This window comes from Symphalangus syndactylus, chromosome 20 (genome assembly GCF_028878055.3).
Source record: "Symphalangus syndactylus isolate Jambi chromosome 20, NHGRI_mSymSyn1-v2.1_pri, whole genome shotgun sequence".
Taxonomy (NCBI): domain Eukaryota; kingdom Metazoa; phylum Chordata; class Mammalia; order Primates; family Hylobatidae; genus Symphalangus; species Symphalangus syndactylus.
Genome location: NC_072442.2, coordinates 43,359,871 through 43,419,887, shown reverse-complemented (window position 1 = coordinate 43,419,887; position 60,017 = coordinate 43,359,871). Strand labels below are relative to the sequence as shown.

At 48.7% G+C, this 60,017-nt stretch overlaps 5 protein-coding genes across 29 annotated transcripts; 2 read left to right on the top strand and 3 right to left on the bottom strand.

Annotated features, from left to right (window-relative positions):
* Positions 1 to 7,489: 7,489 nt before the first annotated feature.
* BECN1 (beclin 1) lies at positions 7,490 to 22,097 on the top strand. 10 transcript variants are annotated; one of them, XM_055255874.2, is made up of 12 exons: positions 7,490 to 7,799; positions 8,076 to 8,207; positions 11,448 to 11,515; positions 12,680 to 12,741; positions 13,412 to 13,502; positions 13,609 to 13,745; positions 13,874 to 14,068; positions 16,186 to 16,332; positions 17,567 to 17,716; positions 18,237 to 18,297; positions 20,433 to 20,575; positions 21,303 to 22,097. In XM_055255874.2, the coding sequence occupies exons 2-12, from the start codon at positions 8,078 to 8,080 to the stop codon at positions 21,469 to 21,471; spliced, it is 1,353 nt and encodes a 450-aa protein (XP_055111849.1). In that variant the 5' UTR covers positions 7,490 to 7,799; positions 8,076 to 8,077; the 3' UTR covers positions 21,472 to 22,097. The 10 variants fall into 10 exon arrangements, with proteins under 10 accessions (XP_055111849.1, XP_055111850.1, XP_063485192.1 ...); XM_055255875.2 differs by having other exon boundaries at positions 7,631 to 7,821; XM_055255876.2 differs by having other exon boundaries at positions 7,654 to 7,799; positions 13,412 to 13,496; positions 13,603 to 13,745.
* Positions 21,595 to 33,565, bottom strand: CNTD1 (cyclin N-terminal domain containing 1). 7 transcript variants are annotated; one of them, XM_063629136.1, is made up of 7 exons: positions 33,462 to 33,565; positions 28,564 to 28,639; positions 27,863 to 28,034; positions 26,368 to 26,530; positions 25,431 to 25,575; positions 24,380 to 24,476; positions 21,595 to 22,867 (listed from the first exon to the last, which is right to left on the bottom strand). In XM_063629136.1, exons 1-7 carry the CDS (start codon positions 33,472 to 33,474, stop codon positions 22,697 to 22,699), a joined length of 837 nt encoding a protein of 278 aa, XP_063485206.1. In that variant the 5' UTR covers positions 33,475 to 33,565; the 3' UTR covers positions 21,595 to 22,696. The 7 variants fall into 7 exon arrangements, with proteins under 7 accessions (XP_063485206.1, XP_055111855.1, XP_055111854.1 ...); XM_055255880.2 differs by lacking the exon at positions 33,462 to 33,565 and adding an exon at positions 33,056 to 33,454 and having other exon boundaries at positions 26,368 to 26,494; XM_055255879.2 differs by lacking the exon at positions 33,462 to 33,565 and adding an exon at positions 33,056 to 33,453.
* A 31-nt stretch (positions 33,566 to 33,596) lies between these two features.
* COA3 (cytochrome c oxidase assembly factor 3) lies at positions 33,597 to 34,657 on the top strand. Its single transcript, XM_055255889.2, has 2 exons — positions 33,597 to 33,824; positions 34,126 to 34,657. Exons 1-2 carry the CDS (start codon positions 33,611 to 33,613, stop codon positions 34,230 to 34,232), a joined length of 321 nt encoding a protein of 106 aa, XP_055111864.1. The 5' UTR covers positions 33,597 to 33,610; the 3' UTR covers positions 34,233 to 34,657.
* Positions 34,658 to 35,224: 567 nt separating this feature from the next.
* On the bottom strand, positions 35,225 to 52,149 carry WNK4 (WNK lysine deficient protein kinase 4). Of its 10 annotated transcripts, none has more exons than XM_055255869.2 (19): positions 51,409 to 52,149; positions 49,795 to 49,967; positions 48,566 to 48,786; positions 48,144 to 48,301; positions 47,544 to 47,632; positions 47,247 to 47,463; positions 44,894 to 45,158; positions 44,536 to 44,657; positions 44,246 to 44,304; positions 44,027 to 44,144; positions 43,637 to 43,753; positions 38,550 to 38,687; positions 37,623 to 37,677; positions 36,909 to 37,519; positions 36,770 to 36,830; positions 36,258 to 36,666; positions 35,969 to 36,168; positions 35,713 to 35,810; positions 35,225 to 35,605 (listed from the first exon to the last, which is right to left on the bottom strand). In XM_055255869.2, the coding sequence occupies exons 1-19, from the start codon at positions 52,024 to 52,026 to the stop codon at positions 35,603 to 35,605; spliced, it is 3,732 nt and encodes a 1,243-aa protein (XP_055111844.2). In that variant the 5' UTR covers positions 52,027 to 52,149; the 3' UTR covers positions 35,225 to 35,602. The 10 variants fall into 10 exon arrangements, with proteins under 10 accessions (XP_055111844.2, XP_063485162.1, XP_063485161.1 ...); XM_063629092.1 differs by having other exon boundaries at positions 35,755 to 35,810; XM_063629091.1 differs by having other exon boundaries at positions 36,909 to 37,516.
* Positions 52,150 to 53,123: 974 nt separating this feature from the next.
* Positions 53,124 to 59,707, bottom strand: VPS25 (vacuolar protein sorting 25 homolog). The gene is made up of 6 exons (XM_055255888.2): positions 59,558 to 59,707; positions 59,208 to 59,353; positions 58,392 to 58,445; positions 57,588 to 57,676; positions 56,738 to 56,813; positions 53,124 to 53,766 (listed from the first exon to the last, which is right to left on the bottom strand). Exons 1-6 carry the CDS (start codon positions 59,608 to 59,610, stop codon positions 53,654 to 53,656), a joined length of 531 nt encoding a protein of 176 aa, XP_055111863.1. The 5' UTR covers positions 59,611 to 59,707; the 3' UTR covers positions 53,124 to 53,653.
* Between the last annotated feature and the right edge of the window lie 310 nt (positions 59,708 to 60,017).

Here is a 60,017-nt window from a genome sequence, read left to right as displayed (position 1 = left end):
CAAATAATTATGTTTTGTCTCCTTCAAGTAGGTTATAAGACAGATACACATTCTCTTTGTTTCCCTTCCTCCTCCCCATCCAAGTGTTTCATATAATACTCCATTCATTTGTTTATTCAGTGAACAACTGGAGAGTACCACTACATTTAACAATAACTATTCATTTCTGGGTGCTTACAAGTCACATGTGATCACTGATGACTGGTCTAATTTTAAATTCATGTCCCAAAATTTCAAATGAGTGTACAACACTGCCTGAGCTCCTACTACATGCTCCTGACAAGTTTGCACTCCCACCCTCCCAATGACTATCATACTTTCTCATCTCCCTGAAACTCCAGTATTCCTTCTCTCCCACCTCCAACTTATGGCCTGGGCTCATTCTTTATTGAGAAAACAGAAGCAAATGAGAACTGCCTCATCATCTCATCACCAAATCTGCCAATCTGCAAAATACTTTCTGCCTTTCCTCTTTCATTGAAGGAAACAAACCTGTTCCCATCTCTTCCTTTTGTGCTTTGGATTCCATCCCCTTTCACTTTCTCAATCTCATGTCTGTGCCCATGATTAGCCCCTCTTTTTCCTACATCACATCCTCTGCTGGGTTATTTCCAGACACAACCAATATCCCCTATCTTGAGAAAACTCCCGCCCGAATCCAGGTTCCTCTGTAGCTGTTACTGCCTTTCTGTGCTCTCCTTCCTGGCAAGACTTCTTGAATTATTTATTGTCTCTTACTCTACTTCCTCGTGCCCCATTTACTCCAATCCACTCTAATCACACTTCTCAACCCCACTTTCTCACTGATATAATTTTTGTTAGGTTACCAATGACTACCATGTTGACAGCACCAGTGGTCACCTCTCATCTTATTTGAATCTCTCAGTAGTACTCAACATATTAGCCACTCCCCTTCTTAAAAAACACAGCAACCCGTTCTGATCTTTCTCCAGCCTCTACAGTGATTCCCCATTTCCTTTGCTGGCTCTTCCTCCTCTGCTCCGCTTCTTAATGGTGGCATGCTTCAGGAGACTTAGGTCCTTTATTCTCTGCTTACACTTTCTCCCTAAGAGGATCTATGCATGTTCGGCCAGGCAGTGGCTCACGCCTGTAATCCCAGCACTTTGGGAGGCCGAGGCGGGTGGATCACGAGGTCAGGAGATCGAGACCATCCTGGCTAACACGGTGAAACCCCGTCTCTACCAAAAATACAAAAAATTAGCCGGGCGTGGTGGCAGGCGCCTGTAGTCCCAGCTACTCGGGAGGCTAAGGCAGGAGAATGGTGTGAACCTGGGAGGCAGAGCTTGCAGTGAGCCAAGATCGTGCCACTGCACTCCAGCCTGGGTGACAGAGCGAGACTCCATCTCAAAAAAAAAAAAAGAGGATCTATGCATGTTCATAGCTTTAAGTATCATCTGTATTCGGCCGGGCACTCATGGGGGCTAATGCCTGTAATCCCAGCACTTTGGGAGGCCGAGGCAGGCAGATCACCTGAGGTTGGGAGTTCGAGACTAGCCTGAACATGGAGAAACCCCGTCTCTACTAAAAATACAAAATTAGCCGGTGTGGTGGTGCATGCCTGTAATCCCAGCTACTCGGGAGGCTGAGGCAGGAGAATCACTTGAACCCGGGAGGTGGAGGTTGCAGTGAGCCGAGATCGCGCCATTGCACTCCAGCCTGGGCAACAAGAGCAAAACTCCATCTCAAAAAAAAAAAAAAAATCATCTATATGCTGATTTGAGGGCCCCAGATTCATATCTCCCATCTGACATCTTCACTGAGTTCCAACCATCTATTTTATGTTTCTACTTGGAAACCTAATGAGCACATCAAACTTAACATGGCCAAACCAGAATTCTTGATTCTCCCACACACCTGTTATTTTCCTATTCTTCTCCATCTCAGTAATTGACATAACTGTCCACCTAGTTGTTCAAACCAAAAACCTAACAGTCAACCTTGATTCCTCTCTTTTCCTCATCTCTCCACATTCAACCCATCAGCAGGTCATGTCAGCTTTCCCTGTATAATGCATCCTGTATGAGTGTACTTTCCTCCATCTCTTGTTACCCTGGCCAAAGCCACTGTCATCCTTTGCTAGGACTATTACAATAGGCTCCTGTCTGGTCTCTCCATTTCCACTCTTGCCACCCCCCACCAACTGTCACATTCTATTCTTCACTCAGCACCAAAATTTATCATTGATTGATTGATTGACTGACTGAGACGGGGTCTTGCTATGTTGCCCAAGTTGGTCTGGAACTCCTGGCTCAAGTGATCCTCCCGCTTCAGCCTCCTGAGGAGCTGGGATTACAGGTGAACACCAGGCCAGCTCAAAATAATCTTTTAATATCTCAGCCACAGAGATGGTAGCATCTACTCAAGCTGAATATCTATACCTAAAGAGAGAGAGAGAGAGAGATCCCAGAAACCTCAACTCTAGGGACCCACCCAAGAGAAATGCATAAATATATTCACCAAAAGACATGAACAAGAATGTTCATAGCAACACTATTCACAATAGACCAAACTGGAAACTACCCAGATGCCTCTTAACAGCAAGAGAGATATCTATATTTTAATATAGTCACACAATGGAATACTACAAAGTATTGAGAATGTATGAACTAAAACTACACAAGGTGGGTGAATCTCATGATGAGCGAAAGGAAACAAAAGTATGTCATGTATGATTCCATTTACATGAAATTCAAAAAACAGTCAAAACTCAATCTAGGGTGTTAGAATTGACAGTATTGTTTGCCCTTAGGGTGGGCATCAATTAGGAGGAGGCATGGGAGAGGGAGTTGGGTACTGGTTACATTGACGTGTTCGTTTTGTAAAAATTCATTGAAAATACCTGTATATGATTTGTGTCTTTTCCCCTGTGTATTCTATCCCCCAGTAAATAGTTTCTTTTTAAGTCAGCCAGTCATGTCTCTTCCCTACTTATCACCCTCAGTGGTTTCCAGGTAACACAGGCCTTCCTGAATCCCCCAGTTGAAGCAGCTCATCCCACCCTGCCCCCACTTACTCTCTATCACATCACCCTCTTACCTACTGTATTAGCTTTCTAGGGCTGCTGTAGCAAAGTACCACAAAGTGGGTGGCTTAGAACCAGAGAAATATATTGTCTCAGAGTTCTGGATGCTAGAAATCCAAAATTAAGGTGTCAACAGGACCATGTTCCTTCTTAGGGAGCTAGAGAAGTATCTATTCCAGACCTCTTTCCTGGCTTTTGGTAGCCTCAGGTCTTCCTTGGCTTACAGGTCACCCTTTGTCTCTTTACATCATCTTCCCTCAGACACAGTACTTGTCTGTCTCTGTGTCCAGATTGCCCCTATTTATAAGGACACAGTCACATTGGTCTAGGGCTAACATCAGTGACCTCATCTGCAATGATCCTATTTCCAAAAAAGGTCACATTCCCATGTGTTAGTCCCAGATGTTAGGACTTCAACATCTTTTGGGGGACATCATTCAACCCATAATATCTGCCATTATCTGAAATTATCTTATTAACTTTGTTACATGTTTATTGTCAAATTTTCTCCTCTAGAATATAAACTATTAGAGCAGTTCACCAGTATATCCTCTCAGACCTAGAATAGGGACTGGCACATAGTAGATCCTCAGTAAACATCTGTTGAATCGATGACTGAGGATATGTTGTGTATTATTCACAATCCCTCAAGCACTACATACACTGACTACATACACTTCCCAAGTGGGAGGATACACAGAGCATTCACTATGTAACAGTCATTCCCCTCCATTCCACATGTATCAGCTCATTTATCACATTACCCTTTATGATATTTACTATTGTATACTATCATTCTCATTTTGTAAATAAGAAAACAAAGCACAGAACAGTTGAATAAATTGCACAAGGTCACATGGTTAGTGGATGGTAAAGAACCAGGTGGTCTCAACTTCCAAATCTCAGTTGTAACACTATACCCCCACCTCTCTAGAAGCCCGTTACTTCTCTATGCGTTTCTGAGATGTTAGGGACAGCCAAGCAGGAAGAAACGCAGGACTACGAAGCAGCCACACCAGGACTAGGTGAGAATTGTTTGGGGATGATTCCAGTCACCTCCCCTAAAGGGGCTTTCATGCTGAAAGAGCCAAAAGGAAGAAGGATTGTAAACACTATCCCTAGTCACAAAACCAGGAGAAAAAGCAATCTAGTTCCACATATCACATCCAATACCAACTATAAGAAAACCACATACATTTAAAAGAAAAGAAAGACACCTCTGGAAGTGGGAATAACTTTCTAAGCAATATAAGTCATCAAGAAAAATAAGCAGATTTGACTTGAAAATTTAAAACTTCCTGAACATCTGGAAAATATGTTAATTAAAGCATTCATGAAAAATTACTAAAAATACTGAGAAAAATACTAAGAATCCAATACCTAAATAATCAAAGAATGCAAACATAATTCAGAAAAAAGTAACTACTGCTTGAGCCCGGGAGGAGGAGGTTCCAGTGAGCTGATATTGCACCACTGCACTCCAGCCTGGGTGACAGAGTGAGACCGTGTGTCTTTTAAAAAACAAAATAAAAAAAAAAAGGCCAGGCATGGTGGCTCACGCCTGTAATCGCAGCACTTTGGGAGGCCAAGGCGGGCAGATCACGAGGTCAGGAGATCGAGACCATCCTGGCTAACATGGTGAAACCGTCTCCACTAAAAATACAAAAAATTAGCCGGGCGTAGTGGTGGGCGCCTGTAGTTCCACCTACTCAGGAGGCTGAGGCAGGAGAATGGCATGAACCCAGGAGGCAGAGGTTGCAGTGAGCCGAGATCGTGCCACTGCACTCCAGCCTGGGCAACAGAATAAGACTCTGTCTCAAAAAAAAAACAACAAAGTAACTACCATAGGCAAATACATAGCAAAAAGTTCAGCCTTACCAGCAATCAATGATGCTAATTAAAATAACAAGGAAGTGCCATTTTTTTGCTTTTGTTCCCCAAATATATGATACCCAATACTGGCCAAGGCAATATGAAAACAGGCTTCCTCATACATTACTGGAGGCAGAATATAGTTATGTGCAAGCACTTTGGAAAAAGATGCCCAGTGTTAAGGAAGAGACATTAAATAGCTGACACACTCTTAATTCTGTAATCCCAGTTATGAGTCTCTATCATAAGTAAGTAGTCAGCTCTTCATTGCGGGATTATTGTAATCACCCAAAGGGGAAATAGTAGAATTTCCAGCAGTAAAAAAATACACTAAGGCAGTACATTTAGTGTAGTGTAATGTAGCCATGATAACTACAATAACTGTGTAGCAACACAGAAAAATGTTAAATTTATAAAGCAGAAGCCTGGGCAACAACGTGAGACCCCATCTCTTTTTTTTTTTGAGGTGGAGTCTCGCTCTGTCACCGAGGCTGGAGTGCAGTGTGAGACCCCATCTCTACAAAAAATTTTTTTTTTTTGAGACTGAGTCTCGCTCTGTCGCCTAGGCTGGAGTGCAGTGGCGTGATCTCAAGCTCTGCCTCCCGGGTTCACGCCATTCTCCTGCCTCAGCCTCACGAGTAGCTGGGACTACAGGTGCCCACCACCACGCCCGGCTAATTTTTTTGTATTTTTAGTAGAGACAGAGTTTCACCGTGTTAGCCAGGATGGTCTCGATCTCCTGACCTTGTGATCCACCCGCCTCCCTCGGCCTCCCAAAGTGCTGGGATTACAGGCTTGAGCCACCGCGCCCGGCCTCTACAAAAAATTTAAAAATTAGCTGGGCATGGTAGTGATCAACTGTGGTCCCTGCTACGCTGGAGGTTGAAGCAAGAGGATTGCTCGAGCCAAGAAGTCAAATCTGCAGTGAGCCATGTTTGTTCGTTCCGCTTCACTCCAGCCTGGGTAACAGAGTAAGACACTGTCTCAAAATGAAAATAAAATAGACAATACTACATACAATTTTGGGTTAAGCAGTGGTTTCTTTTACACCAAAAGCATAAACATTGGACTTTATTGAAATGAAAAACTTTTGGCCAGGCACATTGGCTCACACCTGTAATCTCAGCACTTTGGGAGGCCACAGTGGGGGATTGCAAGGGAAGACGGGAAATGTTCTAAAACTACATTATGGTGATAGTTGTGCAACTCTGTAAATTTACTAAAAATCATTGAACTGGCCAGGCGCGGTGGCTCACGACTGTAATCCCAGCACTTTGGGAGGCCGAGGTGGGCGGATCACGAGGTCAGGAGTTCGAGACCATCCTGGCTAACACGGTGAAACCCCATCTCTACCTAAAATACAAAAAAATTAGCTGAGTGTGGTGGCGGGCGCCTGTAGTCCCAGCTACTTGGGAGGCTGAGGCAGGAGAATGGCGTGAACCCAGGAGGCGGAGCTTGCAGTGAGCTGAGATTGCACCACTGCACTCCAGCCTGGGTGACAGAGCGAGATTCCGTCTCAAAAAAAAAAAAAAAAAAAAAAATCATTGAACTGTACATTTAAAAAGTGTGAGTCTTATGGTATGTAAATTATACCCCATAAAGTTGTGTTTAAAAATGAAGTAAGTCCCTCTGCTCAAGACCCAGTCATCTCATCTCATTCAAAGTGAAAGCCAGAGCTTTACAATCTCTATGAGAGCCTAGGTGCTAGCTCAACACTCTTACCTCCCTCACCCCATTTTCTGTATCTCTTTTCCTTGCCCATCTTCTAGCCACACCAGTCTCTGCTAATCCCCAAACAGGCACCCTCTGTGCTCTTGCTGTTCCCTTGGCCTAGAATGCTCTTCCTTAAGATGTAGGTAAGAATTCTTTCCTCACCTTCTTCAAGCCTTTATTTGAATAACACTTTCTTTTTTTGTTGGCTTTATTTTTGGTTTTTTGTGTGTGGGTTTTTTTGAGATGGAGTCTCCTTCTGTCGCCCAGGCTGGAGTGCAGCGGCATGATCTCGACTCACTGCAACCTCCGCCTCCGGGGGTCAAGCGATTTTCCTATCTCAGCCTCCTGAGTAGCTGGGATTACAGGCACATACCACCATGCCCCGCTAATTGTTGTATTTTTTAGTAGAGACGGGAGTTCACCATGTTGGCCAGGCTGGTCTCGAACTCCTGACCTTGTGATCCGCCCGCCTCGGCCTCCCAAAGTGCTGGAATTACAGGCGTGAGCCACCATGCCCGGCCTTTTGTTGTTGTTGTTGTTGTTTTGAGATGGAGTCTTGCCCTGTCGCCCAGGCTGGAGTGCAGTGGCCCGATCTCGGCTCACTGCAACCTCCACCTCCCAGGTTCAAGTGATTCTCCTGCCTCAGCCTCCCGAGTAGCTGGGATTAAGCTGGGATTATAGGTGTGCCCCACCACGCCCGGCTAATTTTTGTATTTTTAGTAGAGACGGTGTTTCACTGTGTTGGCCAGGCTGGTCTCGAACTCCTGACCTCACGTGATCCGCCCTCCTCGGCCTCCCAAAGTGCTGAGATTACGGGCGTGAGCCACCGCGCCCGCAGCCCCCTGAATTTAGAGAATAGCAGTGCCTCCCAGTTCTCTGCGGACTTGGCTCCTACACTTCCCGTTGTAACCTTGGTCATCCGCTGAAGCCCGCTGCTTTTCCCAGCCCGGCCTCTGGGGGCCGCTGCCGGGCCTATGAGCCTGTGGACCAGGAGCTCCTGCTGCCGTAGCCGCGTCACGTCCGGTCGCGGGCGGAAGTTTTCCGCCGGCGTACCGGGAAGTCGCTGAAGACAGAGGGATGGCAGTTCTGGAGGCCTCGCTCTGGGGCCGACCCGAGGCCACAGTGCCCCCGCGGTAGACCGGACTTGGGTGACGGGCTCCGGGGTCCCGAGGTGAAGAGCATCGGGGGCTGAGGTGGGACCTTAGAAGGGAGTCTGGGAACTCTCACGGCTTTTATTGGAGTCCCTTCCCTGACCCTGGGCTCTAAACTGCCTTTGCTCAGGCTGCCCCGGAAGCAGGTCTGCCCCGTATCATACCATTCCTAGAGGGAACGGCGCAGGCTGGGACTTCCCTCCCTTTACTATCGTCACCAAGGCATGTGGTAACCCCGGGCCGGAGGTTCAAGGGCGTCGCTTCTCCCTAATGTTGCCTCTTTTCCACCGCCTCAGGGATGGAAGGGTCTAAGACGTCCAACAACAGCACCATGCAGGTGAGCTTCGTGTGCCAGCGCTGCAGCCAGCCCCTGAAACTGGACACGAGTTTCAAGATCCTGGACCGTGTCACCATCCAGGAACTCACAGGTCAGCGAGACCCTTGGAAAGAGGGTGGTCAAGAATGTGGAAGGTGGGCAGCTTTGGTGATATAATTCTTATGGTGGCTGTGTAGTCTGCCACAAACTCGTCGTGTGAACCTAGGAAAGTCACTTCATCTGGCTCCCTGTTTTCTCCTCGGAAACATAAAGCATTCTGACATTGTGGGCTTCTGAGAGCTTTCCGACCGGGCGCGGTGGCTTACGCCTGTAATCCCAGCATTTTGGGAGACCGAGGCGGGCAGATCACCTGAGGTCAGGAGTTCGAGACCAGCCTGGCCAACATGACGAAACCCCGTCGCTACTAAAAATACAAAAATTAGCTGGGCGTGATGGCACATGCCTGTAGTCCCAGCTACTCGGGAGGTTGAGGCAGGAGAATCGCTTGAACCCTGGAGGTGGAGTTTGCAGTGAGCTGAGATTGCACCACTGCACTCCAGCCTGGGCAACAGAGCAAGGCTCCGTCTCAAAGAGAGAGCTTGCTTTTTTTTTTTTTTTTTTGAGACAGAGTCTTGCTCTGTTGGCCAGGCTGAAGTGCAGTGGCGCGATCTCAGCTCACTGCAACCTACGCCTCCTGGGCTCAAGCAATTCTCCTGCCTCAGCCTCCTGAGTAGCTGGGATTACAGGCGTGTGACATCGCACCTGGCTAATTTTTGTATTTTTGGTGGAGATGAGGTTTCACCATGTTGGCCAGGCTGGTCTCGAACTCCTGACCTCAGGTAATCCGCCCGCCTCGGCCTCCCAAAGTGCTGGGATTACAGGTGTGAGCCACCATGCCTGGCCGAGAGAGCTTTCAGTAGCAAAAGAAAGATCCTTATTTTCTGCTCCTGCTGTTTCAGAGAAAAGGAATATGTATATATAATAATAAATGGTATTTTTTGAGGACTTACTATATAGTAATACCAAGTGCATTATGTGTATTACTTCATTTAGTCCCTGTAACAACCCGTACGGGGTATACCACCATTACATCATTTTTCAGATGAAGAACTGAGGCACAGAGAGGTTAAGTGACTTACCTAAGGTCCAACAGCTGGTAAATGGAGTAGAGTCTTAAAGTCTGAAGAATTTGCTGGACGTGATGGCTCACGCCTGTAATCTCAGTGCTTTGGGAGGCTGAGGTGGGAGGATCGCTTGAGCTCAGGAGTTCAAGACCAACCTGAGCAACCTAGCAGAGATCTTGTCTCTACTAAAAAAAAAAAAATTGCTAGGTGTGGTGGGTGGTGGAGGCTGATGCAGGAGGATCACTTGAGCCCAGGAGGTCAAAGCTGCAGGAAGCTACATCATGCCACTACATCATGCCACTGCACTGCAGCTTGGGCAACAGTGCAAGACCCTGTCTCAAAAAATAAATAAATTAATTAAAAAGGCCAGGAGTGGTGGTTCACACCTGTGATCCCAGCACTATGGGAGGCTGAGGCAGGTGGATCACTTGAGCAGGAGTTTGAGACCAGCCTGGGCAACACAGTAAGACCCTGTCTCTATAATTAAAAAAATAAAAAACCCCAAAACCCTGCAAAGTCAGAAGAACTCAGATTAAGTCAGACAGTAAAAGAGAAGACTGAATAGACAGCTTAGGTAATCTTATGGACCTGGAGTCAGCCTGCTTGGGTTTAAATCCTGGCTGTCGTTTACTAGCTGAAGAACTTTTTGTAAGTTACTTCATTTCTCCAAGCCTTGGTTTCTGATTTTTTCTGTAAAACGTTAAACTGCCTCATAAAGAATTTATAAAGTTCAAATAGACAAACCACAGAAACAGGAATTTGCTGGGCAAATAGTATTCAATAAGTGTTAGCTGCTATTATTACCTGGTTTCTCTTTCTTGAGGGGAAATTAGCTCTTTTTGTTTGTTTGTTTGTTTGTTTGTTTTTGTTTGTTTGAGACGGAGTCTCACTCTATTGCCAGGCTGGAGTGCAGTGGCGCGATCTCGGCTCACTGCAACCACTGCCTCCTGGGTTCAAGCAATTGTCCTGCGTCAGCCTCCTGAGTAGCTGGGACTACAGGCACGCACCACCATGCCCAGCTAATTTTTGTATTTTTAGTAGAGACGGTTTCACTATGTTGGCCAGGATGGTCTCGATCTCTTGACCTTGTGATCTGCCCGCCTCAGCCTCCCAAAGTGCTGGGATTATAGGCGTGAGCCACCGCGCCTCTTGAACTCTTTTAAAAACAATTTTTGACTTTTTATTATGGAAAATTTGAGACATATATAGTCAAGAGAATAGTATTGCCTGCCTTGTATTCATCACCCAGCTTCAACAATCAGCCATATTCTCACATTCTTATGTTGTCTACACCTCCATTCACCTCCCATCCCCTGCTCAATTACTGTTTTTCACACCTTTTTAGAAAGGTAAATTGTCGTGCCTTGAAATGTATGAATCTTAGCTGTACATTTTTGACAAATGGATACACTTATGTAATCTGGACCATTGCAATTTAGCAATGTTTCATCTTCCTAGAAAGTTTCCTTATGTTCCCTCCTTGCTATTCTGGGGGAAACAGGATGTTTGCTTTTGTGATGGAAAATTTCAGAGTATATCGTGAACCCCTGTGTACCTATCACCTAGTTTCAACAATTATCAAAACATATCTAATCAAGCTTTGTCTACAGCCCCATCCATTCCTTCCCACTCTGAATTGTTTTGAAGCAAATCCCAGACATAAATACTATAAATATTTCTGTATTTTTGACAGATAAGGATTCTTAAAAATAAATGATGCCGGCCGGGCGTGGTGACTCAGCCTGTAATCCCAGCACTTTGGGTAGCTGAGATGGGTGGATCACGAGGTCAGGAGATCAAGACCTGGCCAACATGGTGAAACCCCGTCTCTACTAAAATACAAAAAAATTAGCTGGGCATGGTGGTGCGCGCCTGTAGTCCCAGCTACTTGGGAGACTGAGGCAGGGGAATCACTCGAACCCGGGAGGCAGAGATTGCAGTGAACCGAGATCATGCCACTGCACTCCAGCCTGGCGACAGAGTGAGACTCCATCTCAAAATAATAATAATAATAATGATACCATTATGCCTTAAAAAATTGAACATTTCCTTAATCTGATTTAATGGGGGTGAGGAGGACCACAGATTCTTTTTGGTGTAAATGGTACTTTAAGAAAAATTGGAGGTGAGGGTGGTGATGAGAATATTTCACATTCTTTTCCCATACTTTCAGATGCCCTCCTGCTTTAATAAGACTGTTTCTGATCCAATATTTTCCTTGCCCTTAGCTCCATTACTTACCACAGCCCAGGCGAAACCAGGAGAGACCCAGGAGGAAGAGACTAACTCAGGAGAGGTAATAGAAGTGCCCTCTCCCCTATCCTCCTCATGTAGTAAACATTCCAAATGAGAGATATGATAGGAAAACACAGGAATGCAGGCTTGGTTTCTGCAGGCTACTTGGCACTTCTAGAGCTCCCAGACTTTTGGGGTCTCTGGGTAATGAGACTTTCTACATGATCAGGCTGCTATGCACCATTGGAGGTACAGATCTGCACCTGAGGTCACAGGGTTACTGAATGAGCCATTTTAAAATGTTGGAAAGGGCTCTTTATTTGAAGCAGAATTATAAGTTATTGTAGGTTGGAGATGGTATGACCTGTGTGTCCAGGTCGTTCCAGAGCATTAATTTGCATCTGTTGTTCTAGCTAGTTGTTAATATCTGCTCCTCTCCATTCTCAAAAGCATCCTGGTTAGGACAATGAATTGTATGATTGCCCTGGACAGAAAGAATTGTCAGTGTTAGAGAACATGTCATCTTAAGCTGTGATAATATCAGTGATCCTGTGGAGCAACATCCTGTGAGATACTATTGAATACACACCTGAGATTTCTTCTCAAGTAGCAAGGGAGCTGGAGTATTTATTTACCTGCAGCTGCCAGTCACTGGGGGAGTGCTGTTGTCAGGTTTAGTGGAAGTCATTAATTCTGGCCAGCGCCCCTTGCAGGCAGTGAAGAGTCCAGGAACCAGAGAAACCTTAAGCAAGGAGGCAAAGGGGTCTGGCATTTGAAGTCAATAGGTGTCGTGAGATTTTGGTCACATATGAGTAATCTCAAAATACTGAAAACATATAAATTATCTACTTTGTACTGTGGCAGACTTCATTGCAGTCTGATGTGGCTTTCTCCTTGTACTATGATTTAGGGCATTCTGTCCCCTGCCCCTGACTGCTAAGTGTTGAGAAATGCAAATTTAACCATACACAGAGTGTAACATAGTTAGGAAATGCTGTTCCCCACAAAAAAAAATCAAGTGGGACTTAAGGTTTGTCTGTATCATGGGTCCTTTCTTCGTCCATATATACAAGGATTGCTTCGATAATACCCATTTTTTAAGTCTCTGTGGTTTATCAAGTCTTGTGGTTATCAGGACTAAAGCCATATAGTTCTGAGGCTGTTTGGGAAATGAACTCTACCTCTAAGCTGTCAGAATTGTAATGCCCTCTTATTTCTTTCCCAGGAGCCATTTATTGAAACTCCTCGCCAGGATGGTGTCTCTCGCAGATTCATCCCCCCAGCCAGGTGCCTACTACTTCTCAGCCCCCATTCCTTTCCAAAGGCTAGTAGAATTTTAATTAAATCCAGGAATTGAGACTTGGAGCCAGGTGATAGAGATGCATCATCACCTAGCCTTTTGGCCCTTTCAGAAAAGATGTATTCCCTTATACCTGGCCCGTCACCTTCCAGTATGGATTTTTTCCTGTAGCCATTCAGAAAGTGGGAAAGGATAGTAGCTTTAATGATGAAATATTGAAAAAAATTGAGGGAATGATTGACTAATCACCAAGAGATGGGCTCTTGAGAAGTTTCAAAATAGCAAATGTTGTTAGATGTTCAGGTCCTTAGTTCTCATTGCTGCAGGTAAAGAGCTTGCTGGCAAGGGGTACAATATTTTTTAAAATGGCCTTTTCTGGTTCTCCCTTCTTTTCCGCTGTAGACATATCAATTTTTTATGCTCCCTCTCCCTCCTTAGTCCATCAAGGCCAACCTTCGTGCTGAGTGTCCCTGTGGAAGACCAGCATGGCCTTCCTTTGGGAGAGAGGTACCCTTGGGAGGTCAGTCGGGCTAGAAGTGGGTATGTTCCCTGAGGCCCCTCAGCTGGTGCTTGAGAGTCTCTGCCACTGGCATTGTAGTAGGTGGAGGAAGCCTCTGTGTTCCCTCATGTGGCCCGTGGGCGGGGGGCTGTCTGCAGGATGATGTCCACAGAAAGTGCCAACAGCTTCACTCTGATTGGGGAGGCATCCGATGGCGGCACCATGGAGAACCTCAGCCGAAGACTGAAGGCAAGTCGGCCCCATTCTGGTGGCAAGAAGTAGGCCTGGCTGGGAGAGTGGGTAATTGAGCAGGAAGCATGGGGGAGGCCCTACCCTGACTCTCCCACACTTCCAGGTCACTGGGGACCTTTTTGACATCATGTCGGGCCAGACAGATGTGGATCACCCACTCTGTGAGGAATGCACAGATACTCTTTTAGACCAGCTGGACACTCAGCTCAACGTCACTGAAAATGAGTGTCAGAACTACAAGTGAGTGTCTCCAGAGCCAGGGCTCAGAGCTGTTACTACTCTGGGACTGCTTGGCCCTTACCCAAGAGCCGTACTCCACTCAGGCAAATGGAGCTCTAGTAAGTATAGTCTGCCTGTGTCTTTGGCAGACGCTGTTTGGAGATCTTAGAGCAAATGAATGAGGATGACAGTGAACAGTTACAGATGGAGCTAAAGGAGCTGGCACTAGAGGAGGAGAAGCTGATCCAGGAGCTGGAAGACGTGGAAAAGAACCGCAAGATAGTGGCAGAAAATCTCGAGAAGGTCCAGGCTGAGGCTGAGAGACTGGATCAGGAGGAAGCTCAGTGAGTGCTCACCCTGTTCTATCTTCTCACACTCAAGGCTCCAGGAGAGGAAATGGCTTCCAGCTGAATGTGTCTGAATAGTTTGTAAACTAGTCAGCTGTCAGTCAGCAGCATGCCTGCCCTAGATCCTGCATATTGCTTCCATGCCCTTTTTCTAGAGGTTTGTTGGGAGAGTTACCTATGAAGAGTCAGCATGATTAAGTGAAAAAAGTACGTTGGTTAAATAGTGCAGAAACCAGAGCTCCAGTCTTGGCTCTGTCCTTTAGGGAATGGGCTTATTTGGATGAATCAGCCACTTTCTAGCCATCCTTAGCTGAAAAGATGAGCTAATTAGCCTACATTTGTTCCCTCCAAGCTTAAAAATTTCACAGGGGCCAGGTATGGTCGTTCATATCTGTAATTCCAGCACTTTGGGAGGCCAAGGCAGAAGGATCACTTAAAGCCAGGATTTAAGACCATCTGAGGCAACATAGTGAGACCCCATGTCTACAAAAATGAAAATTAAAAAAAAATTAGGCTGCTGTGGTAGACCTGTAGTCCTAGCAACTACTCAGGAGGCTGAAGTGGAGGATAACTTGAGCCCAGGAGTTTGAGGTTACAGTGTGCTGTGATCACACCACTGCATTCCAGCTTGGGCAACAGAGTTGAGACCCTGTCTCAAAAAATAAAAACATTATAGATGTCCTTGACCTGAGAGAACCCTCTCTCTAGTGGAGACACAGTGTCCATACTAACTAAAGTTGTGGAAATGAAGGACAGAGAAAAGTCCATTTTTTTCACACAGTAGTATAACAAGTTTCACTGGAAGTGGGGTATAGTAACTATTTAAAGGACAGTAAGTGTATAGAAGTGAAACTTTAGAAGGCCAATTATGGCCAGTTCACGGAAGAAGCCACTGTTTTTTTTAGAAACAGAGTCTTACTCTGTCGTCCAGGCTGGAGTGCAGTGGTGCAGTCGTGACTCACTGTAGCCTTGACTTCCTACACCCAAGCAATCCTCCCACCTCAGCCTCCCAAGTAGCTGGAACTACAGGTGTGCAACACCATACCTGGCTAATTTTTGTATTTTTTTTTATAGAGATGGGGTTTCCCCATGTTGCCCAGGCTGGTCTTGAACTCTTGAGCTCAAGTGATCCACCTGCCTCAGCCTCCCAAAGTGCTGGGATTACAGGCATAAGCCACCATGGCCAGCTGGAAAAAGCCACTCTTTTTTTTTTTTTTTTTTTTTGAGACAGAGTCTCACTCTGTTGCCTAGGCTGGAGTGCAGTGGCACGATCTCAGCTGTCTGCAACCTCCACCTCCCAGGTTCAAGCGATTCTCCTACCTCAGCCTCCCAAGTAGCTGGGACTACAGGCATGCGCCACCATGCCTGGCTAATTTTTGTTTTTTTAGTAGAGACAAAGTTTCACCATGTTGGCCAGGCTGGCCTCTAACTCCTGACCTCAGGTGTTCTGCCCACCTCGGCCTCCCGAAGTGCTGGGATTACAGGTGTGAGCCACTGCACCTGGCCCAGAAGAAGCCACTCTTTTTTTTTTTTTTGAGATGGCGTCTCGGCTCTGTTGCCCAGTCTGGAGTACAGTGGTGTGATAGCTCACTGCAACCTCTCCCTCCTGGGTTGAAGCAATTCTACCTCAGCCTCCCAAGTAGCTGGGACTACAGGTGTGCGCCACCATGCCTGGCTAATTTTTGTATTTTTAGTAGAGACAGGGTTTCACCACATTGGCCAGACTGCTCTCGAACTCCTGACCTCAAATTATCCACCCATCTCGGCCTCCCAGAGTGCTGGGCCACCATGCCGGGCCCCAAGAAGCCACTCCTAACCCATTCACCTCACTTCTGAAAAAGATCAGAAATAAGAGGTTTTTTGCCCTGGTTTGGGAGAATTCCTTTTTCCTCCACCTTTTTGCATATAGGCAGCTGGAATTTAAGACATTTCTGTTCCTTCCAGGCAAAACAGCTAGGACATACGTGTTCCTCAGAATGGGATCTATGCCAAATATAAAAGATGCGAGAGCTAGATGTAATGATGATCACTGAAGAATTGTTCATAGTGTGGTGAGAGAGAAACTTTAGCCCCCAAACTAACAGCCTTCAATGGCCCCCCTTGGCTGCTCACAGGTATCAGAGAGAATACAGTGAATTTAAACGACAACAGCTGGAGCTGGATGATGAGCTGAAGAGTGTCGAAAACCAGATGCGTTATGCCCAGATGCAGCTGGATAAGCTGAAGAAAACCAACGTCTTTAATGCAACCTTCCACATCTGGTAATGAGAGCTGGGGGATGAGGAGCACTGCACATATCTAGACCTTAGCTGTTGACCACTAAGCCTGGGTGCCCACTTCCCACAAAAGAGGGACTGTAGGTTATCTTCACCCAGCCAGGTTTCTTTCATTCATAGTGATGGGATAGACACAATAGGGATTGGAATTCTAGAGCTTGGTGACATCCACCCTTCTAAAGAAAGGAAAAGGCCTGAGCCCTTCAGCCACTTAAAAACCTGGTAAGCTGACTGGTGCTGATTTCTTATCCTCAGGGTGTTTGATGTTTCATTAATTTAATAACTGTTGAGCGTCTACTCTGGAAAAGGCACTATGCTGAGTGCTAGGAGGGCAACAGCAAAACAGTATGCAGTCAACCTTCTAGTTGCATATAATCTAGTGGAAGGGATGGATAAATAACAAGCAGTTGTAATGCAGTGTGATGATGGTAAACCCAGGGTGCTGTGGGAACACATAAAGGCACTTGATCTAGTTTGGGGAGGCCATATGGAGAGTTTCCCCATAGGGGACTTATGTTTAAACTGAGAGGTAAAGTAGAAGTCTGCAGAGAGGGGGTTGTTCCTAGCAGAGAGAACATTATGTGCAAAGAAATGGGAAAGAGGGAGTGGTGAATTCAGAGAACAGAAAGGAGCTTATTGTGACTGAAGATTGAGTGTAAAGGGGAGAGTGACCGGATATGAAACTGGAGAGTTACCAGTTCCTGAAGGATCTCGTAGGCCTCATTAAGAGGTTTGGACTTGATCCAAAAGGCAGAGGAGACACTGAAGCATTTTAGCTAGGGAAGTGACGTAATTACAATTGTATTCGTGAACGATGGCTTTTCCTGCACCATGGGGAATGACTTGGGGTAAAGAGGTGGAATCGTTGGAAAGGATACTCATCAGTAGGAATCTAAAGGAAAAGAATAGTAGCATTGAATTTGGAGAAAAGTGGAAAGATCTAAGAGATTTAGCAGGTAGAATCAGGAGAGGTTGGCAGTTTTGCACGGAAGGAGCTGAGGGAGCATTCAAGGATACCACCCAGGTTTCTGCTTTGGCATCTGAGCAGCAGGGAAAAAGATGATGACTCAAGTTTTGGACATGTATTTAAAGTGCCAAGTACAGCTTACATATATGGACTTGAAGATAGATTTAAGCTAGGTTTGGGGTGAGAGTGGGAAATGTCAAAAGTTTTAAGTGATCCCTGTATTTCCCCCCACCTTTCTACCTTCCTCTGTAGGCACAGTGGACAGTTTGGCACAATCAATAACTTCAGGCTGGGTCGCCTGCCCAGTGTTCCTGTGGAATGGAATGAGATTAATGCTGCTTGGGGCCAGACTGTATTGCTGCTCCATGCTCTGGCCAATAAGATGGGTCTGAAATTTCAGAGGTAGGAAGTGTAGCCCTTTCTTGGGGAGTGATGTGTCTTTGATATAATTTGTATCTCCAACCTGGTACTGCTGTCCACCATGTCAGGAGCCCTTGCTGCCCACAGACTGGGAGTTTTCTGTGGCTGAAGACCTGTCAGCATCTGATTTTCCCCTCATCACAGGGCTGTCTCTACTACTGATCACACAGTCACTGAGTTGCATGACTATAGCATAGTTCCCAGCCTACAGTCCCCAGAGCCTTAGTGTTCCTCAGGATATTTTCAGTTTTTGTTTCTTAAATTTAAACCAAAACATAAACATTTGTTCATGGAAGGCCCCCAGGCAATTATATAATAAATGTAGTTTGTTCATTAAACAAAATCTTTTAAACATGGACCCAGTGGGGAGGTGAGAGAGGGAATTGAGCATAATAAAAGAAGCCCTTGGCTAGAATGAAGAGTGAAATCATTGGGTTATAACTTCCCAATAATCACTTTAGGAGGAGTCCTGTATCCATCTCTGTTTGTGTCTCTATTTTAGATACCGACTTGTTCCTTACGGAAACCATTCATATCTGGAGTCTCTGACAGACAAATCTAAGGTACTCTGTGAAGCTCCATTTTCACTGGAATACAGAGTTCTTATATCTCTTAAGAAAATGGACGATTTGCTTTGATATTGGCATTCAATTTATTTTTTAGACCTAGATTTTAAGAGCCAGTATATTGTTCAATATCTTGTCTAGTTCAGGTTTAGTTTTGGGGGTCTTGTAGACGAAAATTAGGTTTTGACAGTGTGTTGAGAAGGGATATGGGCAGGTCAGAGGAGGGTGTGTGCACTAGGCTAGGAAAAGAATCACTGTGAGATAGATGTTTACAGGTTGAGTATCACCAGAAGTGTTTTAGATTTGGGATTTTTTTTCAGATTTTGGGATATTGGCATATAGATACTAAGATATCTTGGGAATGGGACCCAAGTCTAAACACAAAATTCATTTATGTTTCTTCTTTTGAGACAGAGTCTTGCTCTGTTGCCCAGACTGGAGTGCAGTGGCACGATCTTGGCTCACTGCAACCTCCGCCTCCCAGGTTCAAGTGAGTCTCCTGCCTCAGCCTCTGGAATAGCTGGGATTACAGGCGCCCACCACCACACCCAGCTAATTTTTGTATTTTTAGTAGAGATGGGGTTTCACCATGTTGGACCAGGCTGGTCTCGAACTCCTGACCTCAGGTGATCCACCCGCCTCGGCCTCCCGAAGTTCTAGGATTACAGGCGTGAGCCACTGTGCCTGGCCTGTATGTTTTATATATACCTGATACATGTAGTCTGAGGTAATTTCATACAATATTATAAATAATTTTGTGCATGAAACAAAGCTTGTATACATTGAATCATCAGAAAGCAAAGGGCTGGGCGCGGTGGCCCACACCTGTAATCCCAGTACTTTGGGAGGCCGAGGCAGGTGGATCACGAGGTCAGGAGATCGAGACCATCCTGGCTAACACAGTGAAACCCCGTCTCTACTAAAAATACAAAAAAAAATCAGCTGGGCATGGTGGCGGGTGCCTGTGGTCCCAGCTACTTGGAAGACAGTGGCAGGAGAATGGCGTGAACCTGGGAGGCAGAGCTTGCAGTAAGCCGAGATCGCGCCACTGCACTCCAGCCTGGACGACAGAGCAAGCCTCTGTCTCAAAAAAAAAAAAAAAAAATGAAAGCAAAGGTATCAGGTATGGAATTTTCCCTTGTGGAATCATATCAATGGTCAAAAAGTTTCAGGTTTTGTAGCATTTTTAATTTTTTTAATTTATTTATTTATTTTTATTTATTTATTTATTTTGAAACGGAGTCTCACTCTGTCACCCAGGCTGGAGTGCAGCCTCCCGGGTTCACGCCGTTCTCCTGCCTCAGCCTCCTCTCCTCCCGAGTAGGTGGGATTACAGGCGCCTACCACAATGCCTGGCTAATTTTTGTATTTTTGATAATGACGGGGTTTCACTATGTTAGCCATGATGGTCTCGATCTCCTGACCTCATGATCCACCTGCCTTGGTCTCCCAAAGTGCTGGGATTACAGGCGTGAGCCACCGTGCCTGGCCTATTTTTATTTATTTTTCTTTTCTTTGCTTTTTGTGGGTTTTTTTTTTTGTTTTTTTGAAATGGAGTTTCACTCTTGTTGCCCAGACTGAAGTGCAGTGGCATGATCTCGGCTCACTGCAACCTCCGCCTCCCGGGTTCAAGCAATTCCCCTGCCTCAGCCTCCTGAGTATCTGGGATTACAGGCATGCACCTCCACACCCAGCTAATTAGGTATTTTTAGTAGAGACGGGGTTTCTCCATGTTGGTCAGGCTAGTCTCAAACTCCCAACCTCAGGTGATCTGCCCACCTTGGCCTCCCAAAGTGCTGGGATTACAAGCGTGATCCACCATGCCTGGTCTATTTATTTATTTTTCTTTTCCCATCTACTCTTCCTGAAAAGGTTTTGTAGCATTTTGGATTTTTGGATTAAGGATGCTCAACCTATGGTACATTTTCATTGATAGTGAAACAGTTCTAAGTGCATTGTTATTTGCCCAAGGTTATTGTAGTTCAAATCTATGGAAGATAGAGTCCAGCTACAATACAAGTTTCCAGTGGGATACAGACAGAACATGACTTGAGAGATTGATAGGATTGGGAACAATCTCTGGAAGCCTGTCTTGGTGCCAGATCCATAGCCAGTTTTCTCTTCTTGGGCAGGAGCTGCCGTTATACTGTTCTGGGGGGTTGCGGTTTTTCTGGGACAACAAGTTTGACCATGCAATGGTGGCTTTCCTGGACTGTGTGCAGCAGTTCAAAGAAGAGGTTGAGAAAGGCGAGACACGTTTTTGTCTTCCCTACAGGTCAGTATAGCGCAATGCTGAGTGAACTTGTATAGGACCAAATTGAACAGAATTGAAGCAGCAGTAATAATGGAGGCAAAACAGTATAAATGGTGGGAAAGCAAAAAAAATGGCACAGAATCACATGACATTGATGGGCAGAGACTGACCCAATACTGCAAGCAGGACAGAATGTGACCACCAAGTCCTTGGAGTAGAAGAATGTTGCCTTAGATGGTTTAGGGGGTTTTCTTGGCATAGAGATCAAGCCTCCTCTCCAGTTTCAAGAAGGTTTTTCCCTGAAGCCCTTGGAAATACACAGGAATGCTTCTTTTGATTTTTTTAGGATCCCATTGATGGATGGAAACTCTAGTTTTTACCTAGAGTAAGGCCGCTTCTATCACCCCAAAACAAAGCATTTCTTTTCTTCTGCCTCCTTTCTCCCCCGCCAAGTTCAGGGATGCCTAGGAAAACAGCAAGAAGTACTGTAACCCTCACTCACCCCTACTCCAGGCTTCTCTTCTCTTTGGGTGTGTGTCCTGTCCCTGTACTCTGCAATGACAATGAGGCTCTTGTGACAGTCTTCTTGATTTTTGGCTTTCAAGCAAATCCAAAATACACTATAATTCCTCACCAAGTGTTCTTTAATAGATAAAATGACGTGAATGGTCCCATGATCAAGTCCCTGCCCTGAACTGACTTAACTCAGATCTCAGTTACTAATGAGTTCTGCTGTGTCCATCTGCAGGATGGATGTGGAGAAAGGCAAGATTGAAGACACAGGAGGCAGCGGCGGCTCCTATTCCATCAAAACCCAGTTTAACTCTGAGGAGCAGTGGACAAAAGCTCTCAAGTTCATGCTGACGAATCTTAAATGGGGTCTTGCTTGGGTATCCTCACAATTTTATAACAAATGACTTTTTTCCTTAGGGGGAGGTTTGCCTTAAAGGCTTTTAATTTTGTTTTGTTTGCAAACTTGTTTTAAATTAAATTCGGGTAATATTAAACAGTACATGTTTACAATACCAAAAAAGAAAAAATCCACAAAAGCCACTTTATTTTAAAATATCATGTGACAGATACTTTCCAGAGCTACAACATGCCGTGTATAGCTGCCAGCCCTTGTCACAGTTTTGACTCTTAACCCCATGGACTCCTTTCCCTTTCTTCTCTGAAAAAAACTAATTTAAATTTGCTTTTTTTTTTTTTTAACTGAGTTGAATTGAGATTGATGTGTTTTCACTGGATTTTAATCTCTCTCAACTTCCTGCACTTAACAATATGAAATAGAAACTTTTGTCTTTACTGAGGCAAGGATATGTTTGAGATGCACAGTTGGATAATGTGGGAAAATGACATCTAAGCTTTACCTGGTCACCATGCGATGTGATCAGATGCTTGAAATTTAACACTTCTCACTCGGTTCTTATACTGAATGCCGACTCTGCTCTGTGTTAGAGATATGAAATGGTGTTTGATACTGTTTGAGACATTATGGAGAGATTTAATTATTTGTAATAAAAGATTTGCTGCAGTCTGAAAACTGCCCAGGGGCACACTGTTGGGTTTTTCTTTAAAATAGAGTACTTTGTATTCTGGGAGAATCAAGTTCTAATGAATGCAGGTATGTGGAAATTCTGTTGAAACATGTTTAGAGTTAGTTTTAGTTTTAAAAAAAGACTCTAGTAAAAATACATAGCTGTTGAGGAAGCCCTGTTTGTATAGATCTGAATAATGGAACAGAGATGTTAAACTAATTTTAAGGGCAAATAAAGGCTACCTCCTTGATGCTTAGTCAAGGTCACCCAGATAGTCTGGGTGAGCCCCTGATTAATACTGATCGCAATGCCTGATGTTCCTCTTAATGAAATTAAGCTAAAAGTATAAATATCTTGTTAAACAAAAATGAAACAACTAATCTGTCTCCATCTAGCTTTTTAACATTTTCAGGCTGATATGACAAAAAGGGCATGCTCGTCCACCTTAACTCTCTCTGATAAAGAAAAAATAAGCATGAAATTGGCAAACAAAATACAGTTCAAAAGAGACTTGGAACTTTTGTACCCTTAGTATGAAAGTAAACAGAGGGAGGCATGAGTGCAGTGACGGAAGGCTGTTTATATTTGGTGGATTCAGCCTCCCTCATGTGCTAGAGGAAGCAACAGTCTTCAGAGCTCTGGCTGCCAGGTGGGGAGGAATAGACTGCTGTCTCCCCGGAGTGTTGGCTCCCACGCTGTGAGTCAGGATTGCATAAGAGAACTCAGCAATGCTTGCCAAGGCAATACCAGTGATGCTCTGCAAATGCCCCACGACCTTCAGAAATAGAGACAGATTTCTTATTACTAAAAAATCTCAACACATTTTAGTGCACAAACACATTTCCTGGGATGTTCTCTCAAAGCAATTGTAAATTCATTTTTCTGAAATCCAGATTCCAGTGTTTGCCAATGGCCAAATTATATTAGGATGCCTTTGCCCTGATGATGTTAGCATGGAAACTTTCTGCTAGACATTTCCCTCTGCTGGAGATAAGTTTTGTGAAATATAAGAATGATATTTGGGCCTTGACATTTTCATTATTTGAGAAGATGTAATTGTTGGACTTTGTTTTGTTTTGAAACAGGGTCTCACTCTGTTGCCCAGGCTGCCAGGCTGCAATGCAGTGGTATGATTTTTGGCTCTGCACCAAAATCACTGCAGCCTCCACCTCCTGGGCTTAAGTGATCCTCCCACTTCAGCCTCTGGAGTAGCTGGGACTACAGGCGCAAGCCACTATGTCCAGCTACTTTTGTTTATTTTTTGTAGAAATGAGGTCTCACTGTGTTGCCCAGGCTTGTCTCCAACTCCTGGGCTCAAACAATCCTCCTGCCTTGGCCTTCCAAAATGCTGGAGTTACAGGCGTGAGCAACCCTGCCTGGCCTTTTTTGTTGTTGTTGTTTTGTTTTGTTTGTTTGTTTGAGACAGGGTTTCACTCTGTCACCCAGGCTAGAGTACAGTGGCGCAATCATGGCTCACTGCAGCCTCCAACTCCTGGGCTCAGGTGATCCTCCCATCTCAGCCAAGTAGTCCACATAGTTGTGGGACTGCAGACATGCACCACCACGCCCGGCTAATTTTTTTTTTTTTTTTTTTTTTTTGTGAGACAGGGTCTCACTCTGTCTCCCAGGTTGGAGTGCAGTGGTGAAATCTTGGCTCACTGCAACCTCTACCTCCCAGGCTCAAGCGATCCTTCTACCTTGGCCTCCTGGGTAGCTGGGACCACAGGCATGTGCCACCACACCCAGCTAATTTTTTTTAATTTTTGGTAGAGACAGGGTTTTGCCATGTTGCCCAGGCTGGTCTCCAACTCTTGAGCTCAGGCGATCCACCCACCTCAGCTTCCTAAAGTGCTGGGATTACAGGTGTGAGCCACTGCGCCCAGCCATGACTAATTTTTAATTTTTGTAGAGACAAGGTCTTGCTATGTTGACCAGGCTGGTCTTGAACTCCTGGGCTCAAACAGTCCTCCTGCCTTGGCCTCCCAAAATCCTGGGATTACAGGCATGAGCTACCATGCCCAGCCTGGACTTTAACATAATAGCAGGTTATCATTATAAAGGGAAATGAACAAGCCTAACTTGGGCCTCCATTTCCAGTTTTATAAAAGGAAAACAAGGAAACATTTCAGCCCTATCCTAGATTTTTCCCTCTCAAATCTTGCACACTCATCCTAATCCTGGGTCTTGGCACTTCTGTAGGTTGTCCTCTGTTTTCCTTTAACTGATGGGTGAAATGTTTTCTGTTAAATGAATTCTCACCATGCTGGTCCTGCTCAGTGGTGCATACCTGGCTCCAACACTCATGGTTTTGGATGAAAGCACTTGCTGCAATGATTCCTACTGCCAACAGCATGAAGTCTTCCTTCACTGAAATAAACTTTTCCCTGAGTGATTAAAACCACATTAATTTTAAAGCTGGAATGGAACTTAATCTTCCAAATCATAGGGTCATGGAACTTCAACTATGAATTATTTGTGTCGATCATCTTGGATTTTTTAGACATGGAAGGAAATGGTCAAGTAATAGCTCAGTGACCTGCTCTCCCATTCTCCCCCAACTTAACTGGGATTAACATGAGCCTTATGTCTTGAATGGTTTATAGGCCTTTTTTAGTTCTATCTGTCTCCCTAACAGTTGTAACTGTGAGGCTTTTAACCAGTCTGACTTTACAGTAATCAAACACTTTTGTCCAAGTTGCAACCCTGTGACTGGTTTTTTTTTTCTTTTTTCTTTTTCTGAGACGGAGTCTCGCTCTGTCGCCCAGGCTGGAGTGCAGTGGCGCCATCTCGGCTCACTGCAAGCTCTGCCTCCTGGGTTCACACCATTCTCCTGCCTCAGCCTCTCAAGTAGCTGGGACTACAGGCACCCGCCACCACGCCCGGCTAATTTTTTGTATTTTTAGTGGAAACATGGTTTCACCCTGTTAGCCAGGATGGTCTCGATCTCCTGACCTCATGATCCTCCCACCTCAGCCTCCCAAAGTGCTGGGATTACAGGCATGAGCCACCGTGCCGGCGACTGTTTTTTTTTCTAAATGACTGACCAAAGCAGTCCAGTAACCTTGAGTTTTATGCAGCTATAAAGGAAAAACTAGGAAAGAAAATATATTAATTAGTTAAAGTAATTTAAATTTAAAAGTAAAAGCCTTTAGGGTTTCCCTGACCAGGCTCAGTCACGTGCATCCAAACAACATATTGGAACTAATAAGAACCAGGTAGCCTGAGTAGGTTATCCGGGACTGGATGCCATGCTAGGCTAATTCCATTCCCCAAGTTCTTATGGTCTGTCTCCCCTTCCCTGTTCCTGGAAGGAGCCTGCCCTATAGGAGTTGTCTTACCCTTGCAGCTGACTGGGAGTGGAGTTCTCAATTGAAGCCCTCAACAGGCTCTCATATATGGGTTCATGCAGAAGATAGACCAGGTCAAGCAGTGTCAGGCAGGTTGCATGCAGCCTCATGGCTGGAACCAAACAGCCATTGTATCCTAGATGGAGTATGGGAATGATAGGGAGAATTTATGATCATGTCTTCTCTGATCATAACCACAGTTGTGACAAAGCTGTTGAGGTGCTAATGTGCTTCCTGGTTGCTATGTTCTACTATAAGAAACCTGTTTAGCTGGAGATCAGTTTTAAAGGACAAAGGTAGAGGTAGAGAAACCTCCATCTGTAGTATACATACAATTAGCATGTAGTTGTCCCTCTGTTATCTTATGCCTCTATAAAGTCACCTCTTTGATCCTGCAGTAAGAGTGCCTAGTGAGTCCAAACAGAAACCAGTTGCGAAGACCTCTGAGCTTCTTTCCCTGACAAGTGCCAGAGGGAACACCTGTTTCAGTCATCCAGAGACACCATCAAGCTTCCTACTGTTCCTCATTGGCAGGTTCTGCCCACCGCTCCCAAACTCCTGTGCACATTTTTTTTTGTTTGTTTTGAGAAGGAGTCCGCTCTCTTGCTCAGGCTGGAGTGCAGTGGCACGATCTTGGCTCACTGCAACCTACACCTTCCAGGTTCAAGCAATTCTTGTGCCTCAGCCTCCCAAGTAGCTGGGATTACAGGCACCCACCACCAGACCCAGCTAATTTTTGTATTTTTAGTAGAGATGGGGTCTCACTATGTTGGCCAGGCTGGCTTGAACTCCTGGCCTCAAGTGATCCACCTACCTCAGCCTCCCAAACTGCTGGGATTACAGGCATGAGCCATGCCCCCCCCCATGCACATTTTGTATTGCCTTCTATGGAAGTCTCCAACCCATATTCCCTAACACAATAAGATACCTAAAACCTCTAAGAGCGTCTCTACATATGCCAGGGGAGTAGGCAGATTAATTTGGAAGTTCAAGGACTTCAAAACATCAAGCTCTGATTCCAGCAGTTCTTCTTTAGTGTGTAGATAGCCTAGAGCCTGGAGGAAATTCAAGACTGTAATGTTGCTGATTATCTGAGCAAAGAAAAGAGAGGGAAAGAAGAATGTTAGGATAAAGGTCATACAGCTTGACAGAGTGCACAAAGCCCTTCATAATCCAGCCTATTCCTTCATCTTCAGTCTTGTCTCTTGGTAATTCCCCCTCATACTCTGCTTGTCATTCCAAATTACTTGCGGTTCCGAAACCCACCATGCTGACCCTCTCCAAGCCACTACACAGGCTGTTTTCTATACCTAGATCTCCCTTCCTTTCCTCCCTAATTCCTCTGCCTCTTCTCTTAGGATCAGGATCCTCCCATCTCCCACCCACCCCATTTCAAGAAGTCATTTTCTCTAAATACACTTCCTTGACTCTCCAAGGCTGATGAGGTACATTTATAGCCCTCTGTATTTACATTAATCAGAGCTTTTTTTTTCCACACTATTTGTATGTGTCTTTTCCCATTACATAATAGGTTCCTTGTGAGCACAGACAATATTTTTACTGTTGTAGCCATGGCACCTGGTGCAGCATCTAGCCATAGAATAAACTCAGTAAGTATTTGTTGAATGAATGAATATTTTACTGTGTAGGCATTGGGTAGTGATGTGGAAATATTTTTTTCCCTTATAAATGTAATAGTTTGCTTCTACTGCTGATAAGTATGCTGGCAATTCAGGCACCTTATGTAAACTGCCCTTGAGTCCAAGGGGAGGAAAGGTGACCAGTATAAATGATGGCATCTGTCCCAATTATACTTTGGGAACAGAACTTCAGGCTATTTAATGACTGCCTCTGTGTGAGTGAGAGGGGGAGAAAGAGAGAGAGTGTGTGTGCGTGTGTGTGTGTAGAAGGTATGCTTAGGAAGCATAATTACACTGTGGAATTTCCATGAGTTGTATCACCTAACCTAGGAGTAGGTTTCTTACAGCTACCTTGTTTTTTTTGTTGTTGGTTTTTTTGAGACAGAGTCGCTCTGTAGCCCAGGCTGGAATACAATGGCACGACCTCAGCTCACTGCAACCTCCACCTCCCAGGTTCAAGCAATTCTCCTGCCTCAGCCTCCTGAGGAGCTGGAATTACAGGTGTGCACCACCACACCTGGCTAATTTTTGTATTTTTAGTAGAGACGGGGTTTTACCATGTTGGCAAGGCTGGTCTTGAACTCCTGACCTCAGGTGATCCACCTGCCTCGGCCTCCCAAAGTGCTGGGATTACAGGTATGAGCCACCGCGCCCGGCCGTTGTACTTTGTAATTTATTTATTTTCTTCTTGTCACTGACTTGAAGCTTATCACAGCCCCCCTTTGTATAAAAGCTGGTTTCTTCCTAAAACTCAGGTGCCCATGAGCAACTCCAGCTCCTTACTTTGTTTTGGAAGGAAAGTTTGCTGGCCAACTGAACACATGACACAAGACGGAGAGTAAACTTGTTGACAAGCTGCTGTTTCAGAGCCCTCCAATTCTGAGACTCTCTCTTGTTATCTCTTGGCTGGATTGTGGCTTGCCTGCAGATGTTCTCTGCCTGTTTTACCATAAACCTGTAAGGAAGGGAGGGAGAGTAAACAATCCTCACTCACACAAACTAAAGGGAGTTTAATTTGCTGGTTAAGAAATTTACATTTGAGGCTGAGCATGGTGGCTCGCACCTGTAATCCCAGCACTTTGGGAGGCCGAGGCAGGCAGATGACTTGAGCCCAGGAGTTCAAGACCACCCTGGGCAACATGGCAAAAACCCGTCTCTAACAAAAAAAAATAGCCAGGTGCCAAGTGTGGAGGCACATGCTTGTAGTCCTAGCTACTCAGGAAGCTGAGGTGGGAGGATCACTTGAGCTCAGGAGGTCAAGGCTGCAGTGAGCCGAGATCCCACCATTGCACTCCAGCCTGGGTGACAGAGCAAGACCCTGTCTCAAAACAACAATAACAACAAAGAAATTTATATTTGCAAGTTAGAGAGGGTGTAAAACCAGGTCTCAGGGTAAGGGGCAACTACTCATACTTTCTTAAAGATGTAGGTACATTAGCCACTCTGAGAGGCGCCGCTCAAAAGGCATTATGCCAGGGCTTTACCTTTCTAGGATTTCTACAGCCTGGTAGCTCACAGATTTCTCCAGACACCATTGTTCAGACAGGAGAAAAACAAACTCTGCCAAAACAGGAAAAAAGAGCCTAATTCACAAGATGCAACCAAAACCACTCTGTGAACTCTTGGCGTTGTGTAAAAGCCATGATGGGGCCAAGGGAAGAGGGTCAGGAGGTGAGAAAGATGAGACTAAAACAACCAAAGCTGAGCTTAGTTTCTTTTGCTGCCAATAGGCAGATCAGAGGCATGAAAAGGAGGCTGACTGAGTGCCAAAGACAAGGGCTTACCAAGCCGCCTCAGTGACCCTTGAGCCTTCCTGTGGGTTTCAGCTGATAAAAGTCTTGGCCAGTTACACACAAACATACCAGCTGGTCTAGGTGACCTCTACACCATGCTGGGAACCCCCCAGCTTCAAGGAAGATTCTTGGATTGATAAAAACCCTAACCCCTATATTCTGTTTTCTGTGGAATGTTGGCAGGAACAGAAAGATCCCTCCTGGAGCTTCGATATTCTTTATGACACTGTTTGTTTAGTAACCACCCTCTGGAGAACTCCCATTGCTTTACAAACACAAGTCACCTTACAGCTGGACACCATCTCTCCACCACCAGTTTGCTGGGTAAATCTGTGGTGGCTGAGCCTCTCCCCAGGAGCAAGTGTGTTACTGTGAAGTGGCTTGTTTTGAAGAAACATCCCCTAAATCGAAGAACATAGCCCAATTTAGGGGGAGGGAGTCATTGGGAAGGCGGGAAGGGTAAGATACCTTGGCAAGATTTTAGCCTGCCTCTGTTTCTCTTTGAAAGAACAGCTCCAGATTGAATTATATTTATCTTGCAATATCATTAGAGGGTGGAAACAAGGGTAAATGTCAGTTCTCAACAAAGAAAGCTCCTACAGACTGAAGACCTTTTAGCATTGATCCGTAGAGAATTACACATTTAGTCAAATAATCATATGTCTTCAGAGAAAATTTAACTTTCTTAGAAAATGAAGTCAAGCTTACACAAGTAACAATCTACTCAACACACATTACACATAGATAGATGTACAAAACCTCATCATTACAGAGGCTACAGTTTGGCTAGCAATGTCCAATGCAGGACAGAATTAGTTTAAGCAATTCAGCAAAATACCCTAGAACACAGAATTGTGTCTCTTATTAGTCATTTTATTTGCTGGACTTTAGGCTTTATTTCTTAGTTTTGTTCTTTGTGTATGTGTGCAGTTGTTAAGTTTTGGTTTGGTTTTGCTCTGAATTATCTGGGCATTTGTTTCTGTTTTCCATTTTAATTTGCCAAAAAAACTGAGCTTGAATTAGGTGGAATGGATGAGGGTTACACCTTTCCCTTGCTATTGGCCCCACCTCCTGGATAACAAGCATACTCAGATCTGCTATTAACTAAAAGACCCTCCCCTTTAACCTCTTAGGGTAGGGCTCCACCTCTCTCTTTCCCATCACTGTTGAATTTTTTTTTTAATAAATAAATAAATAATAAATAGACGGGATCTTCCTATGTTACCCAAACTGGTCTCAAACTCCTGGCCTCAAGCAATCCTCCCGTCTCAGCCTCACTGTTGAATTACTTGAAAGCCTGGCTTACACACCCACTGCTTCCACTTCATCGTTCACTTCCTAATTTTCTATCTGTTGGCTTCTACCTTTCCTAACTTGCTGAAATGATTCTCAGAGGACAGTAAATGTGTCCAAATTGTTAAAATATCATGGCTTTTTGCAATCTTTAGTTCTGTTGATGTCCCTAAAGCATCTGAAACTTCTGACCATCATCCTTTTCAAAGTCTCCTCTTGGCTGCCAAAAGTCCCTTGGTTCTGTTCCTATCTCCTCCTTTTATTTCCTTCGCAAGTCTTCTTACTCCAATTCCCTGAACACAAAGTGTTTTCCCACGGAACTGTCCTTGACCTGCTTTTCTTTTCTCCTTCTAGGAGCTTATCCTCTGCCACAGTTTCAACAATATCATTGTGAAGATAACTTGAAAACCTTGATCTCCATTTCTGACCTCTCTTCTAACCTACTCTTTGAATAGTCTACAAGAACACTTCTTTTAGATGTTCTGCAAACACTTTAAACTCAGCAGATCCAAAACCAAAGCTATTATACACACACACACACACACACACACATATATATATATATATATATTTTTTTTTTTTTTTGAGACAAGGTCTCACTCTATTACCCAGGCTGGAATGCAATGGCGTGATCTTGGCTCACTGCAACCTCTGCCTCCCGGGTTCCAGCCATTCTCCTGCTTCAGCCTCCCAAGTAGTTGGGATTACAGGTGCCTGCCACCACGCCTGGATAATTTTTGTATTTTTAGTAGAGATGGGGTTTCACCGTGTTGACCAGGCTCCAAAGCCATTATTATCTTTCCCAAACAAAAGTCACTTTTCCTCCTGCTTTATTTGTGTAGTGTGTCTGTGTTTCTTTGTTGTGTTTTGTTTCGGGTTTTTTTTTTTTTTTTTTTTTTGAGACAGAGTCTTGCTCTGTCGCCTAGGCTGGAGCACAGTGGCACAATCTTGGCTCACTGCAACCTCTGCCTCCCAGGTTCAAGCGATTCCCCTGCCTCAGCTTCCCGAGTAGCTGGGACTACAGGCACTTGCCACCATGCCCAGCTAATTTTTGTATTTTTAATAGAGACGGGGTTTCACTATGTTGGACAGGCTGGTCTCGAACTCCTGACCTCTTGATCCACCCCCCCCGGGCCTCTCAAAGTGTTGGGAATACAGGCGTGAGCCACTGTGCCCGGCTGTGTCTGTGTGTTTCTTTTAATGACCACTATACTTCCAGTCTTCTAGGCTCAACCGTTTAGCATAGTCACCTTTTCCTCCTTCACTTCCTAAATTTATCCACAGCAGAACCCTAGACTTTGCCTCTAGAATGTTTTTAATCCACCCTCCCTTGTTATTCCCTCTGCCCTATCACCTAGCCTACTGACATAATCCACCTGTCTGCCTACCTCCCATCTCCCTCTGGTTTAATCCATCCTTTACCTCCTTTACATCACTGCCAAAATAATGCTTACTAAGGCAGGGTTACCATCATATCCCTTATTTTAAAACCTTCACTCCCTTATTTAAAAACCTTCAATGTCTTCTTGGTTTCCTACTAAACCAAGGATAAACTCTTCCCCTTGGCATTCAAACTTCCACACGGAATGTCTCCAAACTACCTTTCTGGTATTAATTTCAACTATTCTTCCACATGCACTGGCCAACATGGACTACACTGTACCCACATGCACCCTAAGCACTCCATTTCCATAGCTTTACTCATGCTATGAGTAAAGCTATGAGTAAAGCTATGCTTTGAGTACATAGTAAAGCTATGCTATGAGTAAAGCTACTCATTCTACCTCTTTTTGGTAGAAACGCTGTCTCCTTCCTCCCCCTTCACCAACCCAATGTCCTCCTTCCTTCAAGGTCTGCCTGAAATGTCCCGATGTCTGGCCCATCCCCTGAATTCTTCCTATTACCCCATCGCTCCTCTCAACCCCCATAAACGCTTGTTTTATCTCTCTCTGACCTCTCTTATCTAACCATAGTACCTAGTCATTGCATATTTGTTCTAATATCTCCCCCAAATTGCACATGGTTTGAAGGCAAGACCTCTATCTCTATTTCATCTTTCTTTTTTCCCTTTTTTTTTTTTTTTTGTGAGACAGAGTCTCGCTCTGTCACCCAGGCTGGAGTGTAGTGGCACCATCTCAGCTCACTGCAAGCTCCACCTCCCGGGTTCACGCCATTCTCCTGCCTCAGCCTCCCGAGAAGCTGGGACTACAGGCGCCCACCACCACACCCGGCTCATTTTTTTGTATTTTTAGTAGAGACGGGGTTTCACCGTGGGATGGTCTCGATCTCCTGACCTCGTAATCTGCCCGCCTCGGCCTCCCAAAGTGCTGGGATTACAGGCGTGAGCCACCGCACCCAGCCTTTTTTTTTTTGAGACCAAGTTTCATTCTTGTCGCCTAGGCTGAAGTGCAGTGGCATGATTTCGGCTCACTGCAACTTCCGCCTCCTGGGTTCAAACAGTTCTCCTGTCCCAGCCTCCTCAGTAGCTGGGATTAGAGGTGCGTGCCACCAGGCCTGGCTAATTTTTGTATTTTTAGTAGAGACAGGATTTCACCATGTTGGTCAGGCTGGTCTCGAACTCCTGACCTCAGGTGATCCTCCCACCTCAGCCTCCCAAAGTGCTGGGATTACAGGTGTAAGCCACCATGCCTGGCCCTCTATTTCATCTTTCTAGCCAAGCGGTGCCACTCATAAGTACTCCATACATGTCGAAGAAATCAAGGGGAGGGCACTGTTGTGTCTCGTCCATCACTATATCCCCAGCACCCCACAGAGAGGTGTTAGCAAACATTCTCTGAATGAATAAAATCAACGGAATCTCAAGGTCGGTGCCTGAAAGACACAAGCCCCAGTCTCCCATGAACCCAGCTCCCCGGCCCTGCAGCCGCACCCACGATCTGGGGCTCCCTGAAGCTGCCCAGCCGCCCGGAAGCCTCCCGCACTGCTTGCTCATTCTGCAGGGCCAAGTGAAGCAGGGCGTCTTCGATCGTCTCTGTGGCGACAACTCCAAACTGAAAGTCAACGAGGGAGGCCGATCTTGGCCTCATGGGTCCGTCCATATTCACGAGCCTCTTGGTACACCTGGACAGGTTCACTGGATCCACATACCGACCCCCTTAGCTCCTCTCCAGTCTTCTGCCACACCCTGGATTCCTCGTCCCCTTCCAATGAGTGTGCCGTCGCCTCACGTCTGAGGAAAACCCAATTACCACCACAGCCTCAAACCCTCCACAGCTTTTTCCCGCCCCAACGGCCACGGACTCCTCAGCCAATCAGAAAGCACGTCCGCTTCTCACCTCCCGCGTCCATCCCGTGTGCCCGGGAACCGCGGTTCTGCCCGGCAAAGGGCACGCGGACTACAACTCCCAGAGTCCACTGCAGCGGCCAAGGACTACTGTTCCCAGCGAGCCCCGCGCGGCGGCACCGCGAAGGGAGGAGCGGCAACATGGCGTCTGCGGGAGCTGGTGACCCTCTGGATTCTAAGCGTGGAGAGGCCCCGTTCGCTCAGCGTATCGACCCGACTCGGGAGAAGCTGACACCCGAGCAACTGCATTCCATGCGGCAGGCGCAGCTTGCCCAGTGGCAGAAGGTCCTACCACGGCGGCGAACCCGGAACATCATGACCGGCCTAGGCATCGGGGCCCTGGTGTTAGCTATTTGTATCCGTCCGTGTTGTGGACTCAAGGGGACCGCATATAGGGGCAGGGGAACAGAGTGTGCAAGAGGGCTGAACCCCCTTTTAATTTGGGGGTAAAATGGGGTTAGTACTTTCTTTTGTTATTCCTAAGGTACTCTTTTAATTTGACGTATTAATAGTAACGGAATTGGGGTTCAGGGTTTAGAAACAGCAGCGGCGGGCAGCCGGAATCACTGATTTGGGAGAGTAGCAAGAGTGGTAGAGCAAATCTAGGAAACGGGAATGTGCATATTCCGTGTGGTTTCCTGAACCTACCTCCCCAGATGGTTACACCTTCTACTCGATTTCCCAGGAGCGTTTCCTAGATGAGCTAGAAGACGAGGCCAAAGCTGCCCGAGCCCGAGCTCTGGCAAGGGCGTCAGGATCCTAATCTGGATGGGTATTGATCATGTCCAACCTGCTGGAGCCCCTTCACATGGTGGATGATGCCCCATGACCCTGTGGAAATTGAATCCTGCTCACAACATTGTTGGCCTTCTTACTAACCTTGGACCATGACTGAGCCCAAGAAACCAGGGACTTACGCATTTGGCCACTGTCAAAAGAACAGAACTTTGCCCACCGCACACTTGCTGTGTACAATGACTGAGCCCTTTCTTGTAGTTTGTTTCCTTGTTTGAGAGGTGTGCATGCGACCGTGGCTTTTCCCAAAGTTTCTGACTTTGTGGTTTACCCCCTTCATCTTCTAGGGATGCAGCTGTTACGAGGTTAGGCATGGCAGCTCTGCAGTGTTTGAGCCTACAGTGGGATACATAGGGTCAAACTGAGAATAATAAACTGAGTCATTCTCCTGGAGTCAAGTGAGTATGGAGGCTGAGAGGCAGCATATGGCACTTCATGCTGCAAAGCTTCACAAGCAGTAGCTGCAGTGGTGGCATTGCCCCAGGGAGCTGTAAATGTTTAACTAGAATTACTTTTTCCATGAGATCTTTCCACCTGATTTAAGGGAGAGATCACTGGGCAGTTTGAGACTGAACCCACGTCTTAGGGGAAGGAAGGTCACTCTTCTGTCCTCTACCCACAAGAACATACTGTAACTCTACTGCTTTTCCCATCCCCAGAGAGAGGGAGAGAGAGAAGTGGATGAAGGGTGAAAGACAAGCAGTCTTCATTCTTTTAACTTTCCCTGGTACCTGCCTGTACAGGTCTAGGGTGGGGTCTGGAGGGGATCCTAACTTAGTCAAGTGGATCACTGACCTTGCAGTTTCCTCGTTAACTGATGGCAGGAAGCCAGAGGGCTGGGCAGCTTCCACCCCTGCCTCCTATTGTGAAAAGAAAGTCCCTTTTAAATCCTTCCCTGCCTCATCCCACAAGGCTTTGCTCCCCCAATTCCTAAGGCATGGCATATGGATTCACGGCGTCCTTGTTTCCAGCATTTTTATTGGTTGCTGCTAATGTGGTGTGAGCATATCCCCTACACTCTCCCAGCTGGGAGTAGGCCCCTCTAGAAGCATCCAGGCTTGGGTGGGATTGCTTAGTGGTTGACTCTTGGCAGGGGAGGGGCTAGAGATGAAGATGGTAGGCAGCAGAACTAGCACCTCCACACAGCAAACAGTTCACATAATGTTTGGCTCTTCACTATAATGGAGCTGCACTCTCCATGTCCCCCTGGCCTTCTACCCCTTCAGTGTTGGGATCTTCCTTGCTCAGTTGTGTTGGTCAGAAAAGCATCGGATTCTGAGAACACAAGCTCCATGGTGGGCCCTGGTGTGGGGGAGATACATGGCTTCTGTTCTGAATTCACTGGAGGGAAAAGAAAAAGTGATGAAGAAACCTCCAAGGTGGGAGGAAGGCGAAGCTGCAGCCAGGTACTATTCCCTGGGCTCTCCCTCCCTTGGTCCCGCCCTCACCATCCTGCCAACATCCCCGGCGAATGTCACCCCCTTGCTTGCCCGCTGCTCCTGGGAGCCGGTGCTGCTGCCACTCAGGGAGTTCCTTCGCATGATGCCTGGGAGCAGGATGGGGGAGGGAGAGCACTAAGTGAGGAAAGGGGAGGTGGGGAGAGGGAGTCTATTCCCCTGGGGCAGACCCCCAGGGCCTGGAGAAAAACAGTCGACAGGAAGGGGTCTCAGGGAAAAGATGGAAGCTGGGTGACTGCAGTCTCACCAGGGCCTGGGGGCTCAGAGCGCTGTAGGCTGTTGCGGCGGGAGGTGGGGAAGCTGCCCTTGGAGAGGCGGCGCTGGCGGCTGGACAGCATAGCAGCTGGGGCCACAATACCCGGTGGGGGCTGCTTCCCCAGCCGGCTGTACAAATCTTCAATTTCTTTTTTCTGTAGTGTCTGTAGTGTTTCCACCTCTGACAAGTGCCTGAGGATACACAGAGGGCATGAAAGGGCTAGCCACACACCTTGCTCTCCCAGGTTCACCTCTTGCTCCTCCATCCTCCCCAGACTCACTTCTGCCGAAGACTCTGCAGCTCAGCCCAGAACTCCTCATCTTCCCCACTGCTTTCTGACTCCTCGCTGCTCAAACACAGGCTGCTGTAGGAGTAGTTCATCCACACTGGGCTGGGATGGCTCAGGGGTGGGGGGCTGCCCCCAACTTGGGGTTCCTTCCCATCATCTCCTTCCTCCTCAACTCCAGCCCCCAGACCCTCAGCTGCACGGTCGCTCTCAGCCAGAGCTTCCCTGGTCTCTGGCCCGCCTCCAGCACTGTCCTCTGTATCTGAGCTCTCTGAAGTGAGCTGAGGGGTTGAAGGTTTTGGAGAACCAGAGAGCGTGGGGGATGTTTGCTGCAAGGGAAGAGGCTCAGCCGGTTCCTTGGATGAAGTCACTTGGAAACGCCCAACAAGCTGCGGCTTTCCCTCTGTAGGGCAACGAGGAAGAAGGCATGAGGAAAGGAGAGCAGTGACAGGACAGACAGTGAGTAGGGATAATGGCAGGGGAAGGTCAGTGGTCAGAGGCCTCACCTTCAGAGATGGGCGCCAGCCTGGCTTCCCCTGGGAGGGGCCGAGCAGGAGGTGGCAAGGCCTAGAAAGTGTGGAGCCATGAGAAGGGAAGAGTGCAGAGTGGAGTCTCCCTAATCATCCCTCTTGGTTTTCTACTCACCTCACTCTCCACCTCAGCTGTCTGGGGTGAAGCGCTCTCCTGGCCACCAGGAGCAAGGGGAGGGGGAAGGGGCAGGCTAGGGAGGGGACTAGGAGGGGCTGGAGGAGACTGGGAAAGGAGCCCAGGTGAGGGGGACAGCAGGGACTGGGCCACAGTCATCACAGCCAGTGAGAAGGCACTAGCCAGAGAAAGGAGAGGGGCTGCTGTGGTGGAGGGGAGGGGAGAAGTGGAGGGGCATGGAGGAAAGAAAGGGGGACTAAGAGTGACCTGAGAACAAGTGGGAGAGAATGTAGGTGGAGAAGTCGTGGGGAGAGAACTCTGGGGAAACTGAGAGAGTGGGACTGGAAACTCGGGTGCGCTGGAGGAGAATGGAAGTGGAGAGCTGGTGGGGTGTGGAGAGGGATTTGAGGAGACCTGGGAAGAAATGGGGGAGAATGGGGAGGGGCTGGGATGACATGGGGGAGAAGTGATGGGGAAGATGGGAACTGGGGAAATGGCAGTTCCAGGGGAAAATGGGTTTCCAGGAGACAAAGGAGTTCCAGGAGAAGATGAGGAGGTGGAGAAGGCTGCCCAGCTCCTGTGCTCCAGGGAGGTGCTGCTCTGGAGCTCTGCTGGGAAGGAGGGTATGTTGAGACCACAGTCCCACATGCCGTATGCCCTTCCCAGGAGCAACCCCAAGGGTTGGGATGAGCAAGGACACAACTCAGTACATACCATTGGATGGGTCTGGGAGGGGGACAGGCAGGGCAGGTAATGGTGCTGGCTCCTCCTGAGGCAGAAAAAGGAGTCCACAGTCACAGTGGGGAAGAGCAGTCTGACATGGAAGGCATCAGACCAGGGTTCCTAAGCTAGGACCCATGAACCTCTAGGAGTCTGTACATGAGTTTCAAGGGATTCAGAAGCATATGTGCTGAAATGTATAGAGGTAAAAGGGCATGATGTCTGCAACTTACTCTTTAGTGGTTCCGAAAAATATAATATGTATGCACACATACAGAGGGGAGAGAAAGAGACGATGATGCTAAGGTGGCAAAACACTAACAATTGGCAAATCTGGGCAAAGGGTATCCAGGGGTTCTTTATATAATTCTTGCAACTTGTCTCCACAAGTCTGAAATTATTTCAAAATAATGAGTTAAAAGTATGTATTGAACAAGTTTTCTAGAACAAGAGTTCACGGCTTTCATCATATTCTCAAATGGGGTAAGAGCCACTGTTTTAGGCCAGGCGCGGTGGCTCACGCCTGTAATCCCAGCACTTTGGGAGGCTGAGGAGGGTGGATCACGAGGTCAGGAGATCGAGTCCATCCTGGCTAACACGGTGAAACCCCGTCTCTACTAAAAATACAAAAATAATTACCCGGGTGTGGTGGTGGGCGCCTGTAGTCCCAGCTATTCGGGAGGCTGAGACAGGAAATGGCATGAACCCGGGAGGCGGAGCTTGCAGTGAGCCGAGATCGTGCGACTGCACTCCAGCCTGGGCCACAGAGCAAGACTCTATCTCAAAAAAAAAAAAAAAGCCACTGTTTTAGGGTCCCAGAGATGAAGAGGAGTTAAATCCAAGGGGACCGCTGAGGGCAGAGAGTAATGAACCCTGGAGCAGAGCGTCCATTTCCCCTGGAAGTGTCCAGAGGGGTCTGACCTGGGGGCTTAGGGTATCTTCAGCAGCCTCCACGGGGCCAGTGTCTCTCTTCAACAGGGTCTCCACTCGCTGGATAATCTCCCGAATCCGTCTGAGAAATCCGTCTCGCTCCGAGGGCAGAATGAACTCGTTATACACCTGGCGAGGGTCAATAGGATGGGGAGGGAGAGCTTGCTATCTCACTCATCCCTCTCCCCCTGCTTCTGATCTGAAAACATCACGCCGGGCGCGGTGGCTCACGCCTGTAATCTTAGCATTTTGGGAGGCTGAGGCGGGCGGATCACCTGAGGTCAGGAGTTCAAGACCAGTCGGGCCAACATGGCGATACCCCGTCTCTACTAAAATACAAAAAGTAGCCGGGCATGATGGTGGGCACCTGTAATCCCAGCTACTCGGGAGGCTGAGATGGGAGAATCACTTGAACCTGGGAAACGGTGGAGCCAAGATCACACCACTGCACTCCAGCCTGGACGACTGAGCGAGACTCTGTCTCAAAAAAATAAAAATAAAAAATTCACCCTTCACACTACTGCTTCTGCCAACCACCAACCTAAAACAAGTAAATACCTACTGTGTTCCAGGCACTGTGTGGTGTAAGGAGAAATACAGCCTAGAAGGAAAGGTGCTAACATTCATAGGATGTGTATATATACCAGCTGCTTTGCATATATTATCACATTTAACACCACCAGTAACTTTCTGGGGCCCATATTAATATTGCTGTGGTAGAATTAAGATAACCAATGCTCAAAGAGGTTAAGTTCCGTCTGCCTGAGGTCACAGGATTTAAACCCACATCTACCCAAAGCCAGAGCCTGAGTTATCTTCACTGCTGCCTCGCATGCTTTTGGACACAATTTCTGCCCCATAGGGTTTATAAAGTATAACACACAGGCCCACATACACCCATCCCACACAGTTAAGTCAGAGTAAGGCAATAAATGGCAAATGTCACATTCAAATCCATGAATACTTATTGAGCACCTACTATGTGCTGGCATTGTGCTGGGTACTGTGGGAATACAGGGAAGCATGAAACAAGGTCCTAGGCTTAATGAAGCCCAAAACTTAGTGGAAGAGACACATAAATACATAATTAAACCTACTGCAAGGCAGCCCGTAATAGGTAAGGCACTTACAAGTGAGATATAGATAGAAATGCTGTTCCAGGGTTGGGGGGATGGGGGTGTGGAAAGGCAGAGTTGTTTAATGGGTACAGAGTTTCAGATTTGCAAGGTAAGAAAACCCCTGGAGATCTGTTTCACAGCAATGTGAATATACTTAATATTGCTGAACTGTACACCTAAAAATGGTTACGGTGGTAAATTTTATTTTATGTTTTTTTAATCACAATTTTTAAAAATGCTATTCCAAAGACAGAATACCACCCTGGGGATAGGGGGAAGCTGGGGCAGTTTCACAGAGTAAGTCTTTGGAGATGAACATTGACAGATGAGAAAAGCAACCTCTATTGAGGACCTACCATGTGTGGACACTTCTGCATTACACTGTGTCATATCAGAACATCTTTGCAAGACAAATACTATCATCTGCATTTCACTTATATGTAACTGAAGTTTACAGAGTTAAGAAATTTGCCCAAGTTCATTGGATTAGTAATAACAGAGCTGAAGTTTGAACTTAGGTATTACATGAAAGCGACCCCTTCCTCTATTCCAGGCTGTTCATCAGGAAGAGCAGAGCAGTCTAGGCAGAGAGAACAGTGTAGTAGCTTTGAAGCATGAAAGGCATGGTACATTATTATTATTATTATTATTATTATTATTATTATTATTATTTTGAGACTGAGCCTTGCTCTATCAGCCAGGCTGGAGTGCAGTGGCACAATCTCAGTTCACTGCAACCTCACCTCCTGGGTTCAAGAGATTCTCCTGCATCAGCCTCTCGAGTAGCTGGGACTGCCTCACACCACGCCCAGCTAATTTTTATATTTTTAGTAGAGACAGGGCTTCATGTTGGCCAGGCTGGTCTCGAACTCCTGACCTCAAGTGATCCACCTGCCTCAGCCTCCCAAAAGTTCTGGGATTGCAAGCGTGAGCCACCATGCCTGGCCTATTCAATCTTTCTTTCTTTCTTTCTTTTTTTTTTTTTTTTTTTTTTTTTGAGACGGAGTCTCGCTCTGTCGCCCAGGCTGGAGTGCAGTGGCGCAATCTTGGCTCACTGCAAGCTCCGCCTCTGGGGTTCACGCCATTCTCCTGCCTCAGCCTCTCCGAGTAGCTGGGACTACAGGCGCCCGCCACCACGCCCGGCTAATTTTTTGTATTTTGAGACAGAGTTTCGCTCTTGTTGCCCAGGCTGGAGTGCAATGGTATGACCTTGGCTCACCGCAACCTCCACCTCCCGGGATCAAGTGATTCTCCTGCCTCAGCCTCCCGAGTAGCTGGGATTACAGGCATGCACCACCACGCCCGGCTAATTTTGTATTTTTTAGTAGAGACAGGGTTTCTCCATGTTGGTCAGGCTGGTCTTGAACTCCCGACCTCAAGTGATCCGCCCACCTCAGCCTCCCAAAGTGCTGGGATTACAGGGGTGAGCCACCACGCCCGGCACAGCCTATTCTTAAAATAGTGAGGACTCAAGTGTAGCTGAATGTGCTGTGAATTTTAAAGGCTTTGGAATTTGGACCTTACTCTACAACCACAAGTAGCCACTAAATAATTTCGGGTGAAAATCAACAGATCAGATTCAAGTCGCAGGAGAATTCTGCTGCAGAGGAGTGGAGGGTGGACTGGGTAAGGACAGAAAAGAGGACAAAGGACTCTGGGTGCATGGGGTGGGGTCACTTTGGCTGTGCAGGATCAGAGGGGGCTTGAAAGCCCAATACAGAAGGCTCTAAGAGTGAGAGACCCTTAAGCAGGTGGAGGCAGAGGCAGGAAGGCACCCAGCCTCTTCAGAGGCCCATTTTGAAATCAGTGTGGCTGGAGGGAAGACTCTGAAAGGGTCAAGTGGTTTGATGGAAGGTGATGAGCCTTGTGTGCCAGGTGATATTGTGTCTTTGTCCTGGACACAAGGTGAATGACATGATGGAGGAGATGCTTTAGAGAGGGCTCCTGATGCCTGATGTTTCTCCCATTCCTTTCCCTCCTTCACCCCATGGGCTGGCATCCACCGCCCCCACTCCACTGAAACTGGTCTCCCACAAAGGTCTCCTAATAAAAGCCAGTGTGGTCTTGCCTGAGAATTCACCCTATGCCACCTCCTTGAAACTCTCTCCTCACTCAGTTTTGACTAACATCCTCCTACCTCTCTGGCTTCATCTCTGTGTCCTTTGATGACCTACCCTCCCACTTCCCACTCCAGAACTGGTGGTATGCGCTGAGACACACTCTGCAACCCTCTGTCTCTGGCTTTGCTGGCTCATCTCCCTTCACTCTCAACTCTGTACTGACTACTCCTCCATCCACATCTCTCCAGCCCTGCTTGACCCATATCCCATGGCTATGGAGGGTCTTGTCTTGGCTGTCTCTTCTTCACTCAAGCTCATCATGACCTCTTTAAAAAAACCTTCTTTCATTTCTAGTTTCCTCTCTCCTTTGGTGGCCTACTCCCCTCTCCTTTGGTGGCCTACAAGTTGTCCTTGACATCCCTTCTCCCTAACTCCCTATCATATCAACTCAGCAAATATTTATTGAGCATCTACTACGTACTATGTTCTGTACTACGTCAATAGGTTACTGGATTACAGAGTAACTTATTTTCCCGAAACAACCCTCAGATTCACCCTTTCTCCTCTTCCCTCCCATAAGCCACTCTCTCCTTTGTCCACAGATGGCTTCCTGGGTCTACCTCCCAGGTATTTTCCCTTACCCTAACCCCCTTCCACGTCCCATGGCAAATGGTTTTCATAAAGCCTACTGTCACGTTACACTCTGCCTTTTTTTTTTTTTTTTTTTGAGACAAAGTTCACTCTGTCTTCCAGGCTGGAGTGCAGTTGCATGATCATAGCTCACTGCAGCCTTGACCTCCCAGGCTCAAGTGATCCTCCCAAGTAGTTGGGATGACAGGCATGTGCTGCCACACACGGCTAATTTTTTAAATTTTTTGTAGAGATAGGGTCTCATTATATTTCCCAGGGTGGTCTTGAACCCCTGGGCTCAAGCGATCCTCCTACTTCATCCACCTAAAGTGCTGGGATTACAGGTGTGAGCCACTGGACCCAGCCCGCTCTGCCTAACTCTTTATTTATTTATTTATTTATTTATTTTTAGACAGAATCTCACTCTTGTCGCCCAGGCTGGAGTGCAATGGTGTGATCTCTGCTCACTGCAACCTCCGCCTCCTGGATTCAAGCAATTCTCCTGCCTCAGCCTCCCGAGTAACTGGGACTACAGGCATGCGCCACCACACCCGGCTAATTTTTGTATTTTTTAGTAGAGACGGGGTTTCACCATGTTGGCCAAGCTGGTCTTGAACTCCTGACCTCGGGTGATCTGCCTGCCTCGGCCTCCCAAAGTGCTGGGATTACAGGCGTGAGCCACCATGCCTGGCCTCTGCCTAACTCTTAACATTGTCTATTCTACAATCTGGGCCCACTCTACCTACCCGGCTTCACTCCCCACAACTCTCCTATAGGAATCTTTACTTCCAGTGATAGTGGTTTCCTCATGAAGCCCTCCCAGACCCGTATTCCAAGTCACTCTCTACTTGGAATGCCTTTGCTTATGCTGTCCTTGCATAGGGACACCCTCCATGGCCTTTCCACCCTTCACGGCCTTTCTCACCCATTTGCCAAGATCCTGGGTAAGCCCATTGCCCCTGCTGCCCAGCCCATCCTTCACCTACAGCCACAGTATTGCACGTCTACCAGGCACTTATACGTAGCACTTGTGTGTACCCGGTCAATGTGAGTCTCAAATTGCTCCAGCTGAGAAGCCAAACCTCACTGGATAAACAGAAATCTCCCCCAAAACAAGGGCTGAGACATCTTCAGCGTTACTGTGCTAAGTGTCAACCAGAGATTTAAAAACACTTGCTGTCGGATCAGTGGGTTTCAGCCCCAGCGGACATCAGGAAGGAGACTCTTGTTCCAGATCCAAACACTCTGTCCTCATCTCTCTCCTCCTCACCATGGCAGCTGCAATCTCTTCCGGGCTGTCCCCATCCAGATCAAATCGGAAGGTCACCATCTTGCTGTTATGGGTCTGTAGCTGGCACTCAACCACTCTGTCATTCTGGTCTGAGACCTTCAGATTCAAAGTCAGCAGAGGGGAGGAAGTCAAGCCCTCTTCATCATGCTGTGTCTCCACCATACCCCAGCCAAGTGACAGCAGCCACAATGGACTTGGAGATAAGTAGACCCCACCCCTAAAGTCTGGGATTAGAAAACAGACTGGCTGCCTCTTGAGTACTAGTCACACACTGCTTCTCCCCTTTTCTGGGTGACCTCCCCCGCCTCCCCCTGACACTTCCCTCCTGGCTCTGTAGGTTACTCTGTATCTCCTGTACTCCATCCTTACGCTAGTGACCCGCAGCCGGGATCGGGGTCTGCGCCGGAGATTCCTCCCTGGGAGTCTCCTCATTTGTCCCATCCCTTCTCCCACATCACTAAGGCCTGAAGCTGCATCTGAGGCATAGCTGGTAAAGAGAAAGGAGATAGAATGACTGTCAGAACAGACACTGGGACCCCAGTGTCCCAGGTGTCTCACCCTGCCACCCCAACTTGTACCAGAACATACCTGTCCCCAGGGGAAAAGTCACTTCCAGGGCCAGAACGTGGAATGGATAGGGCAAAAGCCTGAAACAGGATAAGGGTTCATGAGGTCAGGGGAAGATAACTGTTGAGATCTAGGGAGATGGTATCAAGGATGCTGGCAGGATATTAGGGAGATGGAATTAGGGAAGAGGAGGACAAGAATGGTGGATTTCCAGGGACATGGGGCTGGATCATGAGATTGGGTTTCACAAGGAGGGAGATAGGTCATAGGCTTGGAATGGCTGGGAGCCCCCCCATGCAACCCCCTCTCACCGAGGGCAGGCAGAGATGGGACTCGGCCAGGCTGGATGGCACCCCCCCAGGGGGCTGAAGGGCAGGGTCTGAGGCATCCAGGAAGCCAGAGGAGCTGAGGTAGCCATCAGTCTCGCAATCCGCTGGTTGGGGAGGGAGGGGATCAAAAAAAGGGGACATAAAAGGGAATAGTGGCAGAGGAGGGGGCCTGCCTAAGCAAGGAGGGGCCTGGAGCTGTGGGAGAGTTCCTTCCTGGAGGGAGCTTCATAGCTAGAGGTGGAAGGCAGGGTAAGTGACTGCTGTGGGGGTGAACTTCTGGGTAAGGGGGCAGAGGCCAAGGTGTTCTGGGACCTACGTCTCAAGATCAGGGGTGACTTACAAGTGGTAGATGAGTAGCTGGCGTGGCGGAAAAGGAAGGGCTGGTGCTGGTCTGCCTCTGGCTCCTCAGGCTCAGGAGGGAAGACACTGGAGGGACTGGGAGCCATGGGCACAGTTGCTGGTGGAGGTCCTGGCTCTGGTGGGAGTGCCTCCAATTCCCTTGCTTTACGCAGCTTCTCACGCTTTCGCTGGATGGCAGCAACCCGTTCACGTACTGCACGGGCCACTGGCTGGTAATCGGCTTCACAGACCAAGCCCAGAGCCACCTGGAGTTGGGGTGGGGGGTGAGGAACACAGCTTGGGACCCCCCATCAAAGATCCATCAGGACACCTTCTTGGGAACTCCAGGATATGGGAGGAAGGAAACCAAAACTTACTGATTACCCACTATGTCTGTTAACTGGCAGCTCCTTACATTATCACCACTAGATCCTCCAAACAACCTTGTGGGATAAATCTTACCATTCCATTTTAGAGATTAATGAAGTGGCTGGTTCATAGTTATACAGTAAGTCAGTGGTTTCCAATGGGAAGAAGAGATGTTTGGCAATATCTAGAGACATTTTTAGTTGCCAAAACTGAAGGGTAGGTGCTACTGAATCTAGTGAGTAGAAGCCAGGGGTTCTTCTCAACATCCTACAATGCACAGAACAGTCCTTAAAACAAACATGTCAACAGTGCCAAGGCCAAGGATCCCTTGTCAGCAATGGATCAAGATTTGATCTCAGGTCAGGTTGGGCCATGCTATGGAGACCTGCTCTAAATTTCTAACACATTCTCAGATTCTTGACCTACCGTAGGTGGTCTCCACCCTTGCAACTGTCATGTCTCTATTAAGAATCCCATACTCGGCCAGACACGGTGGCTCACACCTGTAATCCCAGCAATTTGGGAGGCCAAGACGAGTGGGTCACTTGAGGTCAGGAGTTCGAGACCAGTCTGGCCAACATGGTGAAACCCCGTCTCTACTAAAAATACAAAAGTTAGCTGGGCGTTGTGGCTCTTGCCTGTAATCCCAGCTACACAGGAGGCTGAGGCAGGAGAATTGCTTTAACCCAGGAGGCAAGGTTGCAATGAGCCGAGATAGTGCCACTGCACTCCAGCCTGGGTGACAGAGTGAGACTCCATTACTCCCAAAAAAAGAATCCCAGACTCCCTTCAGGACTTCCTAAGCCAGCCCCCAAGCTTCTGCCCTTGCATCTTATGCCTCTCCCCTTCTACCAGCTTCCATTCATCACCTCCTCATTCCTTTTAGCCGCAAGCTTTGCTGAGTGAGTAAAGGAGGTGGGGAAGGGTAACCTGATTTAAAATCTGAACCACCACAGTTTCTTTTTTTTTTTTTTTTTTGAGACGGAGTCTCGCTGTGTCGCCCAGGCTGGAGTGCAGTGGCGCGATCTTGGCTCACTGCAAGCTCCGCCTCCCGGGTTCACGCCATTCTCCTGCCTCAGCCTCTCCGAGTAGCTGGGACTACAGGCGCCCGCCACCACGCCCGGCTAATTTTTTTTGTATTTTTAGTAGAGACGGGGTTTCACCGTGGTCTCGATCTCCTGACCTCGTGATCCGCCCGCCTCGGCCTCCCAAAGTGCTGGGATTACAAGCGTGAGCAACCACGACCGGCCACCACCACAGTTTCAATCCAGCTCTTCCACTTACTTGGGGCCCGGGACAAGGTATTCAACCTCTCTGAATTTCCATTTCCTCATGAAAAAGTTGAGATAAAACTGCCCCCCTATGCAGGATGGGTAGCAAAGATCAAATGCATGTGAAAGCGCTTTAAGCCATGTACAGATGTGGGCTATTAATGAGCTCTTACTCTGTGCCAAGCACTGCCAGGGATAAAAGAATCAATAAAACACGGTCTCTGCCCTCATGGAGTTTATAGTCTAGTGGAGAAGAAAGATAGGAACTTATTCAGGTTTAAGACAGGACCGATAGTGGGGAGTGCTGTAACCGAGAACCTGCTGAAGTGGAAAGAAGCATTTAAGTTTGACTCCAAAGGGGACGGCTTCCCGAAATCGATGGTTCTGATCATATTGGAAGAAAAAGAAAAAGAAAAAGGGGGAAGGAGGAAAGAAGGAAAAGATAAATTGGCAAGAAGGGCATTCCAGGAAGAACAGATTGGCTGGAGGTAAAGCAGGGACGCTGGAGGACCTCCCTCTGTAAAGGAAAACTGGGTGTGCGTGCGGGTAAGTTAGGGCTGGAGAGGTAGGGAGACGCTGCAGGAGATTTTGAGAGGGGTGAGGTGCCCCGCCCCCATCGCTGCCACCCCTCCTGCGCCCCATCCCTGTTGCACTGTACCCTCGGGAAAATGTCCTTTACACGTCCAGTGACAGCACAGTCTGTCCTCCGCTCACCATCTCCTGTGCCACCTCCTCGGCCGCGTCCCGGCCCAGCTGGAACAGGAACTCGATGGCCTGGTTGTCCCGTGGGCGCCCCCCGCGCCGCGCGTCCTCCATGCGCAGCCAGAGCTTGAGGCCCGGCTTCTCGCCGTCGTCCTCCTCCGCTAGTTCCACGTGCACACCGCGCTCCTCGCGGAAGAAGGCGTGGGCCAGGAGGTCCTGGATGGTGAACCTGAGGGTGACGGGTGGGTGAGCCGAGCCCGCCGCGGCCCGCGGCCCTACTCTACCCACGCTCTGCCCTTTCACCCCCACCTCTCGTTCTTATCCGTGCGGATGCAGCCTTCAATGATCTCCTTCACCTCGGGTATCTTCACCTTGTGGAAGCTGTTCGGCTTTCTGCCCTGGGGGAAGGGGTTGCATGACACCTCCGGTCCTCTGATCCCCAGCTCTTGGCTTGACACCCCCCCACCCCTTACTCCACTCCCGCCTTAGGCAGCTGCGCGTGCAGTTGCAAAAGCCTGGCTGCTACTGGAAGATGTGATTTCAAATTCCAATCCCCGCCACCAAGTATTTACAGTGTGACCTTGAGCAAGTCTCCCGCTGTTTGTTCATCTGTAAATCGCAGGGTGGAACATTTGCCCCGCTCACCTCACAGGGCAGCTGGAAGGATTGGATGAGAGATGGGATGCGAAATCATTTGTGAACTCTTGGGAGCACCACACATATTATTATTCTAAATAGCGTGTACTGGTGGGGGCGCGTGTGCATTCAATATCCTTCTGTGTTCACCAAGGCGACTCTGTGTCTAGCCTGTTTTCGTGCAGGCAAAGGGCACTGACTGCGGGCTGGCCGGCGCAGGAAAATGGGAAGTGGCCCTGGAATTGCCTTTCCCGCCAGCCCCATCCCTCTCACCGAAGTGACCTTGCGGTAGATTTGCGCGGCATTCTGGCACTCGGAGTACGGGTACTCAGAGGTGGCCATCTCCAGCATGCACATGCCGAACGCGTACACGTCCACGGCCTCATCGTACTTTTCCTCGTACATCTCGGGGGCCATGAATTCCGGGGTCCCTGTAGGATCCACAGCAGGGATCAGGTTGCTGGGCACTCTGGCCTCGTCCTTCCCATTGGGCTAGGCAGCCCCAGGCAACCCTGCGAGTGCAAGTGACCCCGGCCCACAGTGGGGTTGAGGGGGGTGCCATAGGTCTCCTCAGCTTCCCTGTCGTCTGGTAGTTCCGTGGACCTTGAAGGCCCTTGCTGAGGGGAGGAAGTCCCCAGGTTCTCTTCTGAGGTGGGAGAGGAAGGAACGGCATGGACCCTCCTGGAGAGACGCACCGATGACACTCTTGGCAAAGGAGGCGCGCTTGAGCGTGGCCAGGCCCAGGTCCCCGATTTTGACAGAGCCAGTAGGGCCCGTGATAAAGACATTGTCGCACTTGAGATCCCGGTGCAGGATGGGAGGAACCCGGGAGTGTAGGAAATGAAGTCCCCTCAGGATTTGGCGGCTCCAGCGCTGAAGGACCCGCGGCTTCATCTCCCGGAACCGCCTCAGGTACCTGGGGGAGGGCGCACAGCCAGAGTCCTGGTGGGGGACACGTCCTCCGGGGAGGAGCCCCCCACTGGGAAGTTCCCCCCTGCCGCACCCTGCTGCCGCCTCCGCATCTTCTGCCAGCATTCTCCTAGCCTATGTCTGCTCGGCTCCAGGGAGAAACTGAGTCAGGGGGTGTGGTGGATAGACGTGACGTTACCCAACGGGTTTGGGAAGTAAATTGATAGATAGGGCCGCGGCCAAGGTGCTGTGGGAGCGCAGGAAGGGATGACTAACTGCCCCAAGCATGAGGGAGGGCTTCGGAGAGGAAATCCTTTTGTGTTGCATCTTCAATGATGCGTAGGAGCTCAAAGGTGAAAGGGGGAAGGGATGGAGACTTCCCAGGCAGACAGGACACAGTGCTCAAAGGCAAGGAAAAAAAGTCAGTGACAACGCAGGGTGGGAGGGAGGTGCCAGGAATTTGGTGTGTCTGGAACTTAGGCTGAAAGTGAGGCTGTATCCTAAGGACTTTGTGAACAGGTGAGCCTGTGTGGGCTTTATTCCAAGACCATGAGAAACTTTGAAGCGGTTTTAAGGAGGGGAGTGACAGTTCAGATTTCCAACTGGGAAAGATCCTCCAGGCTGCAGGAAGATAGGATCGCTTAGAGGGTCGCAGAGTTTGGGAAGGCCCTTTAGGAGGCTGCTGCGGGGCTCCAGATCAGCGAGATGGCATTGAGATGGTGGCATGGATGAAGCAGTGAAAGCCAGGTGGGGAGAGGTTAAGGAAAGATTTGGGGACTGACTGATGAGGGGGCAGAGTGGAGAAAGAGGAGTCTGGGGAGACACCCAAGTTTTTTACTGGAGTGCTGGGTGGACATTGCCACTCACCGAGGCAGGGACAAAGGTTGGGTGAAGGGAGATGGTGTACCTGGTTTTACACCTGGATATTAGAGAGTTTGAGGAGCCTGGGAGTTCAGGAAGCAGTAGGCACACACCCCAGCCTCCCTCTCCCCACCCACTCATGCGCAGAGCTCACGTCTTGAGCGTGCCTGAGGTCATGAGTTCGGTGACCAGCACGATGCAAACCTGGCCCCTCAGGACCGACTTCCACGAATCGTAGAAGCGGACGATGTTGGGGTGCTGCAGCCCCTTGAGCATCTCCACCTCCTCTGAGAAGCGCTGCCGCTCAGCTCTAGACAGTTTCCGAGTCTGTGGGATGGGGGACGGGTGTCACGTCAGGCCCAGGACACCCACAGAAAGGAATAGGGACACCTGGAGTGGGGTTGGGGGAAGAGGTGAGGGTTGGAGCCCACAGATGGGGTGGGGTTAGTGGGATTACTTGCCCAATGGGCTGCAGACCCTGAACTCTCCAACGGTCCCACACGTAAGCTGATCCAAGGACACACCCAACCTGGGCCTGGGGCAGCCCCCTAGACCCCCTGCTGGACACAAGCACCTTTATGCAGCCCGGTCCCGGAGCCCTGAGCTCAATAGTGCCTTTGTGGCTGCCCAGGCCAGCCATGGGGCGGGAGGGGGCACCCGGGGGCTGGCAGTGAGCAGGCAGCAGGCGGGCAGCAGGATACTGCGGGCAGGGAATTGGGGCCGGCAAGGGGGTTGGCCCCAGAAACTGAGAACTGCTAGATCCAGATGGAAGGCGGGAGGGATACGGAGGGAGGTACTGAGAAGGAAAGAAAAGATCCAGGACTAGGCGCCAGGAGGCCACCCACCCCCATAGTTGTCCCGCCCCGGCTCCTCTCCCTCCCCTCACCCCCCAATTTGGCTGCCTCTCCTGGCCTGGCCCAGAGCCTGGGGCGTGGCACTGGCAGGCGCTAGGGGCGAGCCCTGTGCCAGGGCTGGAGAGGGACCCTTCCCCTAGGCTCTGTCCCCTGATCTGAATCCGAAGCTTCAGGCCCCAAGTTGACTGGGTTCTCCTAACCCATATGTAGCATGGGGACAATGGGAGGAAGGTCCCCCTAAAGCCCATGGGCTTAGTGCCTTTAGGTCTGGGAAGGGAGAGCACAGGTAGGCAGTGGGATGAGGAGCAGAACTGGACTCACTCGAGAGCTAGAGCTCCCTATGTCCCCCTCCTCACAGCTGTGGAGAAGTCCAGAAGTCTGACTGCTCCAGAAGGGATTAGGGGACCCCATTCTGCCACAACTGCCCTAAATCTTCTGGAGTTGGAGAGGACCCTTGCCCAGCTCCTGGCTTCCCGCATCCCAGCCTCCTGGTCTGCAAATAGGTGGGGGACAGGAGGAGTGAAGGGATCAAGAGGACCAGGGTCATAACTGAGGATCTCAGGACTTAGGGGAGAGGAAGGGATTGTGGGTACCCACCAGCAGGAAACTGACCTGAACTGGCTCCCCTGCCCAACTTCCCATCCTATTTTCCGCCTCTCAGGGTTGAGCATGGAGACTTTAAAGTGAGAATGTTCATACCCATGGGGGAGTCACCAGACACCACCTGCCTCAGTCTCTCCTTCTGCAGCCCAGTCAGCCAGATCATTCAGGGCAAAGACAGCAGAGGTGTCTATAGACATTTGACTGGAAAAATACATCCTTCCCTTGATGCTGTCTACCCCACCCTCTGTCTCTCATCCTAAGACCTCCAGAGTCCCATCCCAAGGTGCCACCGAGGGGGCTCCCAGCCGCACCTGCAGCTCACACCAGGCCACCTCCACTGTGGTGTCGGTGTCTAGCCCTCGATACACGGTCTTGAAGGAGCCACGTCCAATCTCGATGTCAAACTTGAGGTATCGGCCATCGGGGGACGTTGCCACAGCCTGGGTCTCCATGTCCTCCTTTTCTTCCTGCTCCCGCCGCCGCTCTAGGGCCACAGCTTCAGGGACCCTCGGCGGCTCCCTGGACCCCGGGCCCACTGCAGAGTCCGGGAGCTCGGGACGCGCGGAGTCTTCTGCAGCCTTCCCAGGGGCTCCCTCGGTCCACGTGCCGTCGGGGGGTTCTTTGGAGCTAGGCGGTGGGCTCCTCGCGGGGCCAGGACCAGAGGAGTCCGGAGGATCGGGGGGTTCCGGAGCGGGTGAGGCTGGCAGGGACCAAGAGCTCAGCAGCCCCAAGTCGACTGAACTACGGCGGCTGAGACGAGAAGAGCGCGGCCGGGGCTCAGCCTTCCCGGAGAAGCGGCGCGCTCGGCGAGGAGGGGGCCCGAGGCGGGGCTGCCCCGCGGTGGCAAGAGGCGGCGGGGGCCGCAGGGCCAGGTCGGCCTCAGTCTGGGACATGGGGACGGTGGTCTCCGTGGCCGGGGGTGCCAACATGAGGAAGAGCAGGGCGCCGAAACGTAGAAAATCAGACGGCCGGAGAGGAGGCGGCCTGACAGGCGGACCCGCTGGGTGCGCAGCGCTCCGGCTGAGCGGCTGGGGCCCCAGCCCCCAGCTCGGCCCGGCCCCGCCCCCGCCCCCGCCCCGCGGCCCGCCCTTGCCCCCCAGGGCCGCACCTCCGAGCTGCTCCCGCGGTGCGGATCCCCGCGAGCAGCCCCTCACCTTAGTCGCCGCCCCGCCCAGCCGCGTCCCCTTCTTTCCCGAGTCCCCGGCCGCAGTCTCACTCTGAGGCCAGAACTGAGTGGGAGACCGCGGTGCGTCCTCCCGCACTAAGAGTGCGCAAACCTGTTTGTGCGCAGGGGAGGGCAAGAGAGAACGACACCCGGACCCTAGTGGGGGATTACTTAAGGCTACCACCCTCCTGCACACCCCAGATAAGGCAGCACCACCCCCTCCTAACTGTCCGGAGTAGCCCCAGGCCGAACATACAGAGGTCAGTGGAAAGGTCTGACGTTGTTGTCCCTCTGGTCTGCATAGGGAATGGGTGTGTACTCGCCAGGATAAGTCCCTCCCCCAAACCGAGAGCTCGGTCATCCATCCCCTCCAGGCCACCTTGGCCGCAGCCTAGCCCTGGCCAGAGTGGCTGTTTTTGCTATGTGGGCTCTCCTTCCTCCCCTTCTGTTTGCCAGTCTCCAATAAACCAAAGTCCACATCCGGCTTACCCCCCTCAGCTCCTCTTGGCCACAGTTACCCCACCCAGACCAGATAGGTGGAGGGAGGGGCTTCAGAGTAGTTCAGGACTTCCATGGGGGAGATGGTGAGGGAACGGGGAGCCCTTAAGTGACTCCAATTCAGAGAGAAAGCAGTCTGTCCCCAAGCTGTGTTCCACCAGCACTCCTCCACACAGCCCACCCAGCAGATGTAAAACCACAGGCTCACTGGAGCTCACAGGGCCCTGGAGGACCTTTTCTTCTACAAAAGCCATAAGCTTTCTTTTCTCTCCCCTCTCCCAGGCTGGGATTTACTCAGGTGGCAACACTTCACAGCCCTCCCCATCCCCATTCCAGTACTGTAGTAATTTAAGAGGCAGGCAGTGGGAGTTGAGATTTTAATATCATAAATCGGTGTCGGGCCACACCTCTCACTGCCAGGCCCACGGGCCTCCTATCTTCATATTGCCTGGAAGGCTGCCTGCAGCCAGGGCTTCCCCCATCCCCTGGGAAGGATCCAGCACCAGCCTGAGAAGGGAGGCAACAGCAGCTAAAGGGGTGGAAGGAGGAGGAGACAGAAGCATGCGCTGCAGGCGCATGTGTGTATGTACTTACATGTGTGAACACATATAAAGTGTCAGGTTTACAGACCCTGGCTCAAGGACAGTCTAGGATGGGAAAGGAGGTAGGGCAAGAAGAAGCACATCTTTTCTCCCTGGTGCTTCAGCCTCACCCTATCCAAGGGACAGACATGTGGGGTGTGAGAAACCCATCCCCAGGTCCCAGCCTTCAGGACTGGAGCCCTTTTGAGTCTGGTGGAGTCACAGATCCAGTCTTTGGGGGACACTGGGTCTGTCTCCTTTTGAAAGCCCTGGAAAGGTGGGAGGTAAGAAGTAAAGGGAGACAGGTCCCTGCTAGAAGAACTTGACGCCTCGGCCATCGCTAACGGTGATGATCTCGGCCTTATGCTCCTGCTGTAGGGCCTGCAGAGCCCGCAGTAGAGTGGCCTCATCCAGCCCATGGAACTCTGAATAGGGAGAGATAGGCAGTCAGAGACAATCAGCTCCTGGGGCCCAAGGCCTCTGAGGAGAGTGCTCTGGCTGGAAGCTGAGACCTCCCAGAGGCAGGGTATGCATATGCCATCTATACTGCTACAGCTGCCAACCACACTTCCCAGGCACTCCTTAGGAGTAAGGGGTGGAAGAAAGCCTGAATCAGCATGAAATGAGTTTGTGCTTATTTCCCCCTTCCTGGTTCTCCTCTCAGACTCAACCTCCCCCACACCTCCCATTTGTGTCTGATGCACAAGAATGACACCATCTGCTTCAGGGCCACAAAGAGGCCGTGAAAATCAGGCCTAGGGAGATTGGAGCCATTGTCACTAGACACTGACCCTAGAGGATCTATCCTAACACAAAGAATATAGCCAGTACTCCTGGCCAGGAGACTGTTAAATTCCAGCACTGTTATCTGCCCTTTTTCTAGCTTTTAGCTGGGAGCACAGGCCAGGTGCGGTGGCTCACGCCTGTAATCCTAGAACTTTGGGAGGCTGAGGTGGGAGGGTCACTTGAGATCAGGAGTTCTAGACCAGCCTGGCCAACATGGAGAAACCCTGTCTCTACTAAAAATACAAAAAATTAGCTGGGCATGGTGGTGGTCACCTGTAATCCCAGCTACTCAGGAGGCTGAGGCAGAAGAATCACTTGAACCCAGGAGGTGGAGGTTGCAGTGAGTCAAGATCGCACAACTGCACTGCAGCCTGGGCGACAGAGCAAGAGTTTTTCTCAAAAAAAGAAAAAAAAAAAAAATTTGGGAGCCTATGGCTAGCTGAGTATGTGGAGATATGGTAAGATACTGCAGGGAGATGTGGGAGGCAGCAGGCAAGCCCTGACAGGCTTGCTTACCTCACCCCCTGCGGGGGCTCAGCTAAGTCAGGGAGCTTGGTTTCTGAGGAAGCCTACAACTTTGCCCAGCCTGAGTGGTGGGCTGGGCAAGGCTACAGTGCTGAAATCATGGGGTGATGGTGGGAGTAGCAAGCAGAGACCTGCAGGGCAGGAGGGGGAACAGCCAAGAGCTATAGACTCTGCTAGGGCAGCCAGGGCCTGGCAGAAGGAGGAGACACCCCCTGTTATCCCAGCTAAGATCGAAACTTGTGGTGATCCAGAGGATCAGAATCTGGAGTCGGAGAAAAATAACTAAGAGTGTTTACGCTATGTAAAAATCAAACAGTATACAAATCCTTGCCTGGCCAGAAACCAAAGTATTTAAATGGGCTGGGGGTGCTGGCCCAATCTCTTCAGCTGACACTCACAGATCTTGAGCCCTCTATAAGAATAAAGGGTGAAAGAGAGCCTGAGTCAGCAAGGAGTGAGATTTCAAGCTTAATCCCCTGCCCTTGTTTCTCATTCGGCATCTATAGCAGATGCTGAATGAAGAAAGTTTATTTATAATTTTTTTTATTATTTATTTTTTTTAATTTTTTTTTTCTGAGACGGAGTCTTGCTCTGTCGCCCAGGCTGGAGTGCAGTGGCGCAATCTCGGCTCACTGCAAGCTCTGCCTCCCGGGTTCACGCCATTCTCCTGCCTCAGCCTCTCCAAGTAGCTGGGACTACAGGCGCCCGCCACCACGTCCGGCTAATTTTTTGTATTTTTTAGTACAGACGGGGTTTCACCGTGGTCTCGATCTCCTGACCTTGTGATCCGCCCAGCTCGGCCTCCCAAAGTGCTGGGATTACAAGCGTGAGCCACCGCGCCCGGCAATTTTTTTTTATTATTATTATTTTTATTTTCTGAGACGGAGTCTCGCTCTGTCATCCAGGCTGGAGTGCAGTGGTGCGATCTCAGATTACTGCAACCTCTGCCTTCGGGTTCAAGCGATCCTCCTGCCACAGCCTCCCAAGTAGCTCGGATTACAAGCATGCACCACCATGCCCAGCTAATTTTTGTATTTTTAGTAGAGATGGGGTTTCATTATGTTGGCCAGGCTGATCTGGAACTCCTGACCTCAGGTGACCCACCTGCCTCGGCCTCCCAAAGTGCTGGGATTACAGGCGTGAGCCACTGCACCCGGCCTATTGTTATTTTTTAAGATAGGGTCTCGCTCTGTTGCCCAGGCTGGAGTGCAGTGGCGTGATCATAGCTCACTGCAGCCTTGACCTCCTGGGCTCAAGCGATCCTCCCACCTAAGCCTTCTGAGTAGCTGAGACTACTGGTGCAAAGCACCACGCCCAGGTGATTTTTAAATTTTTTGTAGAGACAGGATCTCCCTATGTTGCCCAGGCTGGTCTCAAACTCCTGACCTCAAGCAATCCTCCCACCTTAGCCTCCCAAAGTGCTAGGATTACAGGCATGAGCCACTGTGCCCAGCTGAAAGTGAAATTCTTAACTTTTCATGGGTCATAGATGCCCTTGGAAATCTTGTAATATCTACCTATCCCTAGAAAAATGCGCATGCATCCACAAAAGCAAAATTTGGGATTTTTTGCATGTGAATTCAGGTGGCTTATGGAATCCTTGGACATGGGTTAAGAACTTAGAATTGCTTGAACGTAGGAGGCGGAGGTTGCAGTGAGCAGAGACTGCCCCACTGCACTCCAGCCTGGGTGACAGTGACTCTGTCTCAAAAAAAAAAAAAAAAAAAAAACAGGCGGGGCACAGTGACTCACACCTCTAATCCCAGCACTTTGGGAGGCCAAGGCAGGCAGATCACGAGGTTAGGAGTTCAAGAATAACCTGGCCAACATGGTGAAACCCCATCTCTACTAAAAATACAAAAAATTAGCCAGGCGTGGTGGCGTGCACCTGTAATCCCAGCTACTTGGGAAGCTGAGGCAGGAGGATCACTTCAACCCAGGAGGCGGAGGTTGCAGTGAGCCGAGATTGCACCATTGCACTCCAGCCTGGGTGACAGAGCAAGACTCCATATCGGAAAAACAAAAACAAAAACAAAACAAAACAAAACAAAAAATGAACTGTGAGTGGGAAGGGAAAGGCATTACCCTCATCCTCTGTGTCTTCCCCGTTAGTCAGTTCATACAGGGTAAAGACGGAGTTGTTCTGGCCACTCCTGGAAACCTGTGAACATGAAAATAAGGAGTGAATTAGAACCAAGAATCTCCCAGGAGACAGTGAATTCATCAGCTCCACCCCTCTGATCCAGGAATGATACCTATTCCCAAATCAGGACTCACTGTCACCTCTGCAGAGTGGCCTAAAAGCCATAAACCCTACAAGTGCTATATTTATATGTGTACACACTCATTTGGAACCACTAAACCACACGTCTTCACGTGTCTGAGGAGTGACCTCGACCTCTCATTCTGGTTGTTTTCCTGTTCAAGAATGGATGGTGTGTATTTGTTATATTTAGAATGTTGATGCTTCTCACCCTCTTCTCTTCCTTGGGAATGTTTGGGGCTGGTGGTTTAGGGGGAAGAGTATTCTGTCCCCACACCCACACTGGTTCAGAATATCTCATTCATGTTGTGGACAGTCCCATAATGGTGCAGCGGGGGAGGGGGCCCAGGTTTTTTCCCTTCCTTTCCCCATTTATCTCCTGTGGCCAGAGGCTCCAGCCAACAATAGCACTCAGGGTTCCCAGTTCTGCATTCTCCAAATATGGCCTCACATAGCCCCTGGCCTGCTACAGGCAAAGAAAGGGAGGTTCTATGCAGCCAAAGACATTGAGTCACTTAAAGAGGTTTGCATAAAAGGCCTACACTTCCTCTTTCTGCCCTCTCCCCATTTTGCTCAGTCTGGATCTGGGAACACTGGGTATCTGCTAGGCCCTAATATAGTTAACCTTTGCCATGGGTCACTGTTGAATACTTGGCAGAAGAATGATCTCACCCACTGATAGATGAGTTTCCCCCATTCTTCTGGCCTCCGCCACATGATCAGGAAGCTAGACTTGCTCTTATCCAACCACTCGAGGTTCCCTGTAAAACAGATACTTATGAAAGCATAACCAGGCGCAGTGGCTTACACCAGTAATCCCAGCACTTTGGGAGGCCAAGGCGGCAGGATCGCTTGAGCCCAGGAGTTCGAAACTAGCCTGGGCAACATGACGAGACCCTACAGAAAATACAAAAAATTCTCTCTACAGAAAATACAAAAAATTAGCCAGGTGGGTGGTGACACATGCCTGTGGTCTCAGCTACTCAGGAGGCTGGGATGGGAGGATCACCTGAGCCCGGGAAGTCGAGGCTGCAGTGAGATAGGACTGAGCCACTGCACTCCAGTCTGGGTGACAGAGTGAGACCAAAAAAAGACCTTTTTTTTAATCTCCCAAAAAAAAAAAAAAAGTATCATGATCTAAAAAGAAACAGAGGCAAAAAAAATACCAAGGTGGGACAGAGTGGAAGAGACTCAGCTTTCAGAAAGAGAGATTCAATATTTATTTTACTATGATTAGCTACAAGGCACTCATCCTTCTTCCACTTCTCTTCAGGTTTAAGGCACAGACAGAGATTTCAATTTTGTGTACAAAGAAGAAGAAAGGACTTGGGAACTGGGCTGCCTACTTTACCGAAGACTCTGGCCTTCAAGCCAGGAGAGAGAAAAAGTTATTAAAGCAAAAAAGACTTATCCTAATTTGCCCTCAGGAAAACCCAACTAGGAAAAAAAATAAGGAATCTGGGGAACTGAACCCACCTTTCTTCCTCAGTTCCTCTAATACAATCTGGATCGACTCCACAGGAAGCTTTCCTGGTTTAAAGTTAAGGGAATGGCATACACATGAGTTGGGTAGGATAAAAATTCTCAGAGCCAGTCCCATGCTGAGAAACACCTGCCCCTTCCTCTCCCACACACATATGTGTGCAATTTCCCAACATGATATGAATTGGCATTTCCTGGATATTCAAAACGGAGGAAGGTAAAGAGACACTCTTCCAATTAAAAGGAGCTTTATGTGATTGTGCCACTGCATTCCAGCCTGAGCATGAGAGGAAGACCCTGTCTCCAAAAAAAAAAGAAAGGAGCTTTAGAAAATGAAAGGTACTGTCATTCCTCACCCTCTGTCTGTTGCCTTCCTGCAGCCTTTCTCCACAGATATTTTAGGGATAAATCAGGCAGCAAAAACAAATGACCCTTACTTCCTGGCAGGAGGGGGACAGAGAAAATAATTAAAGGTAGTTACCCAAGTCTGGGCCTCACACAGAAAAGGATGGACGATACAAATAGTCAAAAGGATTTAGGTTAAAAAGCTTGGAACTTGGCTTCAGGGCAGAAATTCTAAGACCTTAATGACATCCGAGCAGTCCTCACTGCCAAGAACAAGAGGGTCTGGTACTGCATTTGCCGGGGGAAAATGTCAGCTACACATTTTCACTCTTTAAGTCCGGTTTGGGAGGGAATCCGCATACCATGAGTAAAGGAGGGCAGGCGGGGGGGTGGGGGGTGTCTGGGCATGTGTGAAAGCGCAGAAGTGCATGTGTATGGGCTGTGGAAGAGCCTGAAGGAGGATACGCTGTAGCTTGACGTTGTTGAAGAGCGGGCTCTCCTGAGCTTCCATCACCGTCATGCTGGACTGTTTGTGCAGGCGGCAGAAGGACAGGACCAGCGAGCACCAGGCGGCCAGCTGCTTCTGCCGAGTGTCCACATTCGGTTGTAACCTGCCGGGTGAAGGGAGTGGGGCGCAGAATTAGAGGGCGGGAGGCAGCACTTGCCCGGGACGCGTTTCAGGAAGAAAGTAAGGGACTGAGGGTGTTGGCGGCCGGGTCTTTTCTCCCCCTCCCCATGTGAAGCATCAGGGCTGAGCCCAGGGTCCGGGGGAGGGGAGGGAGGCACAGCGGGGCTTCTTGGGGTCTGAGCCTCACGTAAAGAAGGGTGGGAAGCGATACTGCCACGGCCACTCGAAACTCATCGCCATCGTAGTAGCCCAGGGAACCCGGAAGCTACCGGCTAAGGACTTCCGGCCTTCGCTTCCGCACGTCCGGGCAGAAGGCAATGCAGAAAGGTTCCGGAGGCCTTTCTGGAAAGAGGAAGACCGGCAGGAGGAGTCCTCGTCATCAGGCAGTTCCTCACTGTTATCCTAAAAAGCCCTATCTTTTGGAGCAGGAAGAGTCCTGGGAAGTCTTCTGGTTCAACCCCAGAGAAAGGCCATGGCTTCCCCAAAGCGGCGAATTTTTGTTGCTGAAGTAGATTGGCAAATAAAGCCCAGATCTCCAGATCCCAGCCTTTGCTTCCTCTATACTAGGCTTCTTTTAATATTAACATTTCTGTGAATTGCCATTTAATTTGATCAACTCACAATTACCCAAGCTCCTCAATTCCAGT

Coding starts and splice junctions, on each gene's coding strand:
- BECN1 (XM_055255874.2), top strand. CDS start 8,078: ATGGAAGGGTCTAAGACGTCCAACAACAGCACCATGCAGGTGAGCTTC. Junction 17,717..18,236: donor ATGGGTCTGAAATTTCAGAG/GTAGGAAGTGTA, acceptor TCTCTATTTTAG/ATACCGACTTGTTCCTTACG. Junction 20,576..21,302: donor CGTTTTTGTCTTCCCTACAG/GTCAGTATAGCG, acceptor GTCCATCTGCAG/GATGGATGTGGAGAAAGGCA.
- CNTD1 (XM_055255879.2), bottom strand. CDS start 33,224: ATGGACGGACCCATGAGGCCAAGATCGGCCTCCCTCGTTGACTTTCAG. Junction 25,576..26,367: donor GACGCTCTTAGAGGTTTTAG/GTATCTTATTGT, acceptor TACTCCATCTAG/GATACAATGGCTGTTTGGTT. Junction 24,477..25,430: donor ACTCCCAGTCAGCTGCAAGG/GTAAGACAACTC, acceptor TTAATCACTCAG/GGAAAAGTTTATTTCAGTGA.
- COA3 (XM_055255889.2), top strand. CDS start 33,611: ATGGCGTCTGCGGGAGCTGGTGACCCTCTGGATTCTAAGCGTGGAGAG. Junction 33,825..34,125: donor GGCCCTGGTGTTAGCTATTT/GTATCCGTCCGT, acceptor CTACCTCCCCAG/ATGGTTACACCTTCTACTCG.
- WNK4 (XM_063629088.1), bottom strand. CDS start 52,026: ATGTTGGCACCCCCGGCCACGGAGACCACCGTCCCCATGTCCCAGACT. Junction 44,658..44,893: donor CAGCTACTCATCTACCACTT/GTAAGTCACCCC, acceptor CTCCCCAACCAG/CGGATTGCGAGACTGATGGC. Junction 35,811..35,968: donor CTCTGAGCCCCCAGGCCCTG/GTGAGACTGCAG, acceptor TCCTGCTCCCAG/GCATCATGCGAAGGAACTCC.
- VPS25 (XM_055255888.2), bottom strand. CDS start 59,610: ATGGCGATGAGTTTCGAGTGGCCGTGGCAGTATCGCTTCCCACCCTTC. Junction 59,354..59,557: donor CGCTTCCCACCCTTCTTTAC/GTGAGGCTCAGA, acceptor TTCACCCGGCAG/GTTACAACCGAATGTGGACA. Junction 57,677..58,391: donor AGAGGAACTGAGGAAGAAAG/GTGGGTTCAGTT, acceptor TCTGTTTTACAG/GGAACCTCGAGTGGTTGGAT.